The sequence below is a fragment of the Cupressus sempervirens genome, chromosome 3 (genome assembly GCF_028749045.1).
Source record: "Cupressus sempervirens isolate cs-2001-9-10 chromosome 3, ASM2874904v1, whole genome shotgun sequence".
Taxonomy (NCBI): domain Eukaryota; kingdom Viridiplantae; phylum Streptophyta; class Pinopsida; order Cupressales; family Cupressaceae; genus Cupressus; species Cupressus sempervirens.
The window spans coordinates 338,172,176-338,244,264 of NC_143120.1; the positions used below are offsets into that span (position 1 = coordinate 338,172,176).

At 35.6% G+C, this 72,089-nt stretch overlaps 1 long non-coding RNA gene across 1 annotated transcript; it reads right to left on the bottom strand.

The window, feature by feature from the left end:
• Positions 1–19,662: 19,662 nt before the first annotated feature.
• On the bottom strand, positions 19,663–41,640 carry LOC149566366 (uncharacterized). Its single transcript, XR_016361558.1, has 2 exons — positions 40,937–41,640; positions 19,663–20,243 (listed from the first exon to the last, which is right to left on the bottom strand). It is a non-coding gene; the product is annotated as an uncharacterized LOC149566366 (long non-coding RNA).
• Positions 41,641–72,089: the final 30,449 nt, after the last annotated feature.

The following is a 72,089-nucleotide window of genomic DNA, read 5'->3' on the forward strand; positions in this document are numbered from 1 at the left end:
AGATGCACTTCCTCCATGTTGGTAGAGTGATCAATGTTACACTCCCGTAGATAGGTAATGTTTAATGTGGATACATATTAAAATCCTTTGCATAAGCCTAAAAATAACTTCTCTAAATACGAAATGTCTTTCCTTTATTTTTGAAAAGGGGTGCAATCAATCTCTCGAGGAAAACACACTTGAGTGATTAAAGATAAAACATGTAAATATTTTCTAGTGGTCCTCTCTACCCCTTAATTCAATAGCATTAGAAATCTGAAGTTCTTTAGAAATGGGGGAAGAGTGTGTTCACCTTTAAGGGAAGAGTAACAACATAGGCTCTTGTCTCAGGTAAATTCATCTTACACATCTTATACTAGTTGTTTGCATTTCCTCCAAAATAAGAGGTTTATTGGATAAAGACTAAGGTGTTTGATGCATTGTTCTTTTATTAATTTCTATTTATTGATAGAGATATAGATTGTCAAAAGAGTTCAAAACATCTATATCATGTAAAATAGTAATAAATCGTTATTTGTGATCCTTAATGCATGATGATTATGGATCAAGATGTAATAAATGTTAGTTGCAAGGAATAATATGGATGGATTAAAGTTCAATAAGAGATAAGATGATATTTTCTTATCACATAAATGGATAATAATAATAATAATTGTCAAGTTTAAGAACAATCAGATGACTATTGAGATTATTTCTATCACTACTTAAACATAAATGACTTTGAAATTTTGAATCCCACAAATCAAATTGAACAAATAGGTATTAATATAAGTATAGTGACTAATAAGAAATTTAAGGGATATGATCAAGTACAAAGAAATGATAAAATTGATTGGAAATAGCTCATGCGTTTTTCATGCCTTGAAATCCACTTCTAACTTATTTACTATACTAGAATTGTTTCTCACTTTTTGGCTACTTACTTCCTCCCTTACTGTTGTAGATTTTATTAATTTACAATACAAATTTATAAAAGTAATCTCTTAATGATAGAACATAAGAGATACTTACTTCGCCGACACAAGCACTCTTAAGGTTGCTGCATAGTTTGGACTTGATTGCAGCATGAAATATCCAACTCTTTCTATTACAATGGTTCTTGCACAAATGCACTGTTGTTACTCTTTAACATTGTTTTTTATTAAGGAAAACAGGTTTTGACGGGTTCCTGAAACCCTTTACAAATCATAAAATTTTCAATGAAGCCCAAACCAAACAAAACAATAGTCCAAAGGCAGAACAGGTCAACAACCAAGGCATTGTGACTAGGGTAGCCACGTGGAAATCAGCCACAATCATAAATAGGTTTTTAACAGGCATGTGAAACCCCATGGTAAAAAGGAGGATAAAACAATAAGCCCCTTACCATGTCTGACTACAAAGAACAATAGGCCAAAAGTGCCAAGAGAACTAGAAATGAGGCAACCACAACCTCAAGCTTTCATATTGATTGCAGAGTCCCTAGTAACAGATAAGTCAAAACTACTAATATATTCAAAATAGTTCCGTAATAGGAATGTTTAATCAATTGGTTTTCTTGATTAGAATAGAATAATACTTTAAAAGATATCGTGTTTCCTAACCTTTCCACTTCTTGCACATTATAGAATCAAAACCATCACATTCACAACCATCTTCCTAAATTTCTTTATGACATTGCCATGTCCTTGATTGCATATGTTTTCAGAACAATTAGAAGCAAATTAACAAGATATTCAGAAATCAATTTTTGTTTCATATACCTATAAACACTGCTGCTTGTGTTCCGTCTTTTTTCCATTGCAAGGTTTTGAATAACACAAGTTGAAAAACTTGCGATGTGTTTAAGGATTGGCATATATTTTTTCATTTCTTATGAATCTTGATGATGCGTCAATGTATAGCCAGGACTTGCAAGAACTTAAAATGTGAAGAATTGAAGTAATGGTTGAGGTATGAAATGCCATGTCATTTCAACGATAATAACCATCTTTTTCTAGCTGATTATTTCCATCTAGGTAGGAGAAAATTGTTCAACACATTATTGCCAGACCAAATAGGTGAGTAGAATGGTAAAACTGCAACTAGTTTAGAGTAGACAAAGCCCAAAAGTTTGTTCAACTTTAATCCATTTATAATTATGCAATCTATGTATAACTAAGTTGAACTTTAGATTTTCTTATTTTGCAGAGATTTGCTTATTTAGCTTTGAGATAATATAAAATCATACATGAATGCTTTCTTGGGAAGTATTGACCATGGCTTTGATAGACTGAATTCATTTCTTTTTGGCGCTTCCTATCAATCATTTGTGAATAATTTGTTTGGTAGATTGTGTGTCGGCCTTGTTTCCTTTTACATTTATACCAGGGGTAGCAAAGCCATCTACTAAGCATTTTCGAATATAGAAATCCAAAATATTATCGTAGGTTTGGTTTAATTGAAATGAGATAAAATTGGAATTTGATGGCTCACTTCGATTAGTTTGGTGGGAGTTTATTGTATAAGAAAAATGGCTCATTAGGGTTTAATGCATAGGTCGAAACAATAAGATGAAACAAAGTCAGAAGAAGAAAAGGTGGACTTAAATCAAATAAACACAGTAGCACCAACAATGATTCCGAAAATTTTACTGATCTATGCAATATTATCATAATCTAATTTGACCGTGTGAATTTGAAAAAACCACTACCAATCTTATCACAATCAGATTTGATTGTGTTAATTAAACTGAAATCTTGGACAATCTTTGAACTTTATACCAAAATGCACACTTGTATGAAAACTGAAAAGGGTCGTATTGTGTAAATTGAAAACAATATGCTAGCAAGGAAAAAGATATTGTACCACCGTTGCATAGGTTTGAGATGAAAATCCCTTGCAATATATCCTATTGATTAATAAAATTGGAAACTCCTATAAGAATAAATTTCTGCGATTTCAAATCTAGACCATGGCCTTGATTCCTCTTCTTTTCATTAATCTTTGAAAGGCACATTCCTCACCTTACTTAAATCTCCATTGTAGAGTATGCTAGTAATAGGAAGCTAGGAATATAATGCTAAAACAAACACTTGTCAATAGTTGTACTTAGTTCCTAACTATATGTAAAGGATATCTTAAAGTGGTCTTGGCATTAACATCTGGGACAACAAATAGACTTTGTTGTGCTTCTTTCTGAAAGCTGCCAAGAGGATTTTCTATCAATGGAATGTTATGAAAATAGGGCATCTAAAAGTTGGAGCTTCAGACCCCAGTACTCTCCATGTAGTCTATGAATCTCATTGAAGATGCCCAATTGGGTAGGGTAAAACCATTTTCTGACCATGTCCAAGTAAAACCACTCTGCTTTTTATTTTCCTTTTCTTAAAGATATCTACTTCATTGTATCTTGTGCCAAATTATTTTACGATGCCTTTATTTTAGCTAAGGTTTATTTTTATGTTTATTGACATTCAAAGCTTATAGAACCAACCTGTTTAAAAGAACAGAACTAAACCTTTGTATCCTTATTATTCAAACTCATTCTTGAAGCTTATTCCTTCCCGAGTGTATGTCATTAATTATGGGAAGCAGGCCTTTTTATCAATTTTTTTATATGAATTTGGTCTTTTGCTAAATGCTTCAACAAGATCTATTGAAGTTACTATAGATCAAGCCCATATTTTTAGAGGAGAGAATGATAGGCTAAACAAAAAAGAAAGTAGACCAACATAAAACTGGATATTGCTTTTTCCTTTCAAGAAAAAAATGAATTAGGAAAAACAGAGCAACCATACTTGGAGGAAGAAGAAAACTCCAAAATTTTGCCCCATAGAAATGTAGGTAATTCTAATTCTTGTTTTCTATTAAAATATGCACCAGAAAATTATTAGGAAACAACATTATCAGCCTTGCCAACCACAAATATCAAAACATGCAAATAACATAGAAGCAAAAATTATTAATCACTAATTATTTGATGATTCTTAACTAGGCCATGATATCATATCCTTTCACTTTCTAACAATTTTTGATTAATCTTTCTTTAAGTTAGTCAATTGCATGTTTTTTATTTTATCATATCAAAGAATTGACTTCTTTATGAACTCAATATACTAGGTGATCCAAGATAAGGTAGCGAGGTAGTGGAATTTAGTTATTTTCTTCAAAGAACAGAGATTGGGTCTCCTAGGCGCACTTGGCTCCCTCTTAAATTTATGAAATTTATTGGGGAGAGGTCCACAAAAAAAGGCAGAAGCTCAAGACTCTAATTTTTTGCTTACAAAGCCTATGAGGTCAGCAGATTTTGAAAGGAATGAGCTTCAAGTGAAGTGAGCAATTTTAAAACAAGAGCTCTGCAAGAGGAGTCCCTGCCTTTTTCTTGGCTGATATTGATGTATACGTTTTTGAGTATTTTTTGAAGCATAAGCATAATGTGATTAATTTTGATCTAGTTTGTTGAGCGTTGCTTTATCCCCAAGTAAATATTGTGCTCTAATCTACGCTTATATTGTAAAGTTGGGCATTATATCTGTGCTTATATTGTAAAGTTGTGCATTATATCTATAAGAAGAGTTGTGTTATAGGGAAATATTGTTTCCAAACTTTAAGGACATATTATCATAGTAGGGATGAATAGATTTAAAAAAGAATAAAAGATATTTATTTTTTCTTTTGGGAAAAACAAAGATTAAATTAGATGTTTCTACTCTTTAGGTTTAACTCAGCTCAAGAAAAAATCCTCAAACAGTGATGAGGCCATCATAACCCCATCAAATTGTACTATAATGAAACAAATAAATAAGTGTTTTGTCTTATAGGCTATGCCATAATCCTGTGTTCATGAGCAGTCCCATGCTTGCAGAGGCTTCTAAGGGTCAATAGATGTGTGCTTGTTTCTATTGGAAATTGCTACCATGACCAAATACTATATAGAATACATATAATTTTATGTTGTCCTGAATTTGTGCCATCTGCATTATTTCATCCCCAAAGTAAATAGCAGAGGCCCTAAAATAGAGTTGAAGAATGATAAGTAGGCAGCCAGACATGTATTTGAGTGAATCCTAACCCAAGTGTTTGGCAAACTATTCTGCAACAAGCTCTTTTCCATTCATTGCTACTACAAATTGTGGTGCACAAGTGTGACAAGGGTTACAGTCACAATGTACTTGGGCCACAATTGATGGTGTTTTTGCACAGATTTTTTGTGGTTTGAGGAGAAATGGATACTATTTCTACACAATTTCTCTTTCAACCCTGGATAAGCAAAAGGTGAGGAGAAGAACAAGACAATGAACCTAAAATTTAAGCGTCAAACCCTCAAATCTTATACTATTTATCCATTTGAAACAAAAAATTATAAGCCCACAATCTTAACTTAATAAAGACAAACGCTCTGAAAATTTTTCACAATAAAAGAACTAGAACCCAAGTGAGAGAGAAGCGAAAGGATCATGAAAAAAGCTTATCATGATGTTGGATATCTTCCATAGCAGAAGAATTTCACATTGTCACTGTTCAACTTGGCAATACTGGTTAAATAATAAAAAAATAAGTCTGGAACAACATGTTTTGAAAAGGGGAAAAATAGTTATTTGGGAGATTTTTTTGCTTTGCCAGGGTTTCATGCAAACTTTCAGTTTTCTTGCGTGCATCTCTTTGTCTAAGCTTTCCTTCTATTGTTTCCACTTGTCAAACTACATTTACTGCGAGAGCTTTTAGGCTAGGATATAATGGCCTCAACCAATGGTGACCCAATTTTTGTTACTGGTGTTCACGTTGCTGCTTCAGATAGCCATGGCGTCTCCATTGAAAAAACGCCCTCACAAATTCATCCTGAAGGTTTTTTACAAGGTAATCCTAATATTATCCTTCCTTTGCAAGAATTTGATGCTACTTGTGATTGGTTAGAACAACATATCTTAATAGGGTATTTTGTGGGTAGGACTCCTCGTGAAGCTATGCTCTGAGAATGGGTTAACAAAAGCTGGACTCCTCATGGAGTCCGCCTTGACGCTATGCAAAACCTTACCTAAGGTTTTTTTTATTTTGCTTCGCCAACCCGTCACAGGCAAATGTGATTTTTAGCAATGGTCCTTGGTTTGAGCGTTCCTCCCTACTTGTCTTTCAAAGATGGTCAAGAGACTTCACTATCTCTGATAACAAAAAGCTTAGGGTTCCTATTGTTATAATTCTTCAGAATAACTGAGAGGGGGGGGGGGGGGGTGAATTAGTTATTCAAGGTCCAATGCAACTTTGTCTACAAATCCTTAATGGTGCATAACTGAAATTATCATGCATGCAATTGAACATTAAACAATTATGAAAAGTAAACATGCATCAGACCATAACACTGAGAATTTGATAACCCATAAACACTCCAGGAATAAGAAGGTAAAACTGGAGTGGGGATGATACCCACAAAATAACTGCGAAATTGATTTCAACCACTTCTGATGGTCTTCCCTGTTAAAGGCTACAACACATTGTTAAATGTGACCTTGTTAGAGGATTTCACCATACTGTTAGGAATGGGCCTGGTTAAAGGACTTTGGAACATTCACTTGGAATTTCACCCTATTAAAGGATTTACAACATGGCTATTAAACCAACCTAAGTCTATAGGATTTATTCTAACTGTTACAATTGCTAGAGAGTAACAATAATGGCTTTTGATTTGATACAACTTACAACATATCTTGCAGATTACAGATCACACTTCAGTTCAATCTTTTGCTTGGCTTTAATCACTGCAGCTCTGACAGCTTGTCATCTCAAGCTTCGTCACCTTGAGTCTTCTTTCTCATCATACCAATGCAATTACATCTATGGTCACCTATCGTAGCAAAGTATCTGTGCTCTCTTCCACCTTGGCACCTTCTTCAGCACTTCATGCTTTCATGCTTGACCATCACATTGCTTCATGACCTTATGACTCCTTAAATAGAAATCTGGGATACCTTTCCTGCTCGATTTTCCCTCTCCAACTTTAGGGTTTCAATAGATTAGGTAGGATACAATGTATCTATCCCATATCTTGCTCTTATCTAGAAACTTCGTCTAGAATCGAGTTGTATTCTCCAAAAATATTTTACATAGTGTTCTGTGCCACCAACTCATTATTCTTATCTTCTATCTAATTCACAAAATTCTAGATAACTACCATGTCAGCTCAGATCTGGTGAATCTTCGATTTTCAAAATAATGCAGCAACTCGACATTATTGATTTACTAATGCTCGGCTTCTTCTGTGTTACTCGGCACTTGTATCTTGCTCAGCACCTGTATCTTGACTTGGCACCTGTTTCTTGCTCAGCACCTAAAGACTGCTTGGCCCCTGAAGATCACTCGGCACTTGATCTTTACTCGACACCTATTTCTTGCTCGACTTCAACTAAGAATCTGTTCGACACTAACTAGAACTTAGTTAATCCTTACATTATGTATCTTAGTGTGTCCATCCTCTATGTCTTAGAGTATGTCATCAATACACTATTTCATCAATGGCTTAGCTGATCCTTATACTTCATTACAACATCATAACTTCAACCTTTCTCTAGGTACTCTAGTTACATCTTATTGATTGCCACCTCCTTGTCAATCAACCAACTTATAATATTTGGATCACTAAAGCAATTGTCATTCCTGCAAGTAGCAAAATTGACATTAATGAGAAAACAATGATTGAAAACAGTCTTTACCAGTTCCATTACTCTTCATTCATGAGCTTTTCAAACATTTTCAAAAATCTCCCTCTTTGGCATTGATGGCAAACCAAACTGATCAATTGATCAACTTAGTTACCAAAATTATAAACGTTTTCTGCTACTTTCTGCTTCCTTCTTGACTACTACATCATTTACTACTGATCTCATATATCTCCATATCTTTACCTTTCAGTTTCTCATAAATCTCCCTCTTTCATATATATCTCCTTCTTACTTTGTATTGATCAATTTTCTGCATATATCTCCCTATTTGACATAAATGCCAAAGATGTAGCATCTTTAATATGCGAAATATAAATTGTGCATCTCATGTTTTCTCCCTCTGTCACCATGCTTGTGATTGATTTGGAGTTCCTGCTCCTGTTGTCATCCTCTACATCATTCTTCTGATATTTTAATGATTTGTTCCTGTTGATACAGGGCAGTTTCTTTGTTTCTTTAAACTGCTTGAGTTAGGGGCATTACCCCCAACTTGCCTCTAAGATATTCATAAGCATCTTTGGGCAATGGTTCGGTGAAGATATCTGCAGTTTGTTCCTTTGTGTGAATGTACTCCATCTTCACTTGTTTGTCTTCTACCAATTCTCTGATATAGTGATACTTGATTGCAATATGCTTGATTTTTGCATGCATTACTAGATTCTTGGATATGTTTATAGCACTTGTATTATCACAATACAATATCACAAGTTTAGTTACCTCTTCTTTCATTCCTTTCAATAGATGTGTGAGCCACACAATATTTGTGCAATTGACTGTTGCTGCCACATATTCTGAGTCTGCAGTGGACTGAGATGTGCATGTTTGTTTCTTGCTAGTCCAAGTAACTAGTCTTCTACCTAAAAATAATGCTCCTCCACTTGTGTTTTTTCTGTCATCAATGTTGCCTCCCCAATCTGCATCTGTGTATGCATTGAGCTCAAACTTTTCATTCCTTTTATAATATAGGCCAAAATCATCAGTTTCTTTGAGATACCTCATTATTCTTTTTATTGCTATGAGATGATTTTCTTTAGGATTAGCAAAGAATTTAGCTACTATTCCAACTGCTAATGCTATGTCTGATCTGCTATGCACAACATATTGTAGTTTTCCAATCATGAATTTATACATTGTTTGATTGACTTCAGCTGATACATCATTTTTAGATAGCTTATGCCCTGTTGCCATTGGTGTGCTGACTGGTTTGGAGTCTTCCAATCCAAATGTTTTAAGTATCTCTTTGATGTACTTTGATTGTGTCATAAATATACCATGTTTTAGTTGATGTACTTGCAAACCAACAAAAAATTTGATCTCTCCAAACATAGACATCTCAAACTCATGTTTCATTTTGTCAGCAAAACTTTTGCAAAGCACTTTTTTTCCTCCAAAAACTATGCCATCCACAAAGATTTCAGATACAATAATATTCTTACCTTCTTCTGATTTGATGTACATGTTGTTGTTATCATCAGTTCTTTCAAATCCTATTTGCACTAGATACTTGTGAAGTCTCTCATACCATGCTCTAGGTGCTTGTTTCAGATCATAGAGTGCTTTATGTAGTTTACAAACCATATCCCTGTTCTCATCAATCTCATCAACAAATCTTTCTGGTTGTTCAATATAGACTTCTTCTTCCAATATACCATTCAGAAAAGCAAACTTTACATCCATCTGATAGACTTTAAAACTTTTATATGTAGCATATGCAAGTAAAGTTCTTACTCCTTCCATTCTTGCAACAGGGGCAAATGTTTCCCCATAGTCTAATCCTTCTTCTTGAGCATAACCCTTACATACTAGTCTGGCTTTGTTTCTAGTAATCTCACCATTCTCATCTAGTTTGTTTCTGAACACCCACTTAATGCCAATCACATTCTTGTCAATTGGTCTGGGAACCAAACTTCAGGTTTTGTTCTTCTTTATTTAATCAATTTCTTCTTCCATAGCTTTATACCAGTCACCATCTTATAATGCATCATACATTGTTTTAGGTTCAAATTTTTTTAACAGACATGATTCATTTCTTAGTCTATTTCTTGTCATTGGTCTTGCATCTTTGTTACCAATTATCTGTTCAGCAGGGTGATGTCTCTTCACATATTTGGATAATCTTGGTTCTGTCCTTGTTTGTATGTTTGATCTTTCATATTCAGAGTCACTATGCACTTCGTTGTCAGATAGTTCTACATCTCTTTCATGTGTACTGACTTCAGAGCCAAAATGTGTATTTCCTTCATTATGCAGCTCGGCATTCACTAGTTGTGACTTGGCTAAAACTAAAACTTGCTGTTAAATCCCAATTTGATTAATAGCATCCTCGTCAACAGGCATTCCTTCATAGGAATACACAAAAGTTCTATAGTCATCCATTCTCTTTGGTTTTTCAACTTGGACATCTGCATGCTCATCAAAGTTTACATTTGCACTTTCCACAATTTTGTCAGTGTTAGTATTTAAACACTTATATGCTTTACTTCTAGTGGAGTAACCAAGGAATATGCCTTCATCACTTTTTGCATCAAATTTTCCAATTCTAGCATCTTTAAGGATAAAGCATTTGCAATCAAATACTTTGAAATGTTTTACATTGGATGAGTGACCATACCATAATTCAAAAGGTGTTGCACTTGTACCTTTCTTGACTTATACTCCGTTCAGTGTATGAACAACCAAACTTACAGCTTCTCTCCAATATTTTAGAGCAACAGTCTTTTCCATCATTAATGTTCTGGCACAGTCAATCATAGATCTATTTCTTCTCTCAGCAATTCCATTTAGTGGGGGAGTTCTAGGAGCTAATGTTTGTCTCTTGATTCCTTTGTCATTGCAAAATGTCTCAAATTCATTTGATGTGAATTCACCACCTCTGTCTGATCTCAGGCATTTCAAACTCTTTCCTGTTTCCTTTTCAACTCTAGCCACATACCACTTAAACATTTGAAAAGCATTAGATTTTTGCTTTAAGAACATAACAGTCATCATCTTGGAATAGTCATCAACAAACAACATTATATATTTATCTCCTTTGTAGCTTTGTACTTCTATTGGACCACATAAGTCAGTATGGACTAACTCAAGTACTTCTTTAGATGTATAGTTTTTACTCTTGAAGCTAGACTTGGTCATCTTTCCTAATTGACATTGTTTGCACATGATATTGTCAGGCTTCTTTAGTTTAGGTAAACCTCTTTCTTCATTTTACTAATATTGACTAGATTATCAAAGTTGACATGACATAGCCTTCTATGCCATAACCACACATCATCAAATTTTGCAACAAAACAAGAAGCATTTTCCATATCAAGATAAAATAGATTACTTCTTGTTTGATCTCATTTTCCTATCAATTTACCATCAGTATCATAGATTTTTGCAGTTTTATTTCCAAATTGTACTTTGCACCCTACATTGCCTAACTGTGAGACACTTAGCAAATTGTAGTTTAGTCCTTCAACATAGTATGCATTATCACATGAAATTTTCTCTGTAAGCTTAATGGAGCCTTTTCCTTTGATTTGACGTGGAGCATTATTACCAAATCTAACACTATTTCCATCATACTGAGTAAAGTTAACAAACTTACTTTTGTCTCTTGTCATGTGATGTGAGCATCCACTGTCTATGATCCATCTGTCATTCTTGTTCATACATGTTACCAGTGATGTAGGCTCTTCTTCATCAGATTGGTCCTTCATGGCCACATAAACAACTTCATCATCATTATCATCAGAATCCTCTTCAGCAATATAGCACTTCTTGCCTTTGTCTTTGTAATCTTTCTTATCATCATCTCTTCTATGTCTGTACTTGTTGCCTTCCTTGTATTCCTTTTTCTGTGTACACCTTGCAGCAATATGTCCTACTTCATTGCAATTGAAAAAAATGATAGGCAACTTACCTTTGAATTTTCCTTTGCCTCTGTGAAATCTTCTAGCTAGTAATGCTTCCAATTGTTCCACATCTTCCTCACCAGTGCTACTGTTACTGGATACATATTTCATCTTTCTTCCCTTCTTTGATTTCACCTGTTCAACATCTTTCAATGATAGCTTGGCCTTGAAAGAAGATTCGACATTCTCAGGTCTGTAGTTGTCAAAGTTCGATAACTCAAATGCAGTGAGTCTACCCACTATACCTTCAAAACTTAGATTGTTCCCTGACACACATCTTAGTTCTTGTATAGCTGATACTCTAATAGCATAAATAGGGAGCAAGGTTCTTAAGAACTTACTATTAACAGTATCATCATCTAATTGACCACTCAAACATCTTATTGCACTTACCACTTCCTTTATTCTAGACGTATACTAAGCAGCATTCTCACTTTCTTCCATTTTCATATAATCGAACTTTCCGCTGAGGCTTTCTCTTTTTGCTCTTTGGATATTATGATCTCCTCCATAAATGTCTAATAGGGCTTTCCACATCTTGAATGCAGTGTCACATCCTTTGATATCATTGAATTCAGCATAGTTGAGTGCAGAAGCAATTTTCAGCATTGTCTAATTGTGTTCCTGTTTGTTTTTCAAATCTTCTGCAGTAAGAGTACCAGTTGGATCAACATGTTCAGTAACAATTGAATTTTGGGCATAATCTCCTATAGATCCAAGATGTAGCTTCATCAAGCTTTGTCATGCAACAAAGTTGTCTTTGCTGAGCTTGGGGACTTCTCTCTTAGGCATTTTGATATTTTCTGCTTCTAGTCCCTTTAAACTAAGTCAACAGCAAAGCTCTGATACCAATTGTTATAATTCTTTAGAATAACTAAGAGGGGGGGGGGGGTGTGAATCAGTTATTCAAGGTCCAATGCAACTTTTTCTACAAATCCTTAATGGCGCATAACTGAAATTATCATGCATGCAATTGAACATTAAACAATTATGAAAAGTAAACATGCATCACACCATAACACTGAGAATTTGATAACGTAGAAACCCTCCAGGAATAAGAAGGTAAAATTGGAGTGGGGATGATACCCACAAAATAACTGCGCAATTGATTTCAACCACTTCTGATGGTCTACCCTATTAAAGGCTACAACACATTGTTAAATGTGACCTTGTTAGAGGATTTCACCATACTGTTAGGAATGGGCTTGGTTAAAGGACTTTGGAACATTCACTTGGAATGTCACCCTGTTAAATGATTTACAACATGGCTGTTAAACCAACCTAAGTCCATAGGATTTATTCTAACTGTTACAATTGCTAGAGAGTAACAATAATGGTTTTTGATCTGATACAACCTACAACATATCTTGCAGATTATAGATCACACTTCAGTTCAATCCTTTGCTTGGCTTTAATCACTGCAGCTCTGACAGCTTGTCATCTCAAGCTTCGTCACCTTGAGTCTTCTTGCTCATCATACCAATGCAATTACATCTATGGTCACCTATCAAAGCAGAGTATATGTGCTCTCTTTCACCTTGGCACCTTCTTCAACACTTCATGCTTTCATGCTTGACCATCACATTGCTTCGTGACCTTATGACTCCTTAAGTAGAAATCTGGGATACCTTTCATGCTCGATTTTTCCTCTCCAACTTTAGGGTTTCAATAGATTAGGTAAGATACAATGTATCTGTCTCATATCTTGCTCTTATCTACAAACTTCGTCTAGAATCCATTTGTATTCTCCAAAAATGTTTTACATAGTGTTCTATGCCACCAACTCATTATTCTTATCTTCTATTTGATTCACAAAATTCTAGATAACTACCATATCGGCTCAAATCTGGCGAATCTTCGATTTTCAAAATAATGCAGCAATTCTACATTATTGATTTACTGATGCTCGGCTTCTTCTGTGTTACTCGACACTTGTATCTTGCTCGGCACCTATATCTTCACTCGGCACCTATTTCTTGCTCGGCACCTGAAGACTGCTCGGCACTTGATCTTTACTCGGCACCTGTTTCTTGCTCGACTTCAACTAAGAATCTGTTTGGCACTAACTAGAACTTAGTTAATCCTTACATCATGTGTCTCAGTGTGTCCATCCTCTGTGTCTTAGAGTATGTCATCAATACACTATTTCATCAATAGCTTAGCTGATCCTTATACTTCATTACAACATCATAACTTCAACCTTTCTCTAGGTACTCTAGTTACATCTTATTGATTGCCACCTCCTTGTCAATCAACCAACTTATAGTATTTGGATCACTAAAGCAATTTTCATTCCTGCAAGTAGCAAGTTTGACATCAATGGAAAAACAATGATTGAAAACATTCTTTACCAATTCCATTACTCTTCATTCATGAGCTTTTCAATCATTTCCAACACCTATGTGGGTCAAGTTCTCAGGTCTACCCTTGCCATGTTGGCCTTTTATTGAGTCCATTGCCAATACCTTTGGCAAAGTTATTACAAAGGAACATGAGAAATTTTTCAACACTTGCCCTCAGAAACGCGTTTGCGTTGAGGTTGATCTTTCCAAGGATTTTAAGGATTTTGTGGAAATATAGATTGGGGCTTAAACCTTCTCTCAGAAGGTTCTTTATTTGAACCTACCTAACACCTGTTATAGGTGCTAGTCAGTAGAACATAAGATTAGGGATTGCCCTTTGGCTATGCCTAGGGTTAAACCCCCGGCTAAAGAGATTCATGCCAAGTCAACAAAACGGCAAAAAGAAGAATGGACTATCGTTGGGCACAAGGGCAAGGCTCCTCTGGTTCCTAAATAGTCATATGTGGTGGTCGTTTCAATCCCCCTATTTCAACAGGAGCGCAAACCCTAGCCCGTTGAGGGACGCAAGTGGTTTCTTCAGAAGCAAACCCTAGTGTTTCACAGTTTCAAACCTTGGTGTTTCACAGGGGATTAATGTGGCTGCCAGGGCTGACACCTCGGTTGTGATTCATACCCCTCTTGTTGCTTCTTCCATAGCGACTAAGAATGTGTGGCATTTTCGCAATCCCCTGAGACATGTTGAGAAACTAGAGGTGAAACATCAGGCCATCAATCCAGAGGATCTTCCTTTTGGCTTTAACCCGGTTTCAACCTTCTTGCAGAATAGCTACTCCTCTCTTGAGGATGAGAAAGATATGGAAGAATTTTCATGAATTTTTTATCATGGAATGTGCAAGGTCTCACAAACCTCTCCAGAAAGTACTATGTTAGGGATACCCCTCATAGACTCGAAAATTTAGATTTTCTCTATATGCATGAAGTTAAGAGCTCTGGCTTCATGCTTTCTTCTGCATGTCATGTCATTTGGCCGGATGGCATTATGTTTTCCTCTCAACATGAAGCTGGCAAAGGTGGTGCAGTTACTCTCTTGTCACCTCGTCTTCATTCTACTATTATTTCACACGGATCTAACCCCATGCATAGAATTATTTGGTTGTTGCTTTCCATTAACAATCATTCCTTTGAAGTCGTTAATGTTTATGCTCCCAATGATATTGTGGGAAGATCGCAAATGTGGGGTTGGTTGGCTGACAACTTGCCTCCAGCTACTTGGGTTATGTGTGGTGACTTCAATATGGTTGAGGTGGCCTCTGACAAAGATGGCATTTTGCCTTTTTGCTAGATAGCTGGAGAAAAGGAAGCCTGGTACTACATGCACAATAAACTGGGCCTTTTTATCCCAATACTAACCGCCACTAACATAGTGGAGTTTGGCACACTTGGTTCAACTTTTGAGCTGACCGCATTTTAAAGCGTCTCGATCGGGGCATGATTACTGCACAATATTTTTTTTCCTTTTCTAAAGATCGAGATTTACCTATCATTCCCTTGCCAGATGTGACGTTATCTAACCACTATTCCGTTTATTTTGCAATTTCATGGCAAACAGCTGTCCAAAAAGTTGTCAAGTCACAATTCTTCCTCAACACATCTGTGCTGATGCATGCTTCCACTATTGCTCATATCCTACGTGTCTAGAATCTAAAGCCACGTCCGCATTCCCAAACAGGGTGGATTCAGTGGTGGAATGATGCCATTACCAAAACTACTCACTTTCTGTGCATCTATAGACAACAATTGGCAGTTTTCAAAAGGCGGTCTTATGAATCCACTTCTATGCTCAAAAAAGATTATGAGGCTCTCACCCTTAATCCCTTTGATGTTGATTTGCAAATCCATCTTGCCAAACTTCGCCATGATAAATAGGTTGCAGATAATTATGCTGCTCAAGGAGTCCAAATCAAAGCTCACCTCCATTGGTTGGAGGTTGGCAATAAAGCTTCTAAGGAGTTCTTCTAGGCTCTTCGGGCCCATCGTACCAATTTTGGGATTAAAAAAATCAAACAAGGCACTTATGTTCTCTCTAGTCTCCCTAACATCGTGCAAGCATTTGTTCATCACTATGAGAACATTTTTGCTTCGCAGGGAAATTTGGTTGCTCAACAGGAAGCTCTCAGAAAGTGTATTTTTGTTACTCCAAACCACCTAGCAGTTGAGCAACATGCTTTCTATGAGCAACTTCTTACCCTCTAAGACCTTAAAGAGGTCATTCTCTCCATGGCAGATGATAAATCCCTTAGGTGTGATGGGTTTCCTTATGAATTTTACAAACACCTCTAGGAGCATATTGGTCCTGATCTACACAAAGTTTATCTTGAAGCCTATCATTCTAAAAGTTTAGGAAACATTAAATTCATACCTAAAGCTGGAGATCTTGAAGATATTTGCAATTGGTGGCCCATTACCCTTTTGAACGTGTCTTATAAGATTATTACCAAGATAATTTCTCTCAAAATTCGCCACCTCTTGCCTTTAATTGTGCACCTTGAGAAAACTGGCTTTATCAAGTCCAGATATATTCTTGACAACATTATTGTTGTCTGGGAAGGAATGGAGTGGTTTTGCAAGTCCAAGTAGCCGGCTATTTTTTTGAAAATTGATTTTGCTAAAGCCTATGACTAAATTGAATGGTCTTTTATTTTGGCTATGCTCCAGGCTTTAGGTTTTGGTCCCAAGTTTTTGCAATCCATGGAAATGCTCTTTGGAGATGCTAATACTTGCATTACCATAAATAACTCCCAATCTGATGCCTTTGGGCTTTTTCATTCCATCAGGCAAGGTTGCCCTCTGGCTCTGGCGCTTTATGTTCTTGCTGCTGAAGGATTTGGCTATTTGCTAGCCCACTTCGTGCCTTTAGGTTTGGTTCATGGCATTTCTTTGCCAAAATCATCTTCCCAGTTGGTCAATGGTCATTTTGCTGATGATTCCTTTCTCACTCTTTTGGAGGATGAAGAAAACATCAAAAATGCCTTAAATTGCCTTCTATTTGTCAAGCCTCTGGCTCTGTTATTTAATGGCATAAGGTTAGGGACCCTATAGGCTATAGGTCGACCCTAGCCCCACTCCCCACTTAATATAGGGTAGGGTAGAATGCTCTGTTATCGCCAATCTTTTTTGCTAGTACCACCTTGGCTTAGCTAGTTTGAATGGAAATGGGTCGCTCACGGGGAGATCTTTCACTTCTTAGGCATTCCCTTTGCTTTTCAAGCATCACCAATAGATCTATGGAATGCAGTGCTTGCCAAGATTACTAAGAAGCTGGATTATTGGCTTACGGAACAACTTCTCTTGCGAGCAAATTCTAGATTTTCTTGAAAGTTCTTGTGGCAACTCATGTCTATTATTCTTCTTGTTGGGCTCCTTCTAAAGCCTCCTATCAGAAATTAGAGCGATTGCTCCATGATTTTCTCTGGGTCTCTGGTTCCAATCATCATGGCTTTCACAGAGTTGCTTGGGATTTTTGTTGTCTCCCAAAAGAGTCTAGAGGCCTTGGCCTTCTTTCCACACGGAAGCAAGGCCTTGCTTTGTGTGCCAAATGGATTATTTGTGCCATCGCTGGAGATGAAACCTGGAAGATTTTCGTTCGGCATTGCATTTCTTCCGGATTTCCCATCAACAGGCCTGCATGGAAGGGGATTGGCTTTCACACCCTTCTCATCATGCGAGAGCCCATGCTCATATAGGGCTCTTTGTTATCAAGAGCATATGGAAAGTTTGGGAAGCTGTCAAGCCTTGGCTTCGCTAGTCTGGTGATGAGTTCTGTAATGGGCTCTCTTTGAATCAGCAAAACATTTGGTGGTCTCCCCTATTTGCCATCCATGGTATTCCCCTTGCCAAGACTCAAGGTGCTAGTGCTTTGCATTTTTTCAAACGAGGCATCAAGACTCCTAAAAATATTTTCTCTAGGGTTTCCATGAGTTTTAGATCTTGGGAAGATATGCAAGTCTAGTACTGTCTTGCCCGTTCAGATCGATAGACTTTTGACTTATTACTTTCTGCAATTCCAGTGCACTTAATTCATAAAGTGGGTATTCAGTCTATTAGACCTTAGTGGACTGATTGGAAGTGGTATCCTGCCACTCCTTTCACCAGTTACAAACCAAGTCTGGGTTATAGATGGCTTTCTCCTCATCTGTCAATAGTGGATATGCTCAATCAAAGATGGCACTTACAATCTTCTCTTTCTCAATGGAGAAAGCACTTTGACACTATTTGGGGTGCTATTATAGAACCCAACAATGCCCATTTTGCTTGGTGCCTAGCTTTTCAAGGTCTCCCCCTTGGGCCTCGACTCAAGCATATTGTGGTTTCGGATCCTCGATGTCCATTATGTGGACAACTAGAGTCTTTCTTGCATATTTTCTGGTTTTGTAGACGTACTCAAAATTATTGGCACTAGATTCATGATTTCTTTAAGCCATCTGGCCTAAACCCTTTTCTTGGCACATGGTTATTTTGGGTAATTACCCCAAGAGCCCTCAGAAATTTACCCAGATTTGGCATATCTTCAGGATGGAGATTTTGTTCACCCTGTGGAAAGATAGAAATGTTGTTATTTTAACACATAGTTTTCTTGATATTAATATTGCTATTTACACTAAGGCGTGCATTTGTGATAATGTAATAATACATATTCAAGTACAAGCAAACAAGGTTGCCTTAGAGGTGGCCCACCTGCAAGAGCTACTTAATCATTGGGGCAATGCCTCTTGTACTATTGTCAACGTACCTCCAATTTCCTCGGTTGATACCTCAACACCTAGAGGCTGCTGTCAGTGACACAACTCTTTAGGCTGCCGCTCGCACACTCTATGCTCCCAAGTTCCTGCCACCGCTCTCCCAGCGGTGGTGATGATGGATGAAGACACCGCTCGGTTTCCCCGCCCCATGGTGGCATTGGTTGGTCCCCAGCTCCTCCTCCTAGTGCTCGGTGAGTGGTCTCTGGGAAATGGCCTTTCCGCCTAGAACTGGCAATTTCACCTCCACGGCCAGATATGAAGGATGTTGACCAGGCCATTGATGCTCCTGCTAACAACTGGACTATTCCCAATCCGCCTCCCAACCCCAAAGATGATTGGGGTTTCCATGATCGTGATGAGCCACCTCCCTCAGCAGGCACTGCTTTAGCTGCTTGAGGTTGCTTTATATTTTTTTTGTTGAATAGTTTATGATTCCAGCTTCGGCCGTGTGAACTCTCACAAGGTGATCTTGTATCCCACGGCCCTTTTTTCTGAAACTTAATCTTAGTATATTAAGTTTTAATGGAAAAGGACTATTCGTCAAAAAGAAGGGAAAAACCTTACATTGTAATCCCTAACTCTCAGCCTATGTCGAAGTGTTCAGTATGATCAGCTTATCCGACCTGCACTAGTCACTAACTACTGCTCTCTCTATTCATCCTGATATGCATTTATTTTGTTTCTATCTTTTCTATGTACAGCTGCTAAACACTTTTTTTTGAAAAGCTATCATCATCAACGAATTTTTCATCCCCTTTCTTTTTCTTTTAAAGAACCTCATTGGGTTCGTAACAAAAAAGACAAGAATTAGCCAAGATGTTTGGCTAGTGCCAAAGTTGACAACCAATTAAATAAATATAGAGGATTTAATTCTATAAAAGATAACACGTGTAAAATTCATCAGATTAAGAACTGTGAACATTCTGCAGGAGTGAAAGTATTAAATTTATACAACACTATATTTTCTGCAATGGAAAAGTGACACATGAAATTTTAAAAAGTTGACCCAAAAATAAGTTCCTTGCAAAACCAGCTCCATAAGTATTGAGAGATTAAAATCATTACATGACAAAGGGAACAACCTAGCTCGAGAAAGAATAAAATCATGCTGAGAAAAAACTGAAATGAAGCGTATGAACTGTATACTACATTCGTTGGTGTATCTTTTCACAGATTGTTGAAATGGATGATAGGCCAATGATATTGTTGTTCTTGAGCTACTACAAAAAGATGCACGCCTAGCAGTGAGTGGAGAGATGGGAAGACCTTGTGATTTGAAACTGTGATAGATTTGGAAGTGTGCATTGAAGGAAGAATTTTAGTTTTAATCGGCAATAATAAGGAAGGATGACCTTTGAATATCTGAAAACACAGGGCAATGCTACAAGGGAAAGAATGCAGAGAAAAACATAAAATAACCAAAACCATAAAATAGAATAAAAACACATACCTATCATAATGTTGTGGCTGTGAAGAGGGGTGAGCATCTAGAATTAAGAGGATATTGATAATGGTGCAATACCAGAGTGCAGGTGATTTGGCAGCATTTCAACGATAGCAAGGCGCATTCATCTGCAGGAAGACAAACTGAAAATGAATAAAACACACATTTCAATAGATCAACAAGAGGAATCACCAAATGTTCATGCACAATCCCAAAATATTCCACCTGAAGATGACGTGCTTCCTAGCAATAAAAGCGACATGCTCTCATCATCACAGATGTGCACGATCAACGTAGTGTAGGATGTACACAGGATAGGTGCACTGGAGTCTTATTTTAAGATTTAACTTTATGCCAACTTAAAATTAAAGCCTACCAGGAAAATGCACCTGTCCAATGAAAATGATAGGAAATTCAGAGGGAAAATGATGGTAAATCAAAATGGACAAACAAGGCCAAATTTGTTGGGATTATTTTATCATACGTGACTCTCCAGGCATCATTTAATGCCAATGTTTGGTGAAACCATTAGTCCCCACCTGTAGGCAGCAGGGACTAATAAGCTACTTGTTTAAATTACTGTTGTTCTAGTTAATTTGCTTTTGCCCTATTGGTAGTAGGAGATTGAGAATTTACAATGTTAAACTATAGATCATGAAGTTGAAGTTAGGCTCACAAGGATCAGAATAAAATAGATTATTCTTACATTTTAATGTTCATCTTAAAGAAATGTTTACATCTTTATTTTATAAATAGAAAAAATAGTTTAATATTACTGACATTTCAATTGAAAAATATATACAATTTTTGTTAGTCTAAAAGATAAACACATTAACATCTCGCTGCTCAAATGCTATAGACTTGACAAGAACTGAGATATAAGTCTGACTTTTCACCTATTTGTATGATATGCTCATCATCTATTGCTTGGGAGATATAGACAAAAAGAAATAGGAGGATATTCCAAGACAAGGGGGAGTCTGTGGGTCGATTGTGTTCTAGAATTCAACAAAAGCATAATGTAATTAGATAATGTGTCAATGACAACACAAAACCCAAGGATATACCCCTCCAACTCATAAAACAATATTTTTCAGAGATTGTGGAATATGCCAAGATACAAATACATTAATGGGTATGTGAAGGTTGATCTTCAAAAGGGGCATAGGGAAGAGGTACAATGGGGTGCTCTGGATGAAGGGTGGTCAAGGTGAATTTTGACGGAGCTACTAAAGGAAACTCAGGTTCTGTAGGGACGAGGTGTTTAACAAGGGATGCCATTGGAAATATTATTGCCACAGAGAAAAAGCATCTAGAGTAGGGACAACAATAGAGCTGAAGTCCAGGCAGCTTGTTGGGGATTGATTTTGCACAAAGATTGAATGTAGAGGACTTGCATTTGCAAGAGGATTCCCAAATAGTTGTAATTGGGATTGCAAAAAATTGCACGCTTCGTGCTTGCAAAAAATGGTTGACATTATAAGGAAAAAACTATGCCAATTTTAAACTTTCACAAATCTATCGGGAGGGAAAAGCACTTGCTGATTCACAATACAAACTGGCAGCCGAGGTGGTAGTGAGATAGAGGGAGAAGCATGGTGACATCATGGCAATTGTTGTGAATAGATTTGATGGGACTTGGTGAGTTGGTGGGCAGTTAAGGACATACTTGGTAATAAAGTTTTTTGGAAAGTGGCACAAGAAAATCCACTTCCCTAATGCCACACATTCCCTTCTTTAAATTGAATTCAGAGAATATACATTATATTTCATCCTTTATGCATTAAATGGCAATTCAGTAGTGGTGAAAACAGCAAGTGGTGAGAAAAGAAACATAAGGAGAAATGGAGGCAAATACTTGTCTTCGGGACCACAAAACAATAGATGGCCTTAAAAGGGCCTCTTTTTGAAGAACAGCTGAGGAATGTCTCCTTCTTGACCCTTCCGTTCTTTGTCAACATCATTTGGGCCTTATTGGGATTCAAATACACATTCTCAGACTTAAAATGGAGGACAAATTCTAACATTGCATCCCTCTTTTGTGCTTGGGGGCTACATTTTGGTTCCAAAGAGGAGGTGAAGTACATTGTGCAGAGATGTGTGCAGCGAGAATAAAGAGTTGGGTTCGATGAAATCCTCAATTATACAATGCTTGTGTGGGGTTTTGTCGTGGCTCATAGAGATTGGCTAGGTTTTCCTAGCTTTTCAACCCATGTGTGCCCTTTTATTTTTAAAGAAGCTTCGGATATTGTCTTCCAAGGAAGCATGATGAAAGGAGGGCATGGGCCCTTTTAGTGAATTTTGTAAATGATTTGGACCCAGAGCCCGCTGCTGGAATTTGCAAAAGCCAAATGAATGCAGCCTTACTTTGGTTGTGCTTGATATGAGCATGGGAAGACATGGAAAACCAAATGAGGGAGTGGAGAAGGGTGAGACAAGGTTGAGGTTGAGGTGGCGACACCAAAGGAAGGGGAAGATACCATACTAGCAGAAGACAAAGTATGGCTTGAAGTTGTGGATGGGCTCCTTGTAGGAACCATACTCGTGAATGTGGAGTGCATACAAATGTTAATGTTGGTAGTGACCATTTTGAGGGGGCCAAAGCTTCTGGAGTTGCTTGAGCAGAGCTATGGGGTGGTGCATTTAAGGTGGGTGAGTCATTGGGTGATGGCAATGCAGGTGCAATGGGCAGTTCATCACCCTCCCCTTTTTAGCCCTACCCTTTTCTATGAAAAATATGCTCGTTGTCTGTGTCTATGTCTATGTAGATTGTTGACAGTAGTATGTCCTTGGTTGGTGGGTTTTTCGTGTCTAATGAATACACGCATTTTTTCAGATGTTGTTTAGGGGTGATTTTGTGATGCATTTCCACCATAATCTTTGAAAATGGTTGTTATGTAGGAGATGATTTCCACAGCTAGTCAAATTGTGATGTGAATATCAGGATTTAACTGTGTGATTTTTGAGTCAAACTCGATGACCCATGTTTCATGAGTAGTGATTCAACATGAATCCATCTCTCATGAGAATAAATGGAACACTTAGCACTCATTGGATCTAGGTGATGCTCACAGGGGTGAAGCACCGGGACTTCCCGGGAGGTCACCCATCCCAGTACTACTCCAGCCGCGGGAGTAGTACTGGGATGGGTGACCTCCCGGGAAGTCCCGGTGCTTCACCCCTGTGAGCATCACCTAGATCCAATGAGTGCTAAGTGTTCCATTTATTCTCATGAGAGATGGATTCATGTTGAATCACTACTCATGAAACATGGGTCATCGAGTTTGACTCAAAAATCACACAGTTAAATCCTGATATTCACATCACAATGGTTGTTATGTTATTACTAGGTGGTTAGGTTTTGGGGTCATTGCATTGTAAGTGTAGAATTTTGGGGAACTCATTCTAATATACTTAAATATTATAAATTTCACTTTATACTTTTATAACCAATAGAAATAATCTTTTGCGGATCACAAAAACATCTTTCTACTCAAGAAATATTTTGAATTGTTCACACTTCTCTTAGCCAAGCATTTTTGTGAGAACATTTGATAGTTGATTGTGATTGTTTTGAGCTCTATTGATATGGATCAAATTATGATAATAAGTATGTTGTCTTGATATGTCTTAAATTTTAGAATAAACATATTTCTTTTGCAGGTCCCAATTTCTTATATTGAGCTTGTATTCAAAGTTGTTTTGACATCTTTGTATTCGAAGTTAGGAATTCTTCTAAATGTTATCCTATGAAAGCTACTCCTGCCAATATCTCTCATCACTCTCCGATATCTATTGCAATCAAACTTGTTGAGGACTATGGTGATAATGACAGAAGTAGAAGGATGAATCTTTTCAAACTTATTGTATCTCATATTAAAGATTTTGATGTTAATGAAATGATGCTATCCAAATGATTACATGTATCACTAATTTTAAATATTAGAAGGTCACCAGCTAGAAACACCTTTTCCAAATCATAGGAAAGAAAAAAGAAATGGATATGTAATCACATGTTACCCAATGTAATAAAGCTCTAATTGATGCAAAGGAAAACATTCAGGATAATGGCTCTGATAAGGAATTGGAATTTAATCTAGCCTATGTTTAAAATGAGTTAAGAAAGCATCAAAACTATGAGATTCAAGAACAAAAAGTTAAGGCTAGAATGAATTGGATACAGGATGGGGATAGAGGATCCAAGTAGTTCATCAATATTATTTTAGAGCCAAACATAAGAGAGAAGTGATTGATGAGATTCTGACTGACAAGGGGATATCAAAAGACAATGCTAATATCTTCAAGTCTTTTTTTAATTTCTATAAAGAGTTGTTCTCCTCAAAACACACAGATAATAACCAAAAAGGTTTAGAATCTTATCTTAAGCTCGTTCCCAAAAATATTACCTTTGATGAAGCTAAGAAACTTAGATCCAACATTGAAGTTAGTGAAATTTAGGAAGCTATAATAGTATGGAAAAAGGCAAGACTCTTGGCCCTGATGGTTTACCTACTGAATTTTATAAGCAAAATATCAATTGGATTTGTGAAGAATTAATTGCTATTTATGATCATGCTTTTGAAAGTGGCTCTCTCCGAATTATGATAAACAAAGGTTTAATTAAGCTTCTTCCAAAAAGAGGAGATAAGACTTTAGTCAAAAACTAGAGACCTATTACTTTGTCGAATTTTTCCTACAAATTATTGCTAAGGTCCTTGCCAGAAGAATATCTAATATACTTTGTAGAACTATTTTTGTCACTCAAACTGGTTTTATAAAAGGATGGTATATATTAGAGAACCCTATTACTAGCTAGTAAGCTCTCCATAGGCCTAAGCACTTTGGACAGAATGTTGGAATGAATCTCTTAGACTTTGAAAAATCTAATGACAAAACGAAATGGCCTTCTGTTTTGGGAGTGCTTGAGGCTTTTGGTTTTCCCTCTGAGTTCTGCAGATAGGTATCTATTCTCTTTAAACATTTTTCCACTATAATTGATGTCAATGGTGAACTTTCTGATTCTATTCAGCTCGATAGATCCATAAGGCAAGGATGCCCTTTGCCCCCTATCTGCTTGTCATTGCTACAGATGCTATGTTCCATATTTTTAGAGCACATGAGTTAGGCCCTCCCATTAAAGGCATCACCCTGCCAAACAATAAGAATCTCATTAATGCTCAATTTGTTGATGATACTACCTTGTTTTTGGAGCTAGAGAGTAATAATTTTGATAAAGCTATACAAAGGCTACATGTCTTTTGTTCTGCTTCTGGATCCAAAATTGCCCCTCAAGAGTCTATTGTGCTTGGATGGACAGATCAGCCTCCTAACTGGATTGCTAATAATGGGTGGATGTGGAATGGTCCTAGAAGTATTGTCAGATACTTAGGTATCCCCTTTTCTATTGAACCGTCTAGGAAAGATATGCAGCAATGGTTGCACAGTAAGATTGAGAAGAAACACTTGAAATGGCAAACCCATTTGCTCTCTCTAGTAGGAAGAGTGCAGGTTGTTCAAAAACCTCTTGCATCTCATGCTATTTATTACTCCTCTTGGTTGTTTGCTAATTAATTCAATAAACTGGAAAGACTTCTCAGAGGCTTCTTATGGTCTGATGGCTTAGGAAATGAGAAGAGACATTGTGTGAAATGGGATTGGTGTTGCACTCCTAGGAAGGTTGGGGGTCTAGGTATCAGAGATCTTAAAACTCAAGGCATTGCTCTTGCTGCTAAATGGATTCTGAAATGTACTGAAGGTAATGAACCATAGAAAATGCTCACTAGAAATAATATTATCAATTCCAAAGAGGTAAGTATTGGAAAGGCATTCCCTTCTCTGATCTTTTGTTTGGACAGTTTAGTGTGAAATTGTTTGGTTCCAAAAATTGTGCCTCTCTGTGGAAGGCTTGGTCTTAAGTTAGACCCTTACTCTGTTTTAGGGATGCTATTGGTAGGTCACTTATGTTCTTTGTTGCTGACAGATCTATTTGGTGAGGCATTTATCTTAATGGCAAGCCTCTTGCCTTAACACAATGTTGTTTTGCTAAATCCTGGTATGAGAAGGGCATTAGGTGTATTAGGGACCTATTGGTTGCAAACCACTTATGTGATTGGGAGACCCTTAAATATAAGTACAATATTCCAACCACAAAAAAGAAAATTTATACCTTGATTTGTGAAGCCACTGGACCTTACTTCCTTGGCAGAATTCTTAGTTCTGATCAATTCATACAGCAATTGAAATGGAATGATGGCAGTCTGTTTATTGATGGATTTTCTAAAAATATCTACAATATGATAAAAGATAATGATACTATTTTAAATTGGATTAATCATAGTTGCAATTTTGGTTGGTCTCTCTCTAGATGGAACCTTATCCTTTACTGGTTTTGGCATTATCCTTGTCAACCAAAGAAAGTTTTAGATGGATTTTACTTCTTAAAAAATTGTTGTCGGGACTAAGTTTGGATCTGTGGAGCTTGAATCTGGTGTTTGTTCTTTTTGTAGCCAACCTGAATCTTTTGAGCACCTTTTCTTTTAATGTAAGTTTGATTATGACACTTGGTCTTGCTTTCTTGCTAATCCTCCTATCTGGAACTACAAGAATAATATTACTTGGCATTCAATTCTTTCTGGATTTGTTGAATCTTTTTCTTTGTATTTGAAAAAGTTTTGGTTTTTTCTTACCATGAAAATCCTTTGGTTTCTTTGGAAAAGGAGAAATGAAGACATTTTCAGCATAGAAAGAGGGAGCTCACTGATTTTAACATTAAACTCACACATTTCTTTATTATGTCGCTTCAGCTGCTCTGGAGGTCCCCAAAGAGAGATTAATGACTATGATCTGGGACGGAGCAATGGTACATTTCAAAGACCATGTTCATTCAATTATATATTTTGAATCATTCTCAGACATGCTTAACATGAAGGAAAAAGAAAGGTTGAACATGTAGATTCAAGAAAACAATCTAAACAGAAACACCAGAAGCCAAGAAGTTCAGGAGAGCCAGATCATTGAGAATCATGCTGATCAGGTACCTGACACCCAGAAAAGAAGTGAAGCGGAGATAGTGAACATAATTGCTAATTAGTTGGTGGCCATTGATCTGCAGTAGCAACTTATTTTTGGAATCTCCATTTTGTTTTCTGTCTGGCATACTCTTTAGCCTTACTCATTGTATAATCAAGGCTCTGAACATACAGTTACGATGGCTTTTTGGTTAAGTAGATGGAGTGGTAGGGCATATGCCCCAAAACTTTAAATCAGCATTTGTATTATCAGTTTGATACTCTATTCTAATATATAAAAATAACTTGAGCTTGTTATTTTGATAGGTCTCAAATGTAATAATGATATTGTTACTAGAACTTGTTCAATGCCTATATCATAATTTGAAGAATAGACAAAGCTTAAGTGGCCAATATGAATAGTCACTAATTACAAATTCTATAGCTCTACATTGTTACTAAAATTGACATCTAAAAATAGCATTTCAATTGATAGTGCAGGTTCTTTTAGGTCTGGAAGACTGTTAACCTTATCATTCTAAGAGAGCTAATATTCCCAATGTCATGAAACAACTTCTGAACCTGATGATAGTTTCTGATAGTCCACGTCTCAAAAAAAAGAAAAACATTGAAATGTAAGATGTACCTCCTCCAAGTTGCTAGAGTGATCAATATTGCAATTCTGCGAATTGTGATTTTTGATGTGGACACATATTCAAATCCTTCACATAAGTTTAAAAATAACTTCTCTAACTTTGGCAGTTCTTTCCTTTGTTTATGCAAAGGGGTGCAATCAATCTCTTGAAGAAAGCACCATTCAGTGAGTGAAGATAAAACATCTGAATCTTTTCTAGTTTCCCTTTCTGCTCCTTAATTCAATAGCATGAGAAATATGAGGTTCTTCGAAAATTGGGGAAGAATGTATTTACCTTTGATGAAAGAGTAACAATAGAACCTCTTGTCTCAGGAGAATTCATCTACTAGTTGTTTGCATTTCCTCCAAAATAAGGGGTTTCTTGGATAAAACTAAGTTGTTTTGTGTTGTTCTTTGTATTAATTTATATTTATTGACAGACATATAGATAGTCAAAAGAGTTCAAAATATTTATATCTATGTAAATAGTAATAAATCGTTATTTACGCTCCATAGAGCATTATGATTATGAATCAAGATGTAATAAATGTTATTTGCAAGGGATAATATGGATGGATTAAAGCTCAACAAGAGATAAGATTTTCTTATTTCTTCACTGGATGATAATAAAAAAATGGTTAAATTTAAGAACAATAGGATGACTATTGAGATCATTTTCAATCACTACTTATATAGAAATGACTTTGAATCCCAGCGATCTAACTGAACAAAGAGGCATAAATATAAGTATAGTGACTTAATAGAAATTTTAGGGATATAATCAAGTACAAAGAAGTAATACAACTGATTGGAAATAGCTCACTAGTTGTGCCAGTATTGAAATCCACCAAATTGTTTCTCATTTTTTTGGCTGCATACTCCCTCCCTTATTGTTTGTACATCTTATTACTTTACAATATGAATTTATAAATGTAATCTATGAATGATAGAATATAATTTTCAATATAAAATAGTAATGAATTACACATAAAGGACTTTGGCCTTAGTCTAATTCCACACAATTAGTAGAGATGTAATAAGTGCAGTTTGACACGAATCAATCTAGATCTATCTGATATAAATATCTAAGAATTGTTAAAAATTTGTACTTAAAACTACTTCATCTCCTCTATTAAGATGGCTATTGCAATGCAAGCATGCACTGGTTTCTCATAATGTTGCATACCATTTTGAAACTTTTATTAACACCAAAGAAAAGAATGATAATTAGCTTCTTGCATCCTTCATCGGTGTTTGTTCTGCAACCATTTCATTTCATGATTACTTCTTTTTGCTATATCTTATTGAAGAACTGCACTGCTCTATACATGATTCCACATTATGTATGTATATGTTCAAGAGTACCTCATCACGCCAATGGTTCTTGAGACATTGAAATCCTCTCAACAATGTAATTCTATGAAACACGTCATTGAGACATTCGATCAAAAAAATCTAGATTCACGAAAACTTTGGTGTCAGCTTGTGAAGGTAAAAACAAAATAAAATCCATTCTTGGAAAATATTGAAACCAATGGATACATTGATGCAAAATTTAATAAATTGATTTGTGAACACCTTCACAACCATATATACCATGATATTGACATGTCTTTGGGACATTTTGTCAAGCTAGTGTTGAGCCTGCTATGTATACATAATAAAACTTTAAATTGATTTTTCACTAAGCTTTTACATGCATCTTCTCTCCATTACAAATCATCAGTTTATGATCAAGCATAAAAATTCTTAGAAATAGTGGTAATCAATCACATGAACCCACCTTAATGATTATTAAAGTGTATACCATGAGACGACTTTCTCTTTTTGAGTCATTTGAGGAATTGGCACTTTTATACTGGTTGGCTTAAACATCACACATTAATGACTGATTTCTAAGCCAAAAATATTAAATAGTCAAAACTGACTAAATTTTTCCAAGCTTAATTTAATCCTTGGTGTGTGATGTTTAAGGACTACCCTTCTATACTTTGTGTGCATGTTCCTAAGGTCACCTATAATACAAATCGATATTGTTGAAGCCTTCAATCAGACTAATTGCATCCTATCATCTCTATGCTAACTTTATGAACTAGACCTCTTGAAGGAGATGTGCATGCACTTCTACCATTGTGTTCCATGAGATTGCATAAATTTGAAGTAATTTGTGAAATTTTCAATTCTTTTTACTTTGTTATATGTCGATACTATTGGAGTGACTTGTATGCAACTGCACCATACCATACGGTAGCTACACCATGCATGAAGCATATATGTGTATGGGTGTTTCAAGTCTTAAACCAAGTGTATGGTGGCTAACGTAAAGTGACTACCATGTGTGGTGACAGAGAGACTGGAGGCATTCAAGTGACCCAAGGCTTCTACATGACCAAAGGCTTCCGATTGACCGAAGGCATCCGCATGACTGAAGGCATCCATGTGACCGAAGGGGTCCGAGTGAGTGGAGGTGTTTGAGTGACCAAAGGCATCCAATACCAAAGGGAGTGATAGGATGACCGGAGGCACCCAAGTGACTGGTGCTGAAGGTAGTGATGATGCTCTCAGCCATTGACGAGTGCTTCGGCTAGCAACTATTTCCTTATGACTGATAAGTGGTAGACCGTTCTGTTATGTAATGGTTTCTTTACTAAATTCTACAACGAATTGCAGTGTGCATAAATGACAGCAAGATTCATGAAGAATTGTATCATGAAAAAATTAGGTTGATTGAAAGACGATTTGAGCCTATGCAAAAACCAAAGATTTGTATGTAATTTATTTGGTATAATACAAGTTGCTTGGGGGTTTTTGGGTGGTGGGTTTATTCTCGGAAGGGGTTTCCCACGTTAAATCTTGTGTTTCTCTATCTAGTGTTTTCATGCTTCATTTATCTGAACATCTTTGTTTGTGAAATTTACAATTACTGATTACTTTGACAATTTGGCATTCAAAAAGTGGTTTTTGCACTGTTGGTTTCCTAATAAGTGGTATCAGAGCCTAGCCAATTGTGTTATCCTTGTCGGGTAGTGTTTGGTTTTTTGTGCCAATTTGGTTTGAGTGGGAGTTTGCAAAATATGTATTTGTAAATTGAGATGATTGGTACATTAGGAAGAGTGGACATTAAAAAGGTCAATGGCACAAACTTTGAGTTGTGGAAACTTAAAGTTGAAGATATGCTAGTCAATTGAGATCTATGAATCGATTTGTTTGGCAATAGACCTTCAGGTGTGCAACAGGAAGATTGAGATCAGTTGAATCAGAAGGCTAGAGGACTGATAAAAATGAGTCTTGCAGATTCTGTTTTATTGAATGTCCATGAAAATAAAACCACACATTCCTTGTGTAAGAAGTTGGGAGATATTTATCAGGGAAAATCTTTAGTAAACAAGCTTTTCCTAAGAAAGAAATTGTACCCCCTGAAGATGGATGCAGGAACGATTGTGGCAAATTATTTAAACTCATTCAGTACGATGATTGCACAATTGACATCTGTTCGTGTGTCCATTAGTGAAGAAGAGAGTGGCATGTTATTGTTGTGCTTGTCTGATTCATGGGATCACTTGGTAATGGCCATCAGAAGCAAACTACCCAGTTTAAAATGGACGAAGTAGTTGATGCACTTCTATCAGAGGAGATGCAAAGGAAGTCCTTTGAAGCAACCAAAAAAGCTATTATTGTACGAGGAAGATCTAAGGACAAAGGCAAGAAGAAGGATATGAAGTCAAAGTCTCAAGAGCAATCCACAACATCTAGAAAGAAGTCCAAGGTGAAGTATTGAAACTGTGAGCATAAAGGTCATATCCGAAAGGATTGCAAGGAGGAGAAAATGAAGAAGAAAGTAAGTTTATGCTGAATGATGTTGGAGTTTAGGTAGCATTTGTCCATTATGGTTGCAAGATGACAAGGGGTTCTATAGTTTTAGCTAAGTTGAACATCATCTTATTGTGTTGATTAAAGAATCTTAGCATACTCTCCTTTACTGCATCCACCCAACTATCTTGCTAACAACCAACTTAGGCACAAACAAACTCTGTATCACCGCATACGCTCTAATACCACTATGATCATCTCCATCAAAATCTTCAAGCTGTCATTGGAACACTGTATAAGTTAGATGCCAAACCTATATATTGTAATAGCATCTCTATCAAGTCTGATAAATCTAATATGGAAACACATGGTGTAAATAATCTAGAAGTTAAACTTCCTATTGAGAAGACAATGCTCTGGCATTATAGGCTTGGCCATATTGGCAAGAAAGGATTAAAAACCTGGTTAAGGGGTTAGTCGATTGTAACCTTAAATTTGATTACTGCAGACATTGCATTTATGGATAGCAAAACCGTGTTCAGTTTTATTTTAGTTGTCAAAAATCTTCTAGTTTGTTGGAATATATTCACTCTAATGGATTTGGTCCTATGGCTATTCGTTCTCTGTCTAATTCAAGATATTATGTATCATTTATTGATGATTATTCAAGAAGAACATTTGCTTATTTTTTGAAGAATAAATCAAAAGTGTTCAGTTGATTTAAGGAATTATAAAGCCTTGTTAAAAATTTGACTGGGAGAAAAATTAAATGTTTAAGGACAAATAACGGTGGCAAAATTTATCAATGCAGATTTTGACAAATTCTGTGTAGATCAAGGCATTAAGACACATAAGATGACACCTTATACTCTGCAATAGAATGGAGTAGCAGATTGGAAAAAATTGGTTGTTGATGGAGAGAGCAAGGAGCATGTTGAGAAGAATCTAGACTGGAGTAGGATTTTTGGGCCGAAGTAGTGGCTACAGCATGTTATTTTTTTGAATTGTTTTGCTATGACAATGCTAGTTGACAAAATGCCTATGGAAGCATGGTCAAGTAAGAATCCCTCAATAATAAGACATGTGTGTGTCTTCGACTGTGAGGCGTATGCTCATGTACCTGAAGTGAGTAGGTCCAAGTTGGATACAAAGTAGTGAAATGTATTTTCATTGGGTACGACATCGGTGTGAAGGGATACCAATTGTGGAACCCTCAGACTAAAAAAGTGTTGTACAACAAGACCATTATCTTCCAAGAGATAAAACCCACCTCATTAGAGAAGCCAGAGAAGACTAAAAGGAAAAAGGAAGCAATTGGAATCCCTTTAGCTTCCAAAAGGGAGCTATTTCAAACTCCAAACAAACTTGAGAATGAGGACCTAGAATTGCTTGAGAATGAAGATGGGGAGAACTCGAGCAGTCTTACAAGTGAAGAACATGATCTAGTACCCTATGTTGAACCTCAAGAAGCTTCCCCATAGCTAGTGAGGAGATCCACTCGGGAGAGGCGGCAATCGAATGTAGGAGTTGATGAAATCCAACTTCGCAATTGCCAAGATCACCTACATGCAAAATAACCTGTCGAAAGGAAACCAAGAAGGAAGAGGTGAAGCTTGGAAAAAACCTAAACGGACATGAGAGAGAAATAATGCAAAACAATGAAATTGTATTTACAATGAGAATGTGTTGTGTTTACAATGAGAGAGAGGCCACTTATAAAGGCCTCATGGAAGCTTGTAGAACAAGCTGGAAGGTGATAGAAGATAAGGTTGACAACTGAGCACTCTTCCACAAAAAGGTGGAATATGCTAAAGGGAACAAATTCCCATGTTGTCAACAACTCATCACTACATGCATTAAATACTAAATATTAAATAAAAAGCATTAACCTAAGTAAGCTTAAGTAAATAGAATAAATAATTAATAATTATTTATTTATTTATTCTAACACCCCCCCTTAAGTGCAACTTAGGGGAATGCCTTAAGCTCACAAAACTAAGATGAAAATGCAGAGTGGGTCCCGGCAACGAGGCCATGTTAGGTACCCATGTACAATGCAAGAGAATGCAACTTCTGAAAATGGAGAAAGAGAGAAAACCACGTGGGAAAAACTCTCCCCCAAAAAGAGGTAAGAACCTAGTGAAGAACTAAAGAAGCCTCCAACTAGGGCAATGTCCCCTAAAACAAGAACAAGGAGTGATCATGAAGAGCATCACTGAAGCATGAAGAAGCCGCAAAATCTGCCATCAGAAAGAAACTATTGATCTAAAGAACCTCCATAGAAGAAGAAGGCACGAACTGAGCGTGTCTATATGGTAGATGATCCATCTCATCAAAATGCATAGGTAGCCAACCACTGCAATCGCCTCGTATATTGATGCAGGAGCATCTTGGTTTTGCTCAGTGGCTACTTTAGAGTTCATGAGAGGAAGCTCGGTAATTTCTTTGAAAGGTGCTTGGACTACTGCTCGGCATGGTTTGAAAATTTGGTGCCTGTTGTAGGCCGTGTATCTAATTTTATACAACGAGTTAGAGGATGAAAATTTCAGGGATGGAAGAGGGCCTAGATTTCTAACTACGGTTCGAAGCTCGAGTACTAATTCATCTGGAGCTAGGAGATATCACAATTTTACTATGACATCAATTTTGAGAATTTAATTGTTTTAGGAGGCCGACTTTGGCATTTAATTTATGTATTTGTATTTAATTTGTGTTCTGGGCCGACCTGTGGCTTAGATTGGTATAAGTAAGGGTTGTGGGGAAGTCTTTAGGCATTATCATCCATGGTGGAGAAGTAGAGGAGCTTGGAAGAGTGAATTTGGAGAAGAGCTAGTAGCTGCGGATTGGAAAACAAGAATATTGCTTGGTGGGCTTGCGAGCACAAATTGAGATCTTCCTTGGAAGTTTCTACTAGAGTGTGGATCTAGACTAGCTAGGGTTTGGGATTGGATCTTGAGGGATCTTGCAGAACTATTACTTGCTTTGTATTTGGCCGTAACCGGGAAGGCCTTACAGCCGGCACATTGCATGTAATCACTTATATTTTATGAATATATTATTATTTGTTTCTTCTTGTTCTTGTGTTTCCACTGTGTGGTTTTATTGCATTGCATCAGGTGGTATCAGAGCAAAGGTCGTTCCTGAGTGTGTAGACAGATCGCTGAAGCTGAGGCAGTTTGCACCAGGACTTGGGTTGAAGAAGTAGATCTGAGTTGATCTTGATTTCAGGGCTTGTAGATGGATCGATGGATGATTGATCATGTTGAGGCATGATTGTAGAGAGTTTGTGGATTGCAAATCCATGGTCCTAGACTTGTGATGTGGTTCCTGATTGTTCATGCAAGGTGGCAGGTTGTGATCTAACTTGCAAACAATTCAAGGTTGTCACAAAGAGCATGGGAAGGATTTGTTGCAGAGAGTTTACGAAGATCTTGGGAGATGGCTCCAAGAGGATTGGACCCTAAGATGATTGCAAAACTCCATGATATAGTGGAGAGGAATTTTTCTAAGATGTTTTCTCGGTTGGATGCTAGATTGGCTGAGCAGGCTAAGAAGGTCAAGGTGGCAGAGTTTGGTTTTGTTGATCAGTTTGTGGAGTCTGATACAGAACCTGCAGAACAGCTGAAAGTTGTTGCTGAAGATATTCCTAACGTTGTTGATGCTGGGATGGACATTGGTTTTCATGATCAGTTGGATGAGTCTGACATGGAAATTGCAGAGCACTTGGTCGTGGATGATCTGGTTGCTGTTGGTGGTGAGTTGTGTGTTGTAGAGCATCTTGTTGTAAGCAATGAGATGGTTGCTATTGAGAGTTTGGCATGTGTTGATGGAGATCTTCATGTTGCTACTGATGTGGACTTTGTGGCTAATATGGAGTTTGTTGCTGCTGGTGTGGATTCACTAGTTGTTGTTGTGGATGAGGATTTGATGTTGAAGCATTGTGTTCAGTTTGTTCCTAGGAGTGAGCATGCTAATTGGATGGTTGAGATTCTAGTATTTGACAGAATGATGTGGATGTGGATGATGTGCAGATTGGTTTTCTTATCCCTGTTGGAGTGGAAGCCTTTAGTGAAGATGAAGTTGGTTGTTGCTCTTTCTTTGGGCATCAAAGTGTGGGACACACTTTTCTATTTACCTAGGGAGTCTGATGCAGGAGCATCTTGGTTTTGCTCGGTGGCTACTTTGGAGTTCATGAGAGGAAGCTCGGTAGTTTCTTTGAAAGGTGCTTGGACTTCTACTCGGCATGGTCTGGAAATTTGGTGCTTGTTGTAGGTTGTGTATCTAATTTTATATAGCTAGTAGCTGCAGCTTAGAAAACAAGGAGATTGCTTGGTGGGCTTGCGAGCACAAGTTGAGATCTTCCTTGGAGGTTTCTACCAGAGTGTGGATCTGGACTAGCTAGGGTTTGGGATTGGATCTTGAGGGATCTTGCAGAACTATTACTTGCTTTGTATTTGGCTGTAACCAAGAAGGTCTTACAGCCCGGCACATTGCATGTAATCACTTATATTTTATGAATATATTATTATTTGTTTCTTCTTGTTCTTGTGTTTCCGTTGTGTGGTTGTATTGCATTGCATCAGGTATTGCATTGCATCATATGTAGGATCAACCACTGAATACATAGTTCACACTATCGAACCATCAAACCATGGATGCATTAGAACAACAGCATAACCCCCCCGTAATGCAAACGAGGTGAGATGATAGGCAACTGAGAAGGTGGGCCAAAAATCTCCTGCAGACGAACCAAGAACGATGAGAGAGGAAGAGGTACAAACACCTATAAAGACATGGTCACAACGATGCTGCATGGGAAAACAAAAGGAAGAAGGCCTAAAATAGCAAACAACTATCCCCCCCATGGTGCTTTATAAAAATAGTGCATGTACAATTGACTCAAAAACAACGTTCATGAACCCAAAATGCAAAAGTGGCACTTTATCTCAGGCAATATACAAAAGAGCTTACAAATGATGTCAACAATGATCAGAACAAAGAAAAAGCTGATACAAAAGAAAGTACAGCCTAAAACAAAAGAAATCATGCCAGGAAAACGATCCTCGAACCTAAAACACCCAAGATATCCACCATATAGAAAAATGCCAAAAACATGATAGAAAGAGCATGAGCTAGAATCTAAGGAAAAGGACTACATTTTTGAAAAGATGACAAAACCAATTTTCCAAAAATATAATGTTTTCAAAAAACTAACATGCGACGCAAAGGATATGCATGCCGGAGTCAAAAACACAACTTCAGACTTCAACTGAAAAAATGGGCAACAAAACTGTATCAAAACCAGAAAATACCTGCACCAATGTCTCCGTCTCGAAATCAGCTTTCCGGCACTTCTTTCATATCTGAAAAATACCTCCGTATGCTCAAGTTATGGCCAAAAAACCAAAGGTAGTCCAAAAAGGACCTTGAAGGAGAGGTGCAAGAAGGTCTGATGATGCAGTGATGTCATGATGATGTCAGTAGACAGCTATCTTAAAGTTGACAGCCTGCGGCTCGTCGAGGCAAAAAGATGCCACGTGGCTGGTACGCTGACGTGGTAGTGACCATGTGGCAAATTGCCACATGTCAATTGCAAATAGCGGCTGACTTTGCACAAACTGCTGAGTGGTTGCTAACGCAGAGGAGTGCCGACTGTGTAGTAGTGTTGTTGCTGACTCAGCAAAATAATCCACACGACAAGGTTGATTGTGCAGGGGTTGTCAGTGAGCGAAGCACTGGTGGAGGAGGCAAGACTAAGCGTAGACTGCGACAGTGGTGGCCGGATCAGGGGGCGCCGCCGGGAGAAATGGTGACAGAGGCTGAGCGTCTTGCGGGGCAGCGCTACCAGGAGGAGCTGCAGGGAGGCCGGGCGCGAGCGGAGGGTGGGCGGCTCCGCGATGGCCGCTAGGCGGTGCCACGACAACTGCCCTTTTTATTTTTTTTATTTTTATTTTTTTGATGCCAAATCCGTACAGTTCGTACGGACAGTCCTTCCGAACAATTTTTTTTGCCTCCCAGAGCCCTGTCTCCAAAATTGACGAATTTTATATGGATCCTAGCTGAAAAGCGCCTTCTGAATCCAATGGTTGCGTCGGTTTGGGCCTAATGTGCTTCGAAAAAATGCTTTTTCCCTGGATTGAAGGAAAATGTTCAAACAAACTAGGGTTTGTCTCTGAATCACGGCTTCAAAAAACCTTCAACGAAGCAATAGCAGAGAGGCCCTGATACCATGTAGGAGTTGATGAAATCCAACTCCGCAGTCACTAAGATCACCTACATGTAAAATAACCTGTAGAAGGGAAACCAAGAAGGAAGAGGTGGAGCTTGGAAAAAACCTAAATGGACATGAGAGAGAAATAATGCAAAACGATGAAATTGTATTTTACAATGAGAGAGAGGCCACTTATAAAAGCCTCGTGGAAGCTTGTAGAACAAGCTGGAAGGTGGTAGAAGATAAGGTTGACAACTAAGCACTCTTCCACAAAAAGGTGGAATATGCTAGAAGGGAACAAACTCCCATGTTGTCAACAAGTCATCACTACATGCATTAAATACTAAATATTAAATAAATGCATTAACCTAAGTAAGCTTAAGTAAATAGAATAAATAATTAATAATTAATTCATTATTTACTCTAACATCCGATAACTACAGTTATTCACTAGAGAGATTTAGTTATTCTATGTTGGTTGTTAATTGTACCTATGCTTTTCTTACAAATGTTGATGAGCCTAGGACTGTAAAAGAAGCAATCAATATGCTAGATTCAGATTCCTAGTTGGAAGCAATAAAGGATGAGACGAAGTGCTTGGAAAAGAATGGAACCTCGGATCTTGTACCCTTACCTCAGGGTAGAAAGCCAGTGGGATGCAAGTGGATATTTAAAAAGTATGGTCTAAATCACAGGATTGACAAGTACAAGGCAAGATTGGTTACAAAGGGGTATTCTTAGAAGGAAGGGTTCAATTATGGAGAAATCTTTTCTCTTGTAGCCAAGCTGACATCCATCGTATTTTTGTTGTTACTTGGAGTGGCACATGACTTTGAAATTGAGCATATAAATTTGACGACAATGTTATTTCATGGTGATCTTGAAGAAGAGACATACATGTCCCAACCAGAGTACCTTGCAGAAAAAGGTAAAGAGCATCTAGTATGTAAGTTGAAGAAGTCTCTTTGTGGTTTGAAACACTCACCCAAAATGTGGTATCAAAAGTATGATACATATGTATTGTCTTTGGGTTTTACGAGAGCTAAATCTGATCATTGTGTGTACTATAAAGTTGAAGGTGATCGTATACTTTTAATTTCTCTATACATAGATGATAAGTTGTTTATAGGCAATAGTAAAGGAATGATTTCAAAGTTAAAATCTCAATTGTCCTTGAAATTTGAAATGAAAGATTTATGACTAGCAAAATTTATTTTGGGGATGGAAATCAAAGGGACAGGGTTGGCAGAAAGCTTTGGCTCAGCCAAAACAAATACATTACCAATGTTCTAGAGTGATTTAATATGACTACTTGCAAGCAACAAGTTGTTCCAGTGTTACATGGAATGAAGCTCTCTATTATTGACAATTCAAAATCTCCAGATGACATTAAAGACATGAAGCGGGTACCTTATGCAACTATTGTTGGAAGCCTCATGTATGCAATAGTCAATACAAGACCAGACATTGCCGAAGTAGTGGGAGTAAATTGAGTCGGTTTATGGCAAATTTGGGTAAGCCACATTGGGATGTTGTGAAGAGAGTTTTGCGATATTTGAAGGGAACGTCACAGTATGCATTGTGCTATCAAGGTAACTTAGTTGGATCAAATAGATTGGTTAGCATTCAAGGCTATGTGGACGCTGATTGGACTGGGGACATTGACAGAAGATCCACCAGTGGATGTGTATATATGGTAAATGATGGTGCTATCAATTGGATGAGCAAACGACAAAGTGTAGCTGCATTGTTGACAACTGAGGTAGAGTACATGGCATCTACTTGTGCATTTCAAGAAGTAGTTTAGCTATGATGCAAGGAGAATTACAATCTTTTGTGACAGTCAGAGTGCAATATGTTTGGCACAGAATCCTACATATGTTTGGCACAGAATCCTAGTTTTTATGCTAGAACAAAGCATATTGACGTATAATATCATTTTGTATGTGACAAGATCGAAGATGGGAAAAGGTAAATTTAGAAAAGGTTGGCACTCAAAAGAATGTTGCTAATGTGTTTACAAAGCCTGTGAACACAATTAAGTCCAAATGGTGCACAAGCTCCATGGGGCTTAAAGCCCTTGACTCTTGTTAGCCATGTTGAGTAACTCTCTACTTCTTCAAGTGGGAGATTGTTGGAGTGACTCGTACGCAACTGCACCGTGCATGAAGCATTTATGTGTATGTGTGCTTCAAGTCTTGAACCAAGTGCATGGTGGCTATTGTACGGTGAGTTTCATGTAAAATACCTGTGATGACAAAGAAACTGGTGGCATCCACGTGACCAGAGGCATCTAAGTGATTGGAGGCATCCGTGTGACCAAAGGTGTCTGAGTGACCAAAGGTGTCTGCATGACCAGAGGCATCCGCGTGACCGAAGGCATCCACGTGACTAGAGGTGTCGGAGTAACCAAAGGTGTCCGATACTGAAGGGAGTGACAGGATGACTAGAGGCGTCAGAGAGACCGATGCCGAAGGTAGTGATGATGCTCTCACCAGTGACAGGTGCTTCAGCTGGCAAACTGTTTCCTTGTGAATGACGGCTGGTCTAGACCGTTCTGATATGTAAAGGTTTCTTTACCGAATTCTGCAACAAATTGCAGTATGCATAAATGGCTGCAAGATTCTTGAACAATTGTGTAATAAAGAAATTAGTCTGATTGAAAGGCAATCTGAGCCTGTGCAAAGATCAGAGATTTGTATGAAATTTGTTTACTGTAATAGGTTTCCCACGTTAAATCTTGTGTTTCTCTGTCTAGTGTTTTCATGCTTCATTTATCTGAACATTTGTTTGTAAAATTTACAATTGTTTATTGCCCTGACAATTCGGAAAGTCTTTTTCGCACCTTTTCTTTCCTAATAGATACTTTAATCTGAAGTCCATGTCTTAGTGCATGTTGGGAGGAAACTGGCGGAGGCTGTGGAATTAGTTTCATTTAACCAAAAGAATCTTCTTGGGAGGCTCTAAAACATGACCGAGAATTCCATTTTGTGCGTTGTCTGCAATCATTACATTCCATGTGGCCACATCTCTATATGCATTTTGACAAGAAAATAGCAGCTGTGGCATTTCAATTACACGAAACTTCATTGTGATTCCACCTTCATGAGTATGCATATCCACTAAGCTAATCTGGACTATAATATCTAATAGACTCACCTTTTGAATGCTTCGTGAGATGTCCATATGCTACTGCAAATGCTTCTATCATGGCGCACGCGAGAGGGAAATGTTTCGATTTGGATTTTAGCCAGAGCCACCTTTAACCCCTGTGGCATTCTGTCAAGCAGTTGGTACACAGGAAAGTTCGACACCACCTGCTTTGCACGAGCATTGCTTAAAAAATTCCATCGTGACATTGAGGAATTCTTGATTAACTTTGCGAATCTTTGAATCATTCCTTCAAACTGTGATAGCTTTCTATTGAGCATTCTCACACACAATACATAGACCATTGAAGTACCGTCAACAAACCCCTTCCAGTCAAATCCAGCATAATTTGGCCACTGTCGTTTGACTTTGTTTTGAAAGCTTGCAAAGCCTTCGTATCAAATCCATTATCCGCGAATCCTATAGTCACACCATCCAATAAGATGTCATTCCTTTCAAGTGATCTCTGCCTCCCCATGAACCATTGCACATATGTCAAACAGTTCGTAGTCGCCTTGCTCCTACTTCCAGATTGCATTTTCTAGATACCCGTATGGCGGCGCTTGGAGGCATTTATCATATAGTTCACATGCCTTGTGCTTAACTTTACTGTTCGCACAAATGAGTGCAGGAAAGTCTATCAATGGCAACTTCAGTATCTCTAATAACAAGGGCACTCTATCCGCAGTCACTGAGATTTTAACTCCAATGTGTCAAATGGATTCTTAAAAATGGATTCTTAAATATTGATTATTAGGCTGGGGTCTTATGGGCACCCGCTTGCTTAAAAATAGAGCGGGTGCCGCTGAGCTTTTTTAAGAACATTTAACGGGAGCGGTCCCATGGGCATTACATATATATCTGCTTTAAAAAATTAGCTCTTAAATTGAAGGAAATATTAAAAATATAATTTGTTGTTTTTAGAATTTTTGGCGGATGATTTCAATTTGGAGGATAAATAAAGGGTAGGTTCTTGCAAAGTGGTAGAATTTTTCCCTGAACAGTAGGGGCAATTCCCAGCGTCCCGCCGCCCCCCCCCGCCCCCCTCTTTTGCATCCGCTCAACTAAAAAGTAAGGGTTCCTAGTTAATAGGAAAAAATTCCAAATTAAGCTTTAGCACCCCCAAAATATTATCATGGGACCTCCAGCTCCTTAAATATAGAGCCCAAGCCCCCATGAAACCCAGAATTAATTTGCATTTTGGTCAGAAGTGTGCTCTTTGTTATCTACAACTATCTTGACTATTTTCCTTGTCAAATCAATTTAGTGCATATCTTGTTATCATTACAAAAACCTTCACCGTCTTATATCCAAGACTTTCAACAGTACCATTTTTTCATTTCATAGGGTGTATGTATTTTTCCCCATGTGGGCATTCAAATAATTAACTTTTCTTAACGTCCTAAGCATAAAGTTGGATATGTTTTAGCTCATTTTTAATCAAAATGATGATTTTTGGACATTGGACTCGAAAGGCCATAGACAATATTAGCAACAGCATGAGCATAAGTATTGTTCCCCCACAATAAACATTAATTAACATGAGGGAAATTTTAAAATTTTAGACGAAGTTTAATATCAAACAAAAAAAGTAAAATATTTACAAATTTATTCTTTTTGTTAATAGTTAAAGTAAGTCTCAATCTTTAATTACATCTTTATGATGTTCAACTTAAAACAAGTGTCACATAATACAAATACTTGTCTATAGATTAGAAATTAATTGTAATTATGATATTAAATATAATTAATGAATTACCAATTAGAATTAAGATATTTTATAATTTTATTATTTCTAAATGTATAATTAAAAATGGTTTGAATAAATAAATTAGTTTTTATTTTATAAAATTATTTTTATTCAATTTTAAATTATATATATATATATATATATATATATATATATATATATATATATATATATATATATATATCATTAGAAATTAACAATAATGCAATATCTTGTTATTAAGAGGTTCTAATCATATTGCATTTTTTTATATTTTAATTAGAAATATCTTAATCACACTCATATTGATGAATAGAATGACAATACTATATTATTTTTCATCTTACAAACTTATAATATCATTTTTATTTATTTAATCTATCATTTCTAAATATGATGATTGCTCTATCTTAATTCTTATAATTTTATCTCTTGCCCTCGCTCCTTCTTTTAAAAAGTTTTAAAATATGAATTTGAACTTATGGTTATTTTGAAAAGAAAAAAAATATATTATTATTTTTAATGCAAGTTTAAATTCAAGTTTCCATTGCTAAGTTCCTCATAATTTATTTTCTTAGTTGAAAATTTTCTTACAATAAAACATACATGTTTTATTTACTTTTTTTTTGAAAAAAACAACAATTGAACAAATAAAAGTATTTTATATGATTATTATAAAATTATAAAAATAACATTCAATGTTAATCAACTCAAATATAATTATGAAACAAATAATAACAACTCAAATGATACAATAAATAGTTTTTTCATATAAAACATTATTTAAAACTTTAAGAGGACAATATAGACAACTTTTCAATAAATTCATCACAAACATATCAATAATACCTAAGATAAAGAAACAAAATTTAAAACATCTTTTGAATATTCAAAACAATTAGAAGACAACATAACAACTTTTCAATAAATCTTCTTTGACTATCTTGATGTAAATGAAGCAAGAAGAAAAACCTAAAGCATCTTTTAAGTATTCAAATTTCTAAGAAGACAAGGTAAACAATGTTTACATAAATCCTTCATCAAAATCTTAATGATACTTGTGAGAAATATATTAAAATTTAATTTAATACTCACAACCCTAAACCTAAAATTTTACTCGGCACTTAAAAGTTGCTCGGCACATGAAGGTGCCGAGTGACAAATTGCTCGGCACTTGATGGTGCCGAGTGGTAGGTTGGTTGGCACTTGATGGTGCCGAGTGATAGGCAACAGGTGTTGAGTTAGCTCGGCACTCAAAGAAATAATACTCGGCAACAATGGATGCCGAGTAAGCTCAGCTCCAAAGGAAATGCTCGGCAATAATAGATGCCAAGTGAGCTCAGCTCCAACTGAGAAAGAGGATGCCGAGTGTTTTGTTCAACTAAAAAATTATAACTTAAGAAATTCCAACGTGAATACTTTCACCATTAAAACCAGAGAGCCAAAGCTTTAAGCTTTCAAACAAATTACTCAAATGCAACATACAAGGGAAGAGAAATGGATTCAAGTATGCATGCTTTCCTTCTATTCAATCTTTGATTTAAACTATTACAAAATCTGGGAGCATTCGGCTTCAACTAGAAAACCCTAAAACAACCCTAAACTGGTAAAACTTCAAACTTCAATAAACTTTAAATCTGCAACTCTAATGGCTGCATACAATGGTGCTTGGAGCAATCACTACTTCAACAGGACAAATCCAAACAACAACTTACAAAGAGAACAGGGGAAACACGTGCAACTGCAGGCACAAACTTCTTTTCTTCTTCCTTCTTCTGCCCTGCTCTCCTCTGCAACTTCTGATCTGCTTGATCTGCTTGAACTCTACAAATGAATGAATAAACATTCCTTTTGTCACATTCCATTTTCCCCCTCTTTTTTTGATTTGAAAATTATCACCTACCTATATTAATGTTTATATATGTTCTGTTGGACGTCAGGTGGTAGGTGGGTGTTTGGCTCTAGGGGCAAACATCAATTGTCGTATTAAATATTCCAACACTCCCCCTTTGTCCCAAGCCAAACAAAACAAAGATCACAACTGATCCACATCAACTACACCAAGACACTCTCTTAAGTTTACAAAAATTCTAATGCTTAAAGGCTTAGTAAATATGTCTACTAGCTGCTGCTCAGACTTGCAAAAATCTATCTTGATATCCCCATTCTCCACCAACTCTCTGATGAAGTGATATCTGATCTCAATATGCTTGCTTCTCCCATGGAAGACTGGATTCTTGGACAATGCAATTGATGAGATGTTGTCACAATAAATTGTGGTTCCATCCTCTTGCCTTTCATTCAAATCTCTTAAGATCCTTCTTAGCCAAATTGCTTGACATGCTGCTGCATTTGTTGCAATGTATTCAGCCTCTATTGTAGATTGAGCAACAATAGGTTGCTTCTTGGATGCCCATGAAATTGCACCCGATCCCATATGAAACATGTATCTGGAAGCGCTCTTCCTATCATCTAAACTTTCAGCTCAATCACTATCAGTGTAACCAACCAACTTGAAATCATCATTTACAGTATATAAAATTTCAAATCCCTTGGTACATTTCACATACCTTAGGATCCTCTTTCCCACTTGCCAATGGGAATCCTTTGGTGTTTTCATAAATCTAAAAATTAGACTTAAGTCTGGCCGAGTTGTAGTCAAATACATTAGACTTCTAACCATACTCTTGTATAATGTTGGATCCACTCTCTTGCTAGAGTCTTCCTTGCTCAACTTCAGACCTACTGATGTTGGTGTGGAGGCTGCCTTACTGTTCTGCATTTTAAATCTCTCCAAGATTTGCCCTACATATTTTTCTTGAGAGATGAAAATGCCATTATGCATTTGTTTTACTTCTATGCCTAGAAAGTATTTCAAGAGACCGAGGTCTATCATTTCAAATTCACTTTTCATGGCCTCTTTAAACTCACCAATTAGAGCCTTATCATTACTAGTAAAAATCAAGTCATCTACATACAAGACAACAATCAATACATTACCATCTGCTGCCTTGATGTAAAGAGTGGGCTCACCATTGCTTTTGCTAAAGCCATTGTTCATCAAATATGAGTCAATCCTACTGTATCATGCCCTTGGAGCTTGCTTGAGCCCATAAAGAGCTCATTTCAATCTATATACTTTGTTCTCTTGACCTGCAACTTCATAACCAGGTGGCTGCTCCACATATACTTCTTCTTTCAATACACCATTAAGGAAGGCGGACTTCACATCCATTTGAAATATCTTCCATTTGTGCTGAGCTGCAATTGCTATGACAGCACGCACAGTTTCCATTCTTACAACAGGGGCATATGTCTCATCATAGTCTCTTCCATACTGTTGTTTGTAGCCCTTGACTACCAGTCTTGCCTTATGCCTATCAATCTTGCCTTCAGCATTGCATTTGGTCTTATAGACCCATTTCACTCCAATCACATGCTTCTTGGGAGGCAATTCAGTTAGCTCCCATGTCTCATTTCTTTCTATGGCATCTATTTCCTCATCCATGACCTTACACCATTTCTTCTCCTTAATAGCTTCTTCAAAATATATTGGATTGCTATGAAAAAATAATGCAAAATTAACACTCTCATCATAATCTTCATACCTTTCATCTTGGTATATCTCCCTAAGACTCTTGGTCTTTCTTGGTAACAGGGAGGAGAGTGTGGGATCAGAATCTTCACTGTTGCTACTTTGCCGACCAGCTCGATCTTCACTGTTATTTGGCATTGACACTCGGTCATGCCTAGAGAAGCTCGACAATGACTAAGGTTGCTTGCCTTTTCTTCTATTTTTTCCTTCTTCTTGTTGTTCATCAGTGACTTCTTCACTCATAATTGGCACTTTACTAGAAGTTCTTGGTGACTCATCAATCGGTCCATACCAAGACTGATTTTCAAAAAAAATTACATCTCTTGAAAGAGTCATCTTGTTGTTCAATGGGTCATACAATCTGTATGCCTTTGATTCTGAGATGTACCCTATGAAGATGCACTTCACACCTTTGTCATCCAATTTTTGTCTTTTTTCTTTAGGCACATGTGCATATGCAACACATCCAAACACCCTTAGGTGTTCAATTGTCTATCTTCCTCGTGACCATGCTTCCATTGAAATTTTATCATGAACTGCCTTTGTAGGACACCTATTAATTAGGTAAACTATTTTTGCCATAGCCTCTCCCCAAAATTCAGTTGGGAGACCTTTCTCTTTCATCATGCTCCTTGCCATTTCAACAATGGTCTTGTTCTTTCTTTCAGCCACTCCATTCTGCTGTGGTGTGTAGCTGACTGTGAGCTCTTTTTTATGCCATGTTTCCTGCAAAAATTTATAAAAGAATTGGAGGTATACTCCCCTCCTCTATCTAATCTGAGGACCTTGATATAGTGTTCACATTCTCTTTCAGCCTGGGCTTTAAATTCTACAAATTTATCAAATGCTTCAGATTTATTCTTTAAGAAATACACCCATGTCCTACGACTGAAATCATCAATAAATGTCATAAAATAAGTACTCCCCCCAATGGAAGTAACTTGCATAGGACCGACTAGGTCAGTATGCACTAACTCTAATGGATATCTAGCCCTCCTAGAATTTTCAGAATTAAAGGGAAGCCTATGTTGCTCACCCAAAATACAAGCCTCACACTTGTCACATGAATTTTCTATGCATGGCAAACCTTCTACCATTCTTTTATTTGACGACAAATTCAAACCAGCATAGCCAAGATGACCATACCTGAGATGCCACAACCATGAAGGTTCTTCAGTCACACTTCTTAGAGTTGATTGTGTGTGAGGCGCAACACTAACTTGAGATGAGAAGTATGTCTCAATCCTCAAGGGAAACATTCTGTTCTTTATTATTTGAACTGTTGCAAGTAAGTTCTTGCTCCCATCTTTTTCATGAATGACACAGGTGTCATTCTCCATTAGCACTTTGTATCCATTTTGAATGAGTTGACCAATGCTCATCAAATTGTGCTTCATACCAGGCGCAAAATACACATTTTGTATTTCCTTCTTCTCACCTTTCTTGGTGCGGACCATAATAGATCCTTTGCCCACAACTGGTAGGGTTCCATTATTACCCATTTTAATCTCAGATTTGAAACTCTTGTCAATAAATGAAAATAAGGTTTCATTACCACTCATGTGGTTGCTACATCCACTGTCGAGGTACCAAACCTCAGGGCTTCCTTCTTCACCAACATTACACATGATGAAGGCAGTGGCATTGTTTCCACTTCCCATGTTCACATCAGCCACATTTGCTTGTCCTGACTGATCATTTTGCTTCTTCCAGCATTCATTTGCATAATGCCCATATTTATGACAGTAGTAGCATTCTACATTACTCTTATTTGAGTTGTAATTTTTTTTACCTCCTCTTGAAGTATTTTGAGAGCTACTTGCTCTATCTGCTCTTCCTGAGCTTTTTACTGTAGCATTCCTTTGTCCTCCATTACCTTAGCCTCTACCTCTGGAGTTTTTGCCTAAGCCATTTTTTCCTCTCCCCCTTCCTCTTGGATTTGATTGAGCCTTGAATGCTTGCTCTTGAGAAGAAGAAGATGTGGATCTATTGATCCTATGTTCATGGGTTTGAAGTGTACCCATCAACTCATCCATTGTCAAAACAGTGAGGTCTTTTGCCTCTTCTATGGTCATGATCAAATTGTCATATTTATGAGGTAAACTCCTCAATATCTTTTTCACTGTCTTCTACTCTTGATAGTCTTCTCCATTTGACTTTAGTTGGTTAATCACATTGGAGGTCCTTGAATTGAAGTCTGCAACTGATTCATTTTTCTTCATCTGAAGGTTCTCAAACTCCATCCTTATATTCTGTAGCTTTATTGTACGAACTTTATCAGTGCGCTTGAAGTTCGTCTCAAGGATATCCCAAGCTTCCTTTGCATAATTTGCCACTGCAATATTTGGGAATACTGTCTTTGTCATTGCTGCTTCAATAAGATTTAATGCCTTAGCATCCTTCCTCCTTGACTCTTTCAAATGAGTCTTCTGTGCATTTGTGAGGGCAGCATACTGAGTTGGATCAGTCACATCATTGAATCCATTGACCACAAACTCCCAAAAATCATTTGCAACCATTATGGTCTTCATCTTCTTTGCTCATGTATCATAATTCTGTCCATTAAAGGATGGTGGCTGCTGCCATATCTTTCCTGCATCTCCTGCAATGTCAAATATCCCAAGAAAACAAATGCCCTAACTCATTGTGGATGTGGGGCCTCAAAGCTCTGATACCATGTGATAAATATATTAAAATTTAATTTAATACTCACAACCCTAAACCTAAAATTTTACTTGGCATTTAAAAGTTGCTCAACACATGAAGGTGTCGAGTGCCAGTTTTACTCGGCACTTGATGGTGTCGAGTGGCAGGTTGCTCGACACTTGATGGTGCCTAGTGACAGGCAACAGGTGCCGAGTTAGCTCGACACTCAAAGAAATAATACTCAGCAACAATGGATGTTGAGTAAGCTCGGCTCCAAAAGAAATGCTCGACAACAATAGATGTCAAGTGAGCTCAGCTCCAACTGAGAAAGAGGATGTCGAGTGTTCTGTTCAACTGAAAAATTATAACTTAAGAAATTCCAACGTGAATGCTTTCACCATTAAAACCAGAGAGCCAAAGCTTTAAGCTTTCAAACAAATTACTCAAATGCAACATACAAGGGAAGAGCAATGGATTCAAGTATGCCTGCTTGCCTTCTATTCAATCTTTGATTTAAACTATTACAAAATTTGGGAGCATTCAACTTCAACTAAAAAACCCTAAAACAACCCTAAACTGGTAAAACTTCAAACTTCAATAAACTTTAAACCTGCAACTCTAATGGCTGCATACAATGGTGTTTGGAGCAATCACTGCTTCAACAGGACAAATTCAAACAATAACTTACAGAGAGAACAAGAGAAACACGTGCAACTGCAGGCACAAACTTCTTTTCTTCTTCCTTCTTCTGCTCTGCTCTCCTCTGCAACTTTTGATCTGCTTGATCTGCTTGAACTCTACAAATGAATGAATAAACATTCCTTTTGTCACATTCCATTTTTTCCCTCTTTTTCTATTTGAAAAATCTCACCTACCCGTATTAATGTTTCTATCTATTATGCTGGACGTCAAGTGGTAGGTGGGCGTTTGGCTCAAGGGCAAATGTCAATTGCCATATTAAATATTCCAACAATACTTAAAAGAAGGAAAAGAAAAACCTAAAAAGTAGTTGTTGAACATTGAAACTTTAAGGCCACGAGAACAACTTTCCTATAAATCCATCATAACATCTTGATAATACTTATGATAATGATAAAAACTTGATTTTTTCCTGCACCCAATAATGTGAGGTCAAAACAAAGCCACTATAAGATCGGATTTTTAAATAGCTCAGGCCAACCAAACTCTTGATAATAATCTATCTGCTCCTCAGAGGTCATACGAAAAATTGGAAGAGGTTGTTCTTCGGAAAATTCTGCAAGCGGATCTCGATTCTGAACAGCTTCGTCAATTTCATCATCTTTTTCCATGTCGAACAACGCTTGAACCGCAGAAATAGTAGGATAAACTTCTTGATTTGCAGGTGGTTTTGAATTAGGAACAACTTGAATTAGAATTTTTCCATTACCTTCAAGAATTTGTTGATTATTTTCTTCATCCGTGAATTTATCAAGTGCAGGTGGGTCTGAATTTTGCCGATCACTTTGAAGAAGTTGCTGATCTGAATTAATTTCTATATCAATGAATTTATGGAGAACATGGTCGTAGACTTTGAGCTTACCGGACGGATTCAACATAGAGTTTCCCCTTTCACAGACAAATTGATTTCCATCTTCATCTTCAGCTGCAACAAATATATGGAGCCCTGAGAGTACAGAAATCTCATGCGCTTTTTTGGAGAGCCCAAGAATTCTCTTTTTGAAATGCATTGCTCGCTTTGCTTTCTCATTTACGTAACGGATTTCTATCTTTTTCCGACCCATCTGTTAAACACTTCCAAAAATTGAAGCTGCTATTTCAAATTTTGAATGTTGTGTGAAGAGGATCGATCAATTAGGGCGCGAAATAATGAGCTCACGTATGCAAATCAAAGCTTAATATAAATAGATATTTCTGCTGCATCACTAGATTTGCATGTAAATGATAGGTACATGATTTAATATAAATATTCTAGATACTGTTACTTAAGTAAAGTTAAACAATATAATACAATCTAAATATAGACATATTTTTACGGAATCACTAGATATGCATTTTAATAAATTCAATAAAAGAAGGAATGTGTTTTAATATAAATTTATTTCAAGATATAATAATATATTTTTAGACTATCATTAGAAGTTCATGCTGAATAATTGTTAAAGTCTAATATAAATATGTGTTAAATAATATGTTAAAAATTAATCTATTTTAAAAATGTTATTAGATGTAAATGTTGAATAATAAGATCAAAAGTCTAATATGTATTTAAAATTTAATTTAATTTCTATATAATATATAAAAATTTAAAACAATTATCTATAATTTGTATGAAATTTTTAAAATTAAAATTGTGGGTTAATTAATTTACATTAATTTTACGTAGATTATAATTAATAAGAATAAATTTAATTTAAAATTTTATAATAGCTTTTGGTGTATTTATATTATACTTCAGATAATTGATATGATAATTTATGTAATTTGATTGTATAATTTATTTTTGTGATGATTTTTTTTTAACACAATCTAATTCTAAAAGTTATTCCAACATTCAAATAGATTGTAGAAATTAAATAATTTTGATTCACTTAATGTAAATTTATGAATAAAATTAAAGCTATAGTTTTTAATATGAATTTCCACGAAAGAGTATGAATAGTTTTAAATATGAACCTTCATAAAAGATTTTTTCTTCCTTCAGATATGCAGTTGCATTAGACAATTTGTACATAATGTTTTAAAATTCCTCTATTTTTTTAAATTTGTTTTTGTACCTTTTTACATGTTATATTTATAAATAAATCATTTAAAAGGAAAAAATAGATTAAAGATTAACTTGATGGTAACATTTTTAAAGATTTGACAAGTCTTAAGATCTCCTTCAATGTATTTTAGAATTTTGTCTTTTCACAATTTTTATACTAAAAAATTGCCTTAAGAATTCTTTCCATTCTTAAATCTTTTATTCTCTTTTGACCTATAAATAAATAATTATTTTTAAAAATCTTACAATACTCCAAAATCGATTTTACCTATACACATTGTTATATTATTTCCTACCATGAATTAATGCCTAGAGCTATTACATAAATGGTTATTAAATAAATGGTTATTAATGTTTTGAAAGATAGCCAATGAGATTCAATTATTAAACCAGAGGAATGATAATATGCAATGTCCTCTATGAGAAGATGCTCGATATTTATCGGTCCCCTGACAAATTTCAACTGTGTCACACTCATTGCGGGGAGCTTGTAGGCTAATGCAGGTTCCTACGCAGAAGAAGGCATGATTATTGAAATTTGTGTGTCAGTACAAGGTAGTGGTTTTAATTTAATTTTTATGTTTTTTAAAGTAAATGTATCACTGAATTCAATTAAGGATTCATGTTGTTAGAGTGGAATATTACATTTAACAAGCGCCATATAGTGGCATGTATTTGTCGTAAAATAATTGTAATAGAAATAATGTTGAATATTATAATAATTAATCATAGATAAAAAAAAATAGAGGAATAATAAAAAAAAATTCATTATATAATATATAGTTTTAATATTATAAAATAGATTATAAAACAATAGATTTTAAAATAATATTTTATTTTAAATTTAATTTGAATTGTGTTGTGATGTTTTTTGTAAAATAAGAAAATATTTATAAATCAATTTAAGAAATAGATTATATTCATTAAATGGCAAAGTTGAAATAGAGAAATAAAATTCCAAAATATAATATAATATGTGTCATTGAGAAGAATTAAATATCTTAATTAAAATAAAGCACATGTTAATTGAAACATTGATGAAAAAATTAGATAAATAGTTTGTAAAATATTTAAATTTGATCTTAAGATTATAATCCTAAAATCTTGCCAGAAAAAATGAATATGGAGTATGGCTCTGAAAAAAGTGGTCTTATAAGACCAAACTGATTGAGCCAATCATAATTCAAATAAGTCATTTATATAATATTTTTAATTAATAAATATTTATGGAAACTTTAGAAATATGTAATTAAGAAACACATGTTTATGTTTATTTATGATTGATCGATGAGTGCAAAACTATTGATTAATTGAGTTGAACTGAATGCAATAGTACATTGCCTACGACAAGTACAATAAGATCTTTGTAATAATAATAAAGGTTTTTCGAATTTGAGATTTGTATGTAAAATAAAGTAAACTATTTGCTAAATGAAGGATCAAAGTATTATTAGTTATAAGTTCTTATTTGTTAATGAGTAATTAGTGAATTTAGATGGTGAAACATATTAGTAAATATTGTATCTTTTATTCTTCTTTTAACTTTATCTTAAAATATTTAATTATAACTAGAGTTCTTTTAACTTTATCTTAAAATATTTAATTATAACTAGAGATGATAGCATGGCTTCTGAAGATAATTTCCATTATATAGGACCGATGGTATTTAATGTGTAAAGAACAAACTGGTGTTCTAGAGATGGATTGACAGTGAACGAAGAAGTTTTAGAAAACAATGAGGTGTACGCTGTGAAAGAACATTGTGGTATTCACTACTAATGAACAACAATATGCTCAAGGTTATAAAGCATAGATTTTGTTTTATTAGATGAATTGTATATTAAGAAGTAGTAAGTAGCGTTGCAATAACAATAGATGAGGGACAAAGATGTAATGTTAGTGAAAAAATAGTGATTGTTAAAGGATTTTGGCATACAAAGAAAATGAACAAACATTGATACAAAACAATGATATTGCAAGATCCAAGTGGAAGATGAAATGATTACCATTCTTGATGTAGCAAAGACAATGAGATCTGTTAAATGTCATAAAAAATGTCACAGTTATCTAGAAATGATGTTAAAGAAGGCAAAGAGAGACACCTGATAGGAAAACATAGCAAAAAGTATCCTAAGCAAAACTATTACAAATTTACTCTGCATTTTGATTTTGATCGATCTTAAGCTCTATTTATGTTTGTTCACTCTTTCGAATAAAGAAAAGTCTCTTTTTTTTTCTTTTTCTTTTTTTAATTTTACAGCAGGAAGATTATGGGCCATTTTAAGGGTGTTATATTTATTAAAACTTTTGAATGACTAAATACCAATTATTTTCATTTTATTTCATCTTGTTGATGTTGATGTATAGGTCACCTTAAGGACAAAATTATTTTCAAAAGTGTCCTAGACCCTAAATCTTAAGGTAACTACTGAGAGAATTTTGGATAAGATAGTTCATGGCTAGAGACCTAATTTTCATAGTGGTGAAGATGTCCATATGTTTCTGCAGGAAAGCCTTAACCAAATGAGATCTCGGCCAACTTTGGTTGTGATGGATGATGTGTGGAAAAAACATTACCTTGAGAAATTGTTATTTAAAGTAGAAGGATACAATATTGTGATCACAATAAGAAATAGCCTTGTCAGAGCTAGTACGACTTACAATTTTTAAAAAGAAGTAGATACTCTGTCCCTTGTCCCTTTTCTACTCCTAAGCATTTAGAAGTAAAACAGTTCAAAAATAGTCGATCAAAAACTAGTCACTTGGGTATAGTAAGTTAGTATTTTGTCTTTTCCCATATCAAGAAAACATTTCGGAAATTTAAATTCCTCTAATGTATATAACTGAGGATTACAATGCTAGAACAAGGTTTAGAAACTACTTCTAGAAAACACTTTTGCAACTCTTTATGCACACCTAGGCCTAGAATTTGATGGTTGTATTGATTGACATGTTAATTTTTTATAAAACCATCAATGTGATACTTAAGTTTATAAATAAACTATCAAAATTCAATATAGATAATATTTCTAAAATATACTATATAAATATTTTTTAGCGTTTTGATTTATAATTATTTCTATATTTTAGAACATATGAATTTAGAAACTTTAAGATATAAGATTTTTGTAAATATTACTAATTTATACGTTTTTATATTGACACACTATTTATCTCAAAACCTAAAATGAAAGACATTAATATAACCAAACCATCATTTAAAAACAAGATGATAGGCAAGGGTGACCATCAAATTCCAGGCCTAACATTCCATACATCCTTATGAAATATGAAGTGGTCAAGCTTTCCTATGCTCACTGAGATTGACTAAAAAAATATTTTTTATCACAAAGATAATAGAATTTTTTTTAAAAACAATTTTTTTTGGTCAAAAGCTTCTAATTAGAAAAACATTTCTTTTTCAAAAGTTATTCTTGTACCTGCAAAGTAGTTTTTTTTTAAAGCTACTAATTAAATTCTTGTAGGCAAAGTAGCTGCTAGTATTATTTATTTCTAGGTTTAGGGTTATGTAATATCTTACCATTTATTACATTGCCTTGTTAGCAGCATAGCACAGTAAAATTTTGGGATCAAATATTCGTCATGATTTCAATGAGTATTTGTTTTTTATAATCTAGAAAAAAGTTAAGTTGTGGTTCCAGTTTTATTTTATTCTTGTTATCTTCTAGAATAAGACATTTTTACAATCTTAATTTGTATTTTGGATTTTTTTTTTGACTTAGCTTTGAGATTGTTTTTATAACAATTTAAGGAATGGAGATTTTTTATGTCTAGAAGGCAACATCTGCCTTCAAATTTACAATCCTTAGCAAGTTGATTTTGTTAAATTTAGAATCTTTAGATGAGTTGATTGTGTTCCTTGGCGATGTGATTTTGTATGAGATAGTTCCTTCCTCATTATCACATTTAATTATTTTTAATATTTAATTTCTTTTAAATGTGGATGTTGTTCTTCAAAATGAATCAACCGATTTGTCGAAGTCCAAGTAGCTACATCTTGAATTCTCCATTAAAGGAATTTGGTTTAATAGAAATAATAAGACTCCAAGTGGGTTTGATCACTTGATTTCCTTCAAGCTTTTCATAGTAGATGGATGAGGCAAAATGAAAGAGCTCCATTCATTATGTAAATTGATTATTTGCAGTGGAAATTGTTTGAACTTTGAAATATTTATCAATTTTTATTGGGGAATCGGGTTATGATGGCTTTAGTCTTATTAACAAGTTGCAAGCAATTGCAAAAAATGCCCTAAAGAGGAACTTGGGTAGCCAAAATACAAGTTCATGTGATCTTGACATTAGGCCTACTAAGTTATTAGAGGCCAAGGACTATGCAAAATGATTGTTGAAAGTTGTGAGGATGAGAAAGAAGATCTTCCCAAGGTTTTTTTTTTTAAATACAAGAGATGAATGGTTTTCTAATGTTGCAAATTTTTGAGCATACAAAGAATGTTTGGAATACCTTACTCCTAAGGAGAAAAGGAATCTAAAACTAAAAAAACCAAATATGTAATATGGAAGGATACTTTATATCAGAAGGGATTGGATAGGACTTTTCTTTGATGTGTAGATGAAATTCAAAGAAAAAAGATCCTCAACACGTTTCTTGATGAGGCTTGCAGAGGGCACTACTCCTTAATAGTCACAACCTTTAAATTTTTAAGAAACTACTAGTATTGGCTAGGAATCTTCAGGGAAAAATAGGTGAAAATTTGTGGGAAGTGTAGACTATTCACTAGAAGACCACAATTGTTATTCCTACTAGTGAAACCAATACTCATGGATGAGCCATTCGATCAAATTTTCATGTGAGATTTAGAATGTTTGATCATCATATCTTTGGTCTAAGAAGATTTCTTGACAAGCAAAAAATGTGAGGAAAAGGAACAAAGTACAATAATGGGGAGGAGAAGGTATAGTCTATGTCGCACCCATTCAAGCAAGATTGCTAACATAATAATGGTCCTATCAAGTAGCTTTGATAACCTACCACTTATCCAATTGTACAAACAAAATTAATCATTCAAGGAAAAATTTGATAACCCACTCCACATTTATGAGAATAAATATGCATCATTTTTGCAATTTGAAATAATCATTTCAACTATTCACCATCCCTTGCACCCCTCGCACCATCACTGATGCAGGGAGTTCAGAGAGTCATAAATTTTGACTCGAATTTGGATTTTCTTAGATTTTTCTGTGTTTTTTTCAAAAATCTATAGTTGAAGTGGATTCCAACTTAGCTAGCTCTGTTGGAGTTGTTTTGATTATTTTTTTGAGAGCCATAAATTCCATCTTGACCTCTGAATTTCAGTTTTAAAATATCTTAGGTGTTTTTTATATTTTTCTACTTTGTAATAACTTCAAAATTTCTTTCTAAATTTTGAAGATTAGTTGGCAATTTGCCTTTTTTGTTAAAAGGGTAGATTTACGAAACTTTGAAATTGCTTTCGGAGATTTTTTAGAAGTTGTTGTCGAAATCTACCAAATTTGGAAATTTCCTATTTTTTGTGGTAGTTGTTATTTAACAGAGTTAGAGATCTATATATGTAAAAGTAGTTTTCAGGAATGAAGAATTGAGAGTTTGAATCAGTATTGTGTTTTGTTATGAATTTATTAATTTCTCTATGAGTTGAGATTGGCCTACTACTTCAATCACAAAAATAGAAAAGAAAACAAGAATCCCCACATATACTATTAATTTATGGAGGTCTAAATAGGACAAACAAGGTACTGAGAGGGGAGGGAGGAGGGGTGAATCAAAATCTTTAACACTTTTAATCTTTTCACAATTCATTCACATCTATCAATAACTTGTGCATGCAAAATTTCTAATGTAAACTTGTTGTAACATATAAATTTGATCAATGACATGCATAAAAATTAAAATACATAACACAATATTTGTTACCCAAAAATCCTCCAAGGTGAAGGTAAAACTAGGGTGTGGATGACACCCACAAATCTTCGCTACTATAGTAATAAAGTTAACTAGTTAAGGTTACAATGTTTGATCATAAGATATGATCTACCCTATGAGGAGTTTGCCTTGTTAAAGGCTTAAGAGACTATTAGGTCTCACCTTGTTAGAGGATTTAACACTCACAACAAAGAAAGGACTCTATTAAGAGTTTTACAAAGATATTTTAAGACCACTCTGTTAAGAGATTTACCTTGATTCAAGTCAATTAAAATTAATTCAGTACCTTACTCTTAGTTTGCTTTGTAAGGTGATTTTGAGTCTCCTCCTTGCTAACTGGCCCTCTCCTCTAATATGATATTACTTGTCTTTCCCTTTCACTTCATTTCTTATGAATAGGTCACTTGCTCTATTAGATGATAACAAAACCCTTCACTAACTTCTGATCTCCTCTTTCACTTATAATAATCCATAGGATTTCACTCTCTGACCATAGGATCTAGGTTAAGATCATTACTATTTAAAGTGTTTCTTAAAGAGTTTTCTAGATGATTCTATGTTTAGCCTCTTCATCTTGATCATTGAGCACACAACATAGGGATCTATGATCCGCATCATGTAAATTTTCTTTAATAACCTCTTCAAGTATTAAATGTTCGATAAAAACTTCTTCAAAACTTAAATATTCCTTCCAAGTCAGCTTGATAATCATTTTCCCTCAAACTTTGTTTCATTTTTGACTTTTGGGTAAACTTTGTATTGCTTGGTCTTTACTATTTCCTAATGCTCGACATTTTGTTGCTCATCTTGTATTATCCTTTTGATGCTCAACATGTATTGTGCTCAGCCTGTATTACCCTTCTGATACTCAGCATGTATTTTGCTTGGCACACTATATAACTTGTTACTTGTATACTTGGAATTTTCTTGATCATTGATGAGATCATCTTGTATAGAAAATACTATGTGACCAAAAACTTACTTGGCTCCTATAGAGCTTAGTACATACTCACTTATCAACATGACTTGGCCTATATAGAGTAGCTCAGTCATAGTGATGACTGCCTAGATCTTCCCTATAAACCACTAAGTGTTTGACACTAATAGACAACAATGGTTAGAGATACCAACAATCACCCCCTTTGACATTAGTAGGAAAAGAACTTTGTCATATTTACATCACTTTGTCATATTTACATCTATACAACATAATATGATAAAATGAACTCTCCCCCTAAGTCTTATGACTTATGCCAATGAATAAACAATGCAAAAATGAAAATGAATTTCACCTTTATTTGACATCTCATTCCTAGTTTAGTACCCTTTCCCCCTTCAAAACTCTTTTGCCCCTTGTTTTTGAAAACAATATGTCATTTTCATTGGGGTTGAATAGGTTGGAGCAATACATGTTAGAATCTGATAAGATTAATAACCCAGAAAACTAGTGCAAAGAATAAATATCTAAACTATGAATGTAAATGATACAAAATCAAAATAGCATCATAGAGTTAGTATCCAAGAGAGTAATGCAAATGCTGGAAGAAAAATAGCATTAAGAGAATGCAAAAACAAGAGATGCAAATACAAACCAGGTAGCATGCTTATATAGGCTAGGAAGAGGGAGGAGGTGGCAACACCAACCAATGAGGAGCAACCATCTATCAGACTAAAGATAGCAAAGTATCTTCCCAAGATAGCTAATGGATGCTCACATGTAGGAAGGTGACACCTCACAACCATTCACCTAATAAGATATGCTTTATTAACCTAAGCAAGATTATTAAAAGTGTAGGAAAAACCTAGCAAAATAGGAAAAATAAAAAATTACACTAACACCCCCCCATAAGCAAAGCTTAAGTGGATGTAGAAATGGGTCTCGACAAGTCAAGCCTGATGAGGTACCCATGTACATAAAATTCCCCCAAAAGAGAGAGAAAAGAGACTCCCCAAAGAAAATTAGGACTCCAAGTGAGAGGAAGAGGCCTCCCCAAAAGATGAAGCATCTCACACCCCCAACAAAGCTCGCAAATTTTGTCTGGTAGATCCACTTACATCGAACAAGTTTTCTTCCCTTAGGAAAAGGGACAAGATCCCAAGTGTGGTTCCTCATCAAGGAACTATACTCTTCCTGCATAGATGTATCCCACTCAGAAATACCAGAAGCCTCATAAAAGGACTATGGATTTGAGGCAGTAGCAATGAGGATATGTAGAGCATCCTGGAATTGTGAATGAGTATGCTTGGTGTCTGATGGATCCCCAACCCAATCACCTGCAAACTGCAAGGTCTGTCTAGCCCAAAGTGGACTAGAAGATGGAGAATCTAGAGGAGAATCATCAACTTGTGAATGATGACTAGGAGAGGAAGGAGGTGAGTCCTCTGAATCACTCTTTGCATCAGAAGTGGAGGTAGAAGACTGCTCAAGTGAATTTGACCCATCAGAAGATCTATCATGTATTCCAAGTGACTCCAATGTTAAAGATGAAGGCAACCCTATGATCATGCTCTGTTGCTTAAACTGATGCAAGTAGTGGAAGTTAAGATGGCCAAACCACTCATGCCATAATCTGCTCACATCATTAGAGTGTGAGCAAAATAGTCAAAGGAGGATCAGGAACAAAGTGAGAAAACATATAGAGTCGTGACTGATGATCTGCTCTCCCAACTGTAACTATAGAATCATTGTGCAACTCACGTATCTCCACTGAATTAGGAGTGAACTCAACCTGCTTGCCTAAACCTGTGTGAGTGATCTGGTATACCGATAGGAGATTAGTTAACAATGGGGGTACACAAGGAACATCATGGAATGTGCCATCCCCCACATCAACAGACCCTCTCCCACACACCTCAACAGGAGTGTTATCACCCATCAACATAGAAGGCATAGTACACGACTCCAAGGATGCAAGTTCTTCCTTAGATGAAGCCATGTGGTGTGAAGTACCCGAATCAAGAACCCAAGTGGATGGTGAGGAAGCAACTGCAAAAAGGGCCTTGCCCTTTCCTTTCCCCTTGCTATTTTCTTTTTCCTTGTTATACCCTTCATTAGAACTTTGTTTAATAGACTCAGGAACACTGATATTATTCTTCTCAAGAATGTATGTCAAGTGATCAAGTTGTTTCTGCAAACATTTATGTTCATCATGACTAGGTCTTTTACAATAGGCACATTTAACCTTTTCTTTCTTAGGCTTATCGCCCTTGGAAGATGGTGTATCAATAGTTGCTTTTGAAGCAACCGGTATCTGATCTTTCTTCTCCTTGCTATTCTTTTGTTTCTTTTCCTTACTATTGGTTACTACTTTGTCCTTTTTGTTCTTTTATGCCTTGGTTGGCAACCAAGGCATGTGACTTAGAGGACTTAAGAGTGCCCATATGGATTAGCTTGTCCTGTTCTCGAGTGAGATTGACAGCAAAATCATCTAAAGATGGCATGGTGAATTGAGTACCAAGTGCACCCTTAGTAGCATAGAAGGTAGAGACAAACACAGAATATTCTGAGCTTAGCTTAGAGAGAATACTAAGAATCAATTGTTCATCTTTCTTTTCAATTCCACATTGTTTTAACTGCAGCCTTAGTGATTTCAATTTGGTGAAGAAATCTTGGATTGTGTTGAAATTGCCTGGACTCAAACTAATTAATTCATTTTTCAACATATGACCCCTCATTGAATCTTGTGTGCCAAATAGTGTTTCTAGCTTTGTCCATACTTCATTTGGTGTATCCAAAGACTCAATGTGAAATAGCAAGTTAGGAGAAACAGACAAACACAATGTTCCAAATGCCTCATCACATTTGTTAAACCACTTAGGCTTATCTTCATCTTTAGCAGGTTATGTTTCAAGTCCCATAGTTATCCTATTTAATCCAGCTTTCCTTAAGTGAATTGTCATACATGATTTCCACTCAAAGTAATTGTATGGAGTTAGGATGGGCATATTTGTTTGATCCATGATGAAGAAATGCAAAGAAATGCTAAAAAGAAGAGAACCCAGCCATGACAATGCCCCCCCTTTTTACTCAATCAAAGAACCCCCCCAAAGAAATATGATTTGGCACTTTATTTTAGTGGATTTACAACTACCACTAGAAAGAAATACTTAGTGGTATTGATTTCAATGCATTACAAACCCTCACGAAGAGCATATGCTAAAAGTGAAACTTGGGCACAATAATCAAGGAAACAAATAGCACCACTACGATCTACTTGAAAAATCATGCACTTTCAAAAAAGAATCACCTCGATACGAGGTCGTATGAGAAAGTTATGATCCTTCGAAGTTTCCAAAACGAGAACTGTACACAGTCACAGCTGAGAATCTGCAATTTTTGAAGAATTCATGCATAAAAATCAAAAAACAACTCCACTAGTGGATAGAGCACAAAAAAATAGCCAAGTTCATAACAAGAATCATCAAAATCGGAGTCCGTATGAGCAAGAATGAAACATTTGAAAATTGCATTCAAATTTGCGACTGCCACCAGAGAGGGGTATGGCTGTAGCCTTTCATGCTCGATTTTTCAAAATATACAACTTGCATGCAAAATCTAAAAAATACCCAGATGGTTTTTCAGGGCTGCGAACAAAACCCAAAAAGTGTTTTTCTTGTTGATGTATAGAAGATTATGTTGTAGTGTAAATTAGATGCCTTTAACAGTAAAAAACGGCTCCAAAAATCAAAAAATGACCCCAGCAACCAAAATATGACATGCAAATGCTGGATCAGCTTCCTAAGTCCATCAATGGCATGCTGGAACCTGCAATATTGATTGAAAACTCCAAATATGCAAGTTGGTTGTCAAATTTGAGATTGAAACCCCAGAGAAAAACCATTTTTGTCAAAACTTTTCTGATTCTCAGGATCATCCAAAGATGCAAGAGAAGAGCATACTTCGTTTTTCAAAAAACTACAATAAAGTTTATTAGCCGCCCCCCCCCGACTCTCTCAAATAAGGAAACTAAAATCTACTCTTGCACATAGAAAAACTCTGATACCATGTTAGAATCTGATAAGATTAATAACCCAGAAAACTAGTGCAAAGAATAAATATCTAAACTATGAATGCAAATGATACAAAATCAAAATACCATCATAGAGTTAGTCTCCAAGAGAGTAATGCAAATGCTGGAAGCAAAATAGCATTAAGAGGATGCAAAAACAAGAGATGCAAATACAAGCCAGGTAGCATGCTTATATAGGCTAGGAAGAGGGAGGAGGTGGCAACACCAACCAATGAGGAGCAACCATCTATCAGACTAAAGATAGCAAAGTATCTTCCCAAGATAGCTAATGGATGCTCACATGTAGGAAGGTGACACCTCACAACCATTCACCTAATAAGACATGCTTTATTAACCTAAGTGAGATTATTAAAAGTGTAGGAAAAACCTAGCAAAATAGGAAAAATAAAAAATTACACTAACAATACATATGTTTCAATGAATTCCTTATGAACTCTAGTAATCATGATTAGTACATAATCTCATGTGGTTCTTACTACCTCTAAAATTTGATTATGCAAATGTAGTCTTGCAGCTATATCAATTAAACTCTTAGCCTCTGATAAATTGTGATCTTCTATGATAAGATCCTAGGTCATTTTTAGTCCTCTGTATATGACCTCCAAATGAGGTATCATCATTGCCTAAATAGAGATCAATTTGGATCTCATATTGCTCTCAACTACCTGAAGCTCATCCAATATGCCTTGAGCATTCAGTAGATTATTGTAATGATCAATGCTTGATCCTGCTAACTTTAAAATAATGTTGTTGGATATCTTCATCTTAGACTGAATTTTATTTATTTTTGCATGAATGTTATTGGTGAATCTTGGCACATCTGACAAAATTGTATACAAATTTTGTACCTTCTATATAAGCTCAATCATAACCTGTGCTTTCTCTTGTAGTAGCACTTTTTGCACGGCAATAGTCATGAAAACTTTTTCCACAACCTTGGTTTTAAATATCCTTGCTGACCAATCCATTAATTTGTCATTTGACTCCATATTTCCAACATTCAGTTAATCAACTATATTTACAAGTTGGTTTATGATTGGTGCATCTTCATCAAAATTCTTAAGGTCAAAAGCATCAACAAAAATATGCTTTACATCATGGAGTACATGTTTCTACTTGTGCTCTCTCCTTAGCTCTTCTTGTATCTTTTTCTTTGCCAAAACTTCTTGTAGAAAAATTGTTTACTCCAAGGTGAGATTTTCCAAATCAAGTTGTGGCATCTGAATGATTTTATCTAGAATAACTTCAATATCTAGTGAAACATCTTTTATTTTTGTTTTGGATTACTCGATGAAGGAGTGCAACTACTTGGCACTTACTTAGGATTTGGTGAGGGGGTTTCACCACTCATTCTTTCTTGTGCATCTATTCTCGAGACAACAATAGTCGCACTTGGTTTAGATTTATTAGATTATTGTCCTTCCTCAATATGAGGTGCTAAAACAATCTTATCTTTTATACTTTCTTTGTCTTTACCATCTCCCTCTGTATCCATGAGCCTTGACTACTTGACCACTGGAGTGTCAGGGGTGTTGGCATGTATAGGGGACATGTTGCCTTGTGGACTTAGCACATGTGAACTTTCTCCACTACTATATTAAGCATCGATGTTTATAGTGTCTATTTTTTATTTCTTTGTAGATAAACCAAAACTACTCTTCCACAACAACTCACTTTGTTGTACCACAACTTCCTTTTTATTTAATAAGATAAAAAATGTACATTCTATATTTTTGAACAAGTTTTCTCCTATACTACTCCAAAAATGTGTCCTTTTGCTCTTGGGATAAGTTAGGCATAACTCTGACTAATGCATTAGTCCTTACCTTTTAGTCTTCGTTCTCTACCTATTCCCATCTTAATTTCAATCTATCATATAGATCTTGAGGCATATGTTTCTCTATTTCACTAGGGGCTAGTTTAAAATTTGAGATCATTTCTATGATAGCCTCCTTGATTTTATTTCTATCATCATTATCTAGTGTATCATACTTTACACATATGAAACTAGATAAACCTTGGGAACTCCTTATATCTATGCATACCTCATCAATACACTTTTCATGCATCTTAGGCAGTCCTCTGACTAATCTCCTTCTTTTGGTTCTAGGGGCACTAGGCTCAGTCGACTCTTCTACTTTCTGCCTTGTAGACTACTTGGCTATAGAAGTTGCCCTGGTCCTTGGCTTGTTTGGTGGTAGAGGTGTCACTGTTAGCTTCTTCTTTGTTCCTTGAGCCTTTTTTCTTGGTGGCATGACAACAAACAGGGCTTTTCCCTTATCACTTTCTTTTTCTTCATCTTCCTCATCACTGATGTCTTGTCCTTCATCTTCACCAAGACCTTGTGTAATTTGCAATGGTTCTTTTCACTTGCCTAGGGTGCCCACTTTAGCTTCTAGATCTTCACTCATCTTCTTCCTTTTCTTCTCCTTGGAATCTATCTTGATATTCATAGATATTCTTTCTTTGGCTTCCTCATATCTATCAAAAGGTTCAACCTCAGCATCTATCTCTTGTTTTTGTAGTGCATCAATGTTTTCACTTAGCACATCACTACTTAGCTCATATTCAAAGCTTTGTAACCAAGCCTTCCTTGGCTTAACTTCCTCTACATAGGTGTTGTCTGTATCAACAAGAAAACATATGTCACTATGATATTTTGTGACCAATGCTTAAGGAATCCTCCTTCTCATTTTCATCCTTTGCTTAAATTCATCAAAGTAAGCATCCATTACATTTAAAAAAAAATCTCCCAATTGAGTAATATACTCATTGATTTTTCTTGTCACTAGTTTGTCTTACTCCCATACAACATCACCAATGCCAAGAAAATACTTATGGATATAAAATAAAATACAAACAATGAGGGATCCAAACATACACATTGAATTCTTCACTTTTCTTATTGATGATAGATTCTTTGCAAGTTGTAGTCTCTATAACTTAGTAAGATTATACTCATGATATTTCATCACAATCTTCCACGTTTGATCAATTAGGGGATATAGATGTTTGTAATGGACCAACCACGTCCATTCTACTCGACTCTTGTATTTGCCTCAATTTCCTCATGGCTCCGACATTGCATGATTTTCTTCTTGTCTAGGGTTGGATACCCTATAACCCTATGAATCATTTTCTTTATGATCTCCATTGGTCCATTTTGTAGCCAATAGTTCATGTCATGAAATCTACTCAAAATAACTTTAATCCACTCAATTTTGAAATTTCTCAGGAATTCTTAGATACAAGTTAACACTTTCTTTTCAACAATTTGAAATTCATCCTTCAAGATTCCTTCATTACACATCTTCTCATAATCTTCTCTTATTTCATAATCTCCTACTTCTCCAATTTTGCACATATAAAAGTTTCTAACATCATGGATCATAATGACTTTAGGTGGTGTCAAAGATAGCATACCTGTTGAGTCTCCTTTCATAGAAATCTATAGAATAGCATGAAACTTAGGTGGAGGACAAGAATCACTCTTCACCAGTTGGATTCTACTAACCTCTTAACTCATTCTAGCAGTTGATAAAGTTTTCGTGTTCCTAGCTAGGGTTTGTAGTTATTTCTTTTCTAGATACTTGACGCAATTTAGATCTCCACTTGTTTAGAATTCTTCATCCAAATCAATCTTGAAATATTTGCTAGTTGCTAAAAATTCCAAATCACTTTATGCTCTCAAAATCTGAATGTAAGGTATGAAATAATGTCTTCAAAAAATTTTATTTACCTTCTTTTGATCAATTAGGGTCTTCATTACTATTGTGTACTTAGGTGAGTGGAAGCCAACTATTTCAGTTGATATTTATACCTTTTAGCTAGGTCTTTGGATTACAACTTGGTCTCTTCCAAATCATTCAATCTCTACCATATCTCTAAAGTGCTTAGTCTATGTTGCAATGCTCAGTCAACATGTACAATTTTACTGACACTTGGTGACCTTTTACAATTTTGTTCTTATGCATCTTCTATATGCAAGTATGAACTTTTGGCACATTGTGTAGGGAACTAATGTAAGATATATCAATTAACTATATAGTTCCATACATACCTCTCTTTCGTAGTTTGAGATGACATGATCACTTTCTCCATTTGATTGGGTGACCTCAGCTCCATTAGCTCCATCTTCTAGTTTCCTTTTCCATTTCTGGTTCATTTTATCCCTGATTTGATCAATATCCACTTTGCCTTTTCATTTGTCCTTTTTTCTGATTTTTTGAATGTACTTGAGTCCTATAATTCTTGCTTAGATGTCCAAACTTGTGACATTCAGAACATGCATTGTTAGGTGCATAATTCTTTCTCTAATTTTTGGAGTAGGGTTTTTTCTTTGATTTGCATTCAAATGCTCTATGACCATAGTTTTGACAGTTATAACAATATCCTTCAAATCTAGGTGTAGTAGATGCATTCGTCAATTTTAACCTACACTCATGTATTTGATGTCCTTGTTTCTTGTAGAAAAAATAGTAACCATTAAACTAGGGTTTAGAATTTTGCATACCATGTTTGCTTAGACAGATATTCATAGTATGACCAAGTTTTCCATAGTGATAACATGTTGTTTTTTCCTTTGACTTTGCATTCCTTAGTTCTCCATTCCTAGGTGATTATCCTTTCTTAGTGCATGAATATCCTAACCCATTAGAACAACTTGATGACTTCATAAGTTCTTCAAAGTTCTTCATGGATTCCTTTAGTTTATTAAATCTCTTCATAGATTCCTTCTCATTTTTTAGTTCATTTTTTCAGTATGTCATTCTATGATTTGAGATTTGAGATTTTCACATCCTTGATTTGCCATAATTAGTTGAATCATCAAATCTAGTTGACTGTTTGTGTGCTTCTATAGATATGATATCCTTTCTTCAAGTTCAGATGTCATTACCCTTTTGTCTTCTTTAGCCATAGTCCTATCTTCTTCAAATTTCTTTCTTTGTTCAATTACTTCACATAATCTTACTGATTGGATTTCATGCTCTCTCTTTAGTGCTCTTATTTCTTCATTAAGGAGTTTGTTTTTATCAAGATCTGTGTATTCTTTGTCATTTGGATTGATTGATTCAAAAAATCCTCCAGTCTCAACTTCTTCATAGGAAAATTGTTTTATCGAGATAGAAATTCCATTTCTCCTTTTTAGGGAATCCTTAAGGTCTTGTCTTACCTTCTCAATTTTTTGCATTCTGAGTTGAATGTCAATCGCCCGATTGTCAATAACCTTGTCTAGTTTGAAATCCTCCATCTCCAAGATCTAATCTCCAAGCTATTAAGCTTCTTTCAAAGAACCAATGCTCTAATGCCAATTGTTGATATATGGAGATGTAAACATGATAAACAAGATACTTGAGGGGGGTTGGGAGAGAGGGGGGGGGTGTGGTGGTGTGAATCAAAATCTTTAACACTTTTAAACTTTTCACCAATACATTCACATCTATCAATAACTTGTGCATGTAAAACTTCTAATGTAAACTTGTTATAACATATAAATATGATCAATCACATATATAAAAGTAAAAAATGTAACACAATATTTGTTGCCCAAAAACCCTCCAAGGTGAAGATAAAACTAGGGTGGCAATGACACCCACAAATATTCACTACTACAGTTTTAAAGTTAACTAGTTAAGGTTACAATGTTTGATCATAAGATATGATCTACCCCGTGAGGAGTTTTCCCCATTAAAGGCTTAAGAGATTGTTAGATCTCACCTTGTTAGAGTATGGTATCTATATTACTAAATCAAAATACATCAAGGAGACACTTAATAAATTTGGAATGGATTATTCAAGACTAGTTGGAATACTTATGTCTACTAGACATAAGCTCTCCAAAGATGATGATTCCAAAAAGGTAGATCAAACTAGATATAGATCAATGATTGGAAAATTTCAGTATGTGTTGCATCTAAGACCTGATATAGCATTAGCAGTTGGTATGGTGGCTAGATTCTTTGCTAATCCTAAAGAAAATCATATGATAGAAATTAAAAGAATCATGAGGTATCTGAAAGGTACTAAAGAGTATGGTTTATGGTACAAGAAAGGAGGAAACTTTGCTTTGAGGGCATTCACTAATGCAGATTAGGTAGGAAGTGTTGATGATAGGAAGAACACTAGTGGAGGAGAACTTTTTCTTGCAAAAGTGCTATTATCTTGGATAGGTAAGAAGGAAAACTATATCTCTTAGTCTACAACATAAGCAAAATATGTTGTTGCAACAATCAATTGTTCCAACATTGTGTGGTTCAAGCAACTATTGCTAGGTATGAAGGAGGAGATCAAGGACCCAATTGTTATCTTCTGTGATAAGACCAGTGCAATCAACATATCCAATAATCTAGTGATGCACACAAAGACCAAGTACATTGCAATACAATATCACCTCTTGAGAGAATTAGTACAAGACAAAGAGGTGAGTTTGGAAATGTGAACACAAAAGAGCAACTTGCAGACATATCCACCATGCCATTTCCTAAGGATTCATTTTTATATCTAAGAGGTAAGCTAAGGGTTATTCCCTTGTCTGAAGCTCTATATCAAATTTTAGTAATGCATCCACTAAGCATGTTGAAGATCAGATAAGTTGATGCTTTATTGTCAGAATAGATTGCATATGAATTTGTACATCAAGGTACATGGAGACTATATTGATTGTTGTCTTTGGCATAAGATGTCAAATAGGGAAGAGTTTTCTATCATATATAAGATAAATTTTATTTAGAGAGATTTTATGTATGATATGGAGAGTTTGATGTTATATATTATTTATATGTTGAAGAGGGACAATGAATTTGGTTGATATCAAGAGTTTGATATTACAGTTATTGCAATCAGAGATTGATAAAAGAGGGAGTTCTTATGGATGAGAATTAGAATGAAACTAAGGATATTATCTTTACTTCTATTTTTCTCTAAAATTTCTATGTATCATGACATGATGTGTTTCCATCAATGCCAAAGAGAGAGGTTGTTGGATACAATCATGTAATTGTATATTGTCTTTGATATTACACAAATGTCAAGTATATTTTGAGCAATCAATGTATGCCAAGATTTGGAGGAGTTGTGCATCCCCATAGAACCATAAAATAGTAGTGAGGGGCCATAGAATTGTAGGGAATTGATCTTGTTGGCCTTTTCTCTCTAGTGGACCAAGGGAAACACTTGCTACGACAAACACCCAATTCCCCTATAGATAGTAGGGCCAACATGGAGTAGAGGCATATATTTTTTTAGTGGAGGGTTGAGGTGGGGCATCCTTCCTTCCTACCCTTAGATGCTAAGTAGGGGTGGAGTGCTCACTTGGGAGTCAAAGAAAGTTGTAGTGTATGATGAGCATCTTAGTGTTTACCAAGTTTAGAGTGAGTGTTAACCAAGCTCACTCAGCTACCAAAGGGATTTTTTAGGAAGATAGTTTCTACCAAGTTCACTTGGCAACCAAAGAAAATTTGGCATTGAACCAGTGTTAACCAAGATCACTCAGTTACCAAAGGAAGTATAAAGGGAAATCATTTCTAAGTTATTATTGACCAAGTTGGTTCAGCTAACAAAGAATTTTCTTGTATCAATTTTTTTGGTTAGTTCTAGCCACCTCAAGGGATGAATTTGATTTATTTGTAATTGTATTCAAGCCGAATTGACAAGGTAAAGCATATAAGTTCAAGTCGAGGATTGAATTATAAGAAGAAGAGAAGAAGAAGCATGGGATTGGAAAGATAAATCAAGGAAGTGAATTGACTGAGCTGCAAAGAACATTCTTATCAAGGAGGATCAAGTAATCAAGCTAGAACATATATCTAAAATCAACAAATACAGTTTGCATCAACAATTTCAGGTCATATCATTGTTACTCTCTAATAATTGCAGTAGTGAATCAAATATCTTAACATAGTTATCTTAATAGCTATTTTCCAAATCCTCTAATAGGGTGGCATTTCTAGATTGAAGTTTCTAAAGGGTATGTGCAGGATCATGGTGTACCAAACTATGGCCTTAAGTGGCAGTAAAAACCTAGCAAATCAGGGTTATGTCAACTCGACACATAATTTTAAAGTGGTTCTAAACTATATATGAAAAATTTGTAAGAAAAAAATTTGTAGTAAATTGAATCTAGTTTCTAAAATACAAGGCCTTATTTGGAGAAAAAAATATTGGATTGGTCAAAAATTTGGATTTCAATGCAATTCTACAAAAAATGCAGGGCGAAAATAAAAAGTAGGTGTATGTCTGACCACCTTAATTGTAATCAAATGATAATATTTTTAAATATAATTTAAGATATAAAAAGTAGACTCATGCCTAGATGTGATGCATATTTTTGAAAATTTTTATTCCAAATAAATAATTAATTATGAATTTTCTACTATATTATTTTTAGAATTTAAAAACTCCCATGTCTGACCACCTTAACTAGTTCAAAAAAAATCAAAATTAAGTTTTCTTTTTCTTTTTCTTATACTAGTTGAAGCATAGAATGTGACACATCTTTTGGATTTCACAAATCTTATATGGTTTAAAAGTTATAGCTATTTTTCAACTAGTATGTCAATCAGCACTTTGTAGCTAACTCCATTAGAAAATAAGTAATAATTACTTGCTAAAGTTGTAATTTGACAAACCTTACATTTATGAAAATCTAAGAACATTCTTAAGAAACCCTTTTCATTAAATCAAATTTTGGTTTAAAAAAAGTTGTCAGCTACATGCTTGATGTAAAAAATACATAAGAACATGCCAAAAACACATTTTTGGGATGTTTTAAAGATGACCATATAAGGTTGGCATCGAAAGATATAGTAGGAATTATAAAGTTATTAATTGTTTTCATTTAGTATCAGGATGGGTGGGAAAAAAGTTGGAATAGATTTTGAAATTCTTTGAGGCATTTCAGAACTACATATTTTTCAAATTGCCACTTTTTGGCACACCATGATCTTGCACATACCCTAAAGACTTCTAACAAGGTCACTCCTAACAAGGTGAACTAAATCCTTTAATAGGGTCACACCTAACAATGTCTTTTGTAACTTTTAATAGGGTTGGCTCCTAACATGGCTCACTTTAGAAGAGTGAAAAATAGTAACTAGTTGCAATTGGTGGGTTTTCCCAAATTGGATTTCCACATTAAATCCTAGTGTCTCTTCTGTTCATGTTATTTTCTTTTGATTTTGAAACTAAGTTAATTAAGGTTAATTGCACTTAATATCATAATATCTACATATTTAGTGTTAACAAAGTAATAATGAATATATTCAGTATTAATTGTGTATTTATTGAGTGACAGTGATTGTTAGTGTAAATCGAGTTACTATGTTAATCAAATGTTTCAGTGCTAAGTGAGTTACAATAGTATATTCAGTAGAGCTTGATTTTGTTTTGTATTGAAATCTTAAGGGATCTAAGATATTTTTTCATAACTGATCCACCCCTCCCCTCTTAGTTACTCCTCTTACATTTCCAACAA